The sequence below is a fragment of the Cryptomeria japonica genome, chromosome 5 (genome assembly GCF_030272615.1).
Source record: "Cryptomeria japonica chromosome 5, Sugi_1.0, whole genome shotgun sequence".
NCBI classification, from domain to species: domain Eukaryota; kingdom Viridiplantae; phylum Streptophyta; class Pinopsida; order Cupressales; family Cupressaceae; genus Cryptomeria; species Cryptomeria japonica.
Window position 1 is genome coordinate 450,885,430 of NC_081409.1, and position 72,089 is coordinate 450,957,518.

Genomic DNA, 72,089 nt, shown 5'->3' on the forward strand with positions numbered 1-72,089 from the left:
CCAAGGGTATTCTAGGGATGGCTTGGAGAAGAGCAGCCCAATTCCACAAATCTTTTCTGCAACATTTAGCCAAAAATTCTATTCCAAAACTAGTTTTTTTTCAAAAATTGCCAGATCTCCAAAGATGGAGAGTGAGTGATTTTCTCACTAAGTCTCAATATTTTGCCTAAGAAGGCTTCTCCCACTCTTTCCAACCTCTTGGATAGAATGAGAGGCTCCCATTGGTTGGTCCTCCCTAGGTCTTACACACTCCCTAACCAAGGCACATCAAGAAGAGGAATGAAATGGGGAAGATGAATGACACATACCAAGAAGGTTATCTAACCAAGGATGGCACTCCTAAAGATGAAATTCGGCCATCTAGGAAAAACCACATTTTTGGGAGGTAAAACAAGTCCTAGGGGAAGGACACATGGCCAAATTTGGCCTTCACCCATAGGTACCCCATAGGGCCCTCTAAATATGCTCCAAAACTGACTCTAGGAGTTGGTTTAACCCTTAGAAAGTCCACCTAAAGTTAACCTACGGGTCAACTCTGAGTTGACCCTCCTTAGGGCTCACTATCCTAGATTTTTTGGAACTTTCAAGGATAATTTGGAAATATATCAATTTAACAAAAAGTAAATCTCTCAAAACGGTGACATGGCAATTACCAACACAACATACAACATATGTGTCAAGTGACACTACAAAAATAATTTCACATCACAAATACACACATGGCAATTGTACTTTGAATGATTTAAACAATTTAATAAATACAATTTACACACATGAAAACATTTACATTTATGAATAAAATACGATACATACGGGGTGTTGTCTCTCCAAATAGACAACACCCAATTTTACGAACGTACATAGGCTTAGGCTTGATTCTCCATAATGTTTCCATGGTCACATGGATAATTTTCTTGCGCATCTCAATTACACATTAGTACTTTCCAATAGTCTCATATAATAATAAACACATAATAAGAATACAAATCAATCACTCTGTATACAATTGACATCATACAGATCAATTTACCATATATCAAAGCAAATCCACATAAGCAATTATCATAGTCCTCATAAAATTAATCCATTCATAAGATATGTATCATATTTCTAGCATCATAATAAAGTCCTATAAGTCAAATAATGACCTACACCATCTCAATGTTATCCTATTCTAGAATCATATAAAATTCTATATCCATAATGCATAGAAATGAAGCATCAATATATCAATGTTATCCAATTCTTGGGATCATATAAAGTTCTATATCCATAATGCATAAAAATAAAGCATCCATAATAGTTCCAACATGAAAATCACTGAAATGCTAGGATGGGTCAGGGTAGGGCTTCACACCCTCCCCCTCTAGGCATGAACTTCCTCCTGGAGTTCATAAAAAGGATGAGGGTATTGTGATCTCATACGTGTTGCATCCTCTCATAAAGTTGTAACCTCATCATAGCAATCCCACTGGATCCTAACCTGGTCCAATTATTGTCCTCGAAGGGCCAAAGTAAGGCAAGCCAAAATGCGAATGGGCTCCAAAGCCACCTGCTCGTCCGACTCCACCTGCAAGGCATCCCAATCTAAAATATTAGACTCATCATAGATATACTTCCTCGAAATTGAAACATGAAACACATGGTGGATGCGTGACAGGCTAGGTGGAAATGCTAGGTGATAAGCAACTAGTCCTATCCTCTCAAGGATCTCAAATGGCCCAACAAAGCGAGGTGCAATCTTAGAACCCTTTCCATAATGGATTGGACTCTTATGCAGCCGCACTCTCAGGAAAACTCTGTCCCCAACCATGTAACTCTTGTCTATCCTCTTTTCATCTACATACTTCTTCTGCCTATCCTGTGCCTCTCTAAAGCATTGTCTAATTAAAATTATTTGCTGCTCCATATCACAAACCATCTCAGGGCCTATGGCCACTCTATCCTCAATACGGTCCCAACTCAAAGGTGTCCTGCAAGGTTTGCCATACAAAGCCTGAAAAGGTGGCATCCCCAAAGAAGTGTGATGTCCATTATTATAGGAAAACTCTACTAAATGAAGGTACTCCTCCCATCAGGTCTGATGATCCATGACGTACATGTGGAGCATATCCTCTAACACCTGGTTAACCCGCTCTGTCTATCCATCCATTTCCGGATGATAGGCTGTGTTGAAATTGAGCTTGGTGCCCATTGCTGCCTATAATGCCTTCCAAAAAGAAGAAGTGAAGAGGGAATCCCTGTCAAAAATAATCTTGAGTGGAACACCATGAAGCCTGACAATATCTCGCAAGAACACCTATGCCACTGCTAGTGCTGTGAAGGTAGTTCAGACTGGTGAGAAGTGGGCCACTTTGGTCAACTTGTCAGCTGTCACCAAGATAGCATCATGGCGACGAGATGACATGGGAAGACCAATGATGAAATCCATGGATATAGTATCCCACTTCCACTCTAGTATAGCATGAGACTGGAGCAACCCACCTGGATGGCGGTGCTCTGCCTTGACTCTCTGACACTCAAGGCATCGGGCTACTAACTCAATAATAAGCTGCCACATACCTGGCCAATGATATAATTGCCTCAAGTCTGCATGCATTTTCTTAACCCCGGGATGTGCTGCATAAGGAGCTCTATGAGCCTCCATGACAATGAACTCTCGCAATCCCCCGGGAGAAGGTACATAGATGCATCCTCTATGGCATAATAGCCCATCAAACTCTGAGGAATAATCCACATACTTCCCCTCTAGGGTCTCTTGTGATCGAATCATCTGACAAACCTCTAGATACCATCCATCCTTCAGTAACTGCCACAATATATGATCTCTCAAATCCGTGCTCATAGATGTGGAGTATACCTCATGACGTCTCCTACTCAAGGCATCTGCAACCATGTTCTCTTTCCCCTTGATGTAGTGGACATCAAAATCATACTCGCATAGAAACTCCATCCATATCCTCTAACGGGCATTAAGATTAGGCTAGGTGAAGATGTACTGTAAACTCTAATGGTCTGAATGAAGTTCAAAATGATGACCCAAAAGGAAGTGTCTCCACCTCACAAGTGCATGTACTACTGTTTCAAGCTCTAGGTTGTGTGTAGGGTAGTTAAGCTCGTGAGTCTTAAGATTCCTAGACTCAAGCTATAACTCAACCCTCCTACATAAGGAGTGCTCCTAAACCATCCAAGGAAGCATTTGTGCATACCATGAAATCAGCCGTGGGGTCTGGCACAATGAGGATAGGTGCACTAGTGAGTGCCCTTTTCAGATCTTGAAAATCCCTCTCACACCTCTCTGTCCACTTAAATTTCTTTCCCTTTTACTGGAGGGATGTAATGGGATGTGCAACTATGGAAAATCCCTCAACAAAGCATCTGTAGTACCCTACTAGACCCATGAAGCTCCTGACCTCTGTCACACTAGTTGGTGCTGGCCAATCGTCAAACTGCTGAACAACTGGTTATCCCTAGAACATTGCAAAACCTGCCTCAAATGCTCCTCATGGTCCTTCTCATTTCGAGAATATATAAATATGTCATCGAGGAATACAATCAAAATTTTTTTTAGGAAAGTATGGAATACCCCATTCATGAGACTCATGAATATAGCTGGAGCATTCGTAAGACCGAATGGGACCACAGTGAACTAATAGTGGCCATATCTGGTGTGAAATGTGGTCTTGTGGATATCACTCTCCACAATCCTCAATTGATGATACCCTGACTTTAGATCTATTTTGGAAAACACTTTAGCACATTGAAGTTGATCAAACAAATCATCGATCCTGGGCAAGGGATAAGGGTTCTTGATGGTTACTTTGTTCGGTTGCCTATAATCCATGCATAACCAAAGGGACCCATCCTTCTTCTTCATGAAGATGCCTGGTGTGCCCCAAGGGGAGATGCTAGGATGAATGTGACCCTTCTCTAAGAGTTCCTCAAGTTGCATCTTGAGCTCATTAAACTCATGTGTGGTCATCCTATAAGGTGCTCTCGAAACTAGCTCGACTCCTAGTACAAGATCTATGTGGAAGTCAATCTCTCTGCTAGGTGGCATACTAGGTAGCTCAGCTTGAAACACATTTGCAAACTCCTCAAGGATGGGATGATCATTTAGGGAAGGCTCCTTCTCATTTTCTTCCTCTCTATCACTGATGGTGATAGCAAACAACTGGCATCCCTTTCGCATGCTCCACTTAAGCTGCATAGCAAAAATTATAGGAAGAGACACGGGCCTCTGAATCCTAGTGATTACTATGGGAGCACCATGATCATCCTCACATTCGATCTTTTTCAGGCGACAATCCATCTTGGCTCTATGGGTGTAAAGCCAATCCATGCCAAGTACGATGCCATAAGATCCAAGTGGTGTAACCCTAAGGTCTACTAAGGTGGTGGTATTACCAATCTGGAGTGGACATCCCCTAACCTCTGAATCCATTGACACTCTAGCCCTTGATACTAACTCCACTTCCCAACTGACACCTTGCCTAACTGCCACTAGCCCGCAACGCTCCACAACTAATGGAGATATAAAGGAGTCAGTAGCTCCTGAGTCAAACAATATAGAAATACCGATACCTCTGATCATACCTACAGCCTCAATAACTGTGGCCTGGTGCTCTTCTTGGCTGCTGTCAACCACTGGGAAGACCCTATGGGACTTGCCCATATCTCCAACTGTAGGCTCTGATGTTGCCATCCTTTGACTACCTGCCATCTGACCCTGTGGACACTCTCTCACCATGTGCCCCATGGCTCCACATGTGAAACAAGCATCACATGCCTAAAACTATGCACACTGAGGCCTGGAGAAAGGCTACCCACTTGTCCTACTCAAACCACTGTACCCACCCCTGGAGGACTGCTAAGTCTGTGCCGAAGGTGTGTATGTACCCTATTCTCTCTGGTCATGCTTAGGACCCTATGAATGCTATTGCTTGGGCTTGGAGCTTTCCTGTCCTTGAGGGGGCCTCTACCTCTGATTCTGCTATGACTGCTATGGAGGAGGGAGTTTATAGGACCCTGATGCATTTTTGTGGTTGCCTTTCCAATGGGGCTTCTGAAACCTGAAATACTGGGGTGTCGGGTTTTGATTCTAAAACTGATCCCTCGTGTCCTGTGGCCTAACCTGAATCTCCTCTACTATCAAGGCCTTCTCCATGGCAACCCGAAGGCTTCCTGGAGCGGCCATCCTCACTGGTCCTGCTATCTCGACATTCAGTCCCCTAATAAAATGATTGACAAGAAACTTCTCATCCTTCAGGTAATCCACATACAGTAGGAGCTTGATGAATTTACTCTCATACTGGGTCACTGAAAGACCCTTTTGTTGGAGGTCGTGGAACTCATCTATCCTGCACTGCCTAAGTGCTCTGATAGGTATCTCTCCCTAAAACTCTTTGTGAAGATTTCCCATGTGAGGGTGTCTGTAGCTAGGCCACACTTGTATTCCTCCTATCTCCACCATGTGGAGGTCGTCCCTCTCAAAAGGTGGACTACTACTCATGCCTTTAGATTGATTTCGTAAGAATGTAATGCAAAGCATCAATCTAGGCTCAAAAGCTAAGCCTCAGCTTCTACCCCATTGGTAGACCCCCCAAAAAATGGTGGCTGGAGGTGCAAAACCTCTCTAATCAGATCCCTTGGATCTCGACGTGCCCTCTCAATATAAATAGGTGTGGCTATTGGAGGTGGTCTAGGTAGATGAACAAACTAAGGCTCATGCTTAGCCTGGCCCTCTAAGGAACTAGGAGGTGGACTCCTACTCCGTTCTCTAAATTCTGATCTATGGCTCCTTGAGTTCTGGTTTTTTGCATGATGGTCGACTGCTGGAAGCCTATCCTGAACTATCCCAATCAAGTTCTAAAGCACTAATAAGATGTCTCAGTTTGGGTCAACCGGTGGTTCAGGAGGGGCCTCTAGGTTCCCTTCCAGAACCAGTTCCTCCCTATCAATATCCTCGTGTGCCATACGTGTACCCTAGGACCCCTTCCGCACTTGCGAGCTTGTCTTGTAGTCGGAGGCATCCTTATGAGAAAATAAAATAAATAAATAATTTTTTGGGAAAAATTTAATTAATTAAAGAATGAAGCAAAATGTAATGGAGAAAGGTTCCTTTTGTTGGAAACCTTGCTTTGATACCAAAATGTCATGCCCAAACTTTTGGACAAAAAACGAAACAACAATTTTCTTTTGTGGACATCATAAACTCATTAAATAATCTACATTTAAAAGAAGTCAATTAAGTTTTGTCGTAGCTAAGATGTAGATAGTATTGTTTACTAGGATTGGAATAATTAATTCAATCAATAGGGCGACAATAGTTAGTGAAGACTAATTTATTTCCTAAGAGGATCATTGCAATTTAATTAATTAAATCAACCTAATTAATTTTCAGCCAGTCCTAGTTGAGAGATATTTAAATATCTCGATTGCATTTAAAACATTCCAGGCCAAAATAATGATAATGTTATCTTAAGTTTAAGATTAATTAATTGGGTGCATTCAAATTCATTATTTAAATTTAACCAATAAGGTTACAAATTCAATAATGTTATTTGCCAAATAAATTTAATTTATACTATAGCCAATTTTAATTTCCCCTAAACCTTCAAATTTTGACTATTAAATAATTTGGCCAAAATTGGCCTCATAGGCTAGAAATTCGTATAAAATAATTAATAATTTTCATTTACAATTTTCCCCCAAATTAAATTTAACTTGACGTCCACATTTAATTAAATACAAAAATTATGTATGAAATATCCTTATTAATAATCCTTGATAAAATTACGTCAATAATTGCGATATTAGAACTATATAAAATTAATCCCCCAATTTAATTTCAGCTAAAAGTGAAAGAGGTCTAATTATTACTTAAGCGTTCATTAATATTTATTAATAAAATAACATCAAATAGGTTTCAACTTGACCTCTTAAATACATATATATTTATATATATACTTATATGTATAAATATAGCATATATAAAATATATATATAAACAATTGGAAAAACAATCTAAATTTATACCTATATATACATATGTTTTATTTTTAATAAAATAAACCAACTATACCCACTAAATATTATATTACAACTTACAAATAAACCCTAAATATAAAAGTTATAAATAAAAACTATAATTCTAATCTCTCTTTATTCTTATATGCTAACCCTAACCCGAATATGGGCTAGGGTTGCATTTCTAATATACTTTTATTATTTAAATGCTAACTCTAACCCGAAATTGGGTTAGGGTTGCATTTTTATCAATTAAAATTCTTTTATTTTCCTTTTGTTTAGTCTCTAGGGTTGTTTTTTTTTGTGTGTGTTGCAAGGTACGGTGGAGGTGGTGGCCATGGAGGCGGGGCGACGGTTTGAAGGGGCGGAGGAGGCTCCCCGGGTGCACCCATAGCGGTCGGTTGTGAGCCATCCACTATGGTTACCCACAGTGGTGGCTCCGTGTCGTCCACTATGTTTAACCACAGTGGTGGCTCCTGTGTCGTCCACTGTGTTTAAACACAGTGACAACCCCCATACCGTCCACTGTGCTTAAACACAGTGGCGGCTTGGCCATGCCATCCACTATGTTTAAACACAGTGGCTTGGCCGCTCGTCGTCCACTGTGTTTAACCTTAGTGGCCCGACCCCCGTCGTCCACTGTGTTTAAACACAGTGGCTCGGCCGCGCCGCAATACAGTAACCCCCCCCCCCCCTTTTTTTTATTTTATTTAAACGATTAAAATATATATATATATATATATATAAGTATATTTATATATATATTAATATTTATTTAAAGCTAAGGATATTAGGTGAGTTTTCTCTTTTTTTTTTTGAAATAAAAACATTAACATGTAGGAATATCATAAATATATAGACATCATTTAATGGATGCAATATTAAAATAGATATAGATTTTTATTTTTTTTAATGATTTATTATGCAACTCTAACAATATTATGTCTATCAGTTTCATCAGTTTGATAAAATAGTCATAAATCTATATGCAGAGTTCTGGTTTTCTAAGTCTGTGTATGCATCCATTTTCCTTTTTTTTTTTAAAACAAACACATAACAAAAGACTTCTTAAACTAACAGGTTTATCTACAACATTTATTTTCTTTTTAACTTCTAATAGATATCTATAAGGAAAAGTAAATTTACATTGGTCTACTTTAGCCTTCTGCATTTTTTTTTTAAGTAGAAAAATGACAGTAATAAATACAATAACAACAACATTTAAATATTATAGAAAAAAACACTTAAAACATTCTCATTTCTCTTTCTGCATCTCTTTTTTTTTTCTTTATATAAATTACAGAGGTAATATATGACAAAATTTAGTTAAAGACAAATTTAAATAAAATACAGTTTTCTAGATAAATGACAGCAGAATAGTACAAACTAGGAAATACTTAGAAATATTAAAAGGGAAGAATGCAGAACTAACTTTCCTTTAATGTCCATTTAATCACTTTATTATTTTATTTTTTTGCAATATCAACTTTAAAAGGATGCAATTTTCACAAGAATAATCTGAATACAATAGTCAACTTTTACAATGGGTGACATACCCCAACTGGTCTCTCATTCCTACTAATGAGGACTTAAATAAAATATTACATTTCTTTATACAAAAATAAATACAACATAAAGCTCCTCATTTATATTTCTGCAACTAAAATATAATATTACATTTCCTATTCTTTTTCTACAACTAAACTGAAATCAACAACTCCTAGTTTTTTGTTTTTTTTTTCTTTTCCAAGCAACTTGCATACGAATCTAAAGGTTGTGACCATGGGGTGCTCACCTCCCAGCCTAGGCTTACTAGAAGCCACCCCCGAGCTTGGAGAACCAAGACCTAGATGGGGTTACAATCAAACAAACTCAAACAAGCAAGGGAAATACTCAAACAGACACATTCCCATCCAAGGCTAAACTTCATCACATAATGTGATGTTTACAAGGGTGGAAGTGGACCAAATACCTTTGAGGAGAACTGCAAGATAGTAGATCACAGCCAACTCATGGCAACCAAGAACACAAAAAAAATCATCTTAACCCCACATCCTTATGACCCCCAAGGCATACATGCCATATTTTCTCCTAGGGATGGCTTGGAGAAGAATAGCCCAATTCCACAAATCTTTTCTACAACACTTAGCCAAAAATTCTATTCCAAAACTAGTTTTTTTTTAAAAATTGCCAGATCTCCAAAGATGGAGAGTGAGTGATTTTCTCACTAAGTCTCAATCTTTTGCCTAAGAAGGCTTCTCCCACTCTTTCCAACCTCTTGGATAGAGTGAAAGGCTCCCATTGGTTGGTCTTCCCTAGGTCTTACACACTCCCTAACCAAGGCACCTCAAGAAGAGGAATGAAATGGGGAAGATGAATGACACATACCAAGAAGGTTATCTAACCAAGGATGGCACTCCTAAAGATGAAATTCGGTCATCTAGGAAAAACCACTTTTTTGGGAGGTAAAACAAGTCCTAGGGGAAGGACACATGGCCAAATTTGGCCTTCACCCATAGGTATCCCATAGGGCCCTCTAAATATGCTCCAAAATCGACTCTAGGAGTTGGTTTAACCCTTAGAAAGTCCACCTAAAGTTAACCTATGGGTCAACTCTGAGTTGACCCTCCGTAGGGCTCACTATCCTAGATTTTTTGGAACCTTCAAGGATAATTTGGAAATATATTAATTAAACAAAAATTAAATCTCTCAAAACGGTGACATGACAATTGCCAACACAACATACAACATATGTGTCAAGTGACACTACAAAAATAATTTCACATCACAAATACACACATGGCAATTGTCCCTTGAATGATTTAAACAATTTAATAAATACAATTTACACACATGCAAACATTTACGTTTATGAATAAAATACGATAAATACGGGGTGTTGTCTCTCCAAATAGACAACCCCTGGTTTTACGAACGTGCATAGGCGTAGGCTTGATTCTCCATAATTTTTCCATGGTCACATGGATAATTTTTCTATGCATCTCAATTACACATTAGTACTTTCCAATAGCCTCATATAATAATAAACACATAATAAGAATACAAATCAATCACTCTGCATACAATTGACATCATACAAATCAATTTACCATATATCAAAGCAAATCCACATAAGCAATTATCATAGTCCTCATAAACTTAATCTATTCATAAGATATGCATCATATTTGTAGCATCATAATAAAGTCCTACAAATCAAATAATGACCTACACCATCTCAATGTTATCTTATTCTAGAATCATATAAAATTCTATATCCACAATGCATAGAAATGAAGCATCAATATATCAATGTTATCCATTTCCTGGGATCATATAAAGTTCTATATCCATAATCCATAAAAATAAAGCATCCATAATAGTTCCAACATGAAAATCACTGAAATGCTAGGATGGGTCAGGTAGGGCCTCACACTCACGGTCAAAGGATAAAAGAAGATTCTTGCCAAACCTTCAGAGCAATATTCATTGTAAAGACAGAGGTATTAACTGAAGGAAAAAAGTACCAGCAATTGACCATTGTCAAAATAGTCGCAGGCTCTATAATCATAGTGATTTTAGTCAGAATATAAATTGCAGAGTCAATGAGGAACATTTCACAGTCATTGGTACTTTGAGGGCAGAGCGGGTCTGAATTTTTTATAGGCAAAAAAAAAATATAAGTCAGTAAGCCAAAGGTCTTTATGAACCAAAGGGTAATGGGAAAAGAAAAAGGGTTTGTATTAGTAGTCATGTGTCTGGTATTGAGTAAAGCTATGAATCACAATAATAATAGTCACAAAAGTCTTCAAGAGCAGCTTCACAGACAATGAGAAGCAAACGATGCCATATGCAACATCACAATCACAAGCATACTTGATTGAATCTACTATAGTGGTGATGTGATAATCACTCACAAATTCATAGGAAATAGTTTACAAGATGTAAGTCACAATATCTTAAAGTACAACAATGAAAGAGAATGATAATGAATATAAAGATCACTAGTTTCTTTGATCGATAGAAATATATCCCTTAGAAGCATTAGAGCAGCCATGGCCATTCATGTCAAGGTATAAGATGAAAAGAGAAGTCTCATTATCCATATAGCATCGCATAGGACAATCATCTGGATAGTCATAACAAGAGAGTCAATTGTTGGAAATTGACACTCATTTAATTGGTTTCATATGTTGTCATTTATGGCAACATGTTTCGATTTTCATTCTTTGGTTTGGTTGTTCACCGATAGACACTTCACTGGCACCAGCACCGACACCTACATGTATCTTCACTAGTAGGAAGGATTATTTGGGTACTAACATTGGAGGCCGACATGACTTACCACAGGATACCGGTATTGGAGGCCGACATATTTGGGAGATCCGACAATCGACAATTGATTTTGATATTTATGTATATACGTAAAGAGCCGACATGTATATTCATTTTGTAATTATCTATTTAGGCTGACATGAGTCATGAAGGATTGTAAGGGTATATAGGTTAGTTTATTAGATCATTTTGTGATATTTAAGGATATGATAGGACATGATTGTAATGATTGTAATGAGAGGAAAGTTGTAATGCGAAGATTATGTAAGAGGTTATTCTGATAAGGTTTAGGGTTTAAGAACCGGAACAGTCAGAGCTTGAACCGAAACTCAATCAGGCATAGCAGATGCATTAAATGAGTTCAATTTTATGTTCTCTTATTCAAAGTGACTGTAGTCAGTGAGACTCCTTTGTGATGAGTAGTGTGCTCTAGGCTGTAAGCCTACCTGCAAGTGCAGGCCACCATGTTATATAATATCTTTTCATATGGCCAGTGGATTGATATTATGGGTCACAAATCCCACCGTGGTTTTTCCTCTTTAAGGTTTTCCATGTATAATTATCTATGTTATGGTATTCATTTGTGTGATTGGCTTGTTGATTTCTTTACGTCTTTCAATTATATTTGTATCGGTTTACTGGTTAGTGAATTGTTATAAATAGGTTAAAATTGAACATTCCGATAGAACACTAATTCACCCCCCGCCTCTCAATGTTATTGGATTCCAACAATTGGTATTAGAGCCTTGTGCCTTAGAGGAATTCTATCAACTTGAGGGAGATCCTAAATCCGGAATCCATGGATATAAGTTTGGAGAAGCAACTTGAGGTAGCACTTGAAGATTATTATGCTGAAAGGATGAAGAACTTGAAGTTACAAGATGAATTGAATTCTACCAAGAAATTCATTCTTATCCTACATCAGAGAGTGTCATCTGTTCAAGCTAGGAGGAAGAAACTTTTGCAAAATCAAGATAATGAAGAGAAGATTCCCTTAATGAAATATGTCATAAGATGAGTCAGGAGAACATGGTCATGAGGAATGAAATACAAGCCCTAACTATGAGGATGTCAATGGAGATTAGAGACCGGAAGATGAATGAAAAAAACCTTGGGAGATCTCTAAAAGACAGATTTGAAGAATGCTTCTGGTTGTCTCATGAAAATGATATGTTGAAAACTGATTTAGTGCAATCCCAAAATAATGAACAAGAACTTGAAAGACAAATGATAATTTTGAGAGATGATCTGACTATTGCAAGTGAGTACAAGGACAAATTCAAGGTTAGTTCAACACAACTTGATGAATTATTGAAAAGCCAAAGACATAATGGAGATCCCAGTGGACTTGGATTTGAATAAGGTCAAAGCTCTAGTACTACAAATGAAGATCAAAACTAGAAGACACCGGTAAGGCAAGTTAATGCTTACAAATTTAATGGTAGATGCTATGTTTGTAATAAATTTGGTCACATGGCTAGGCAATGTAGAAATAGAGCAAATCAGAACTATAATTCTACTCCTGGTCAATGTTTTAAATGCAATCAATATGGTCATAAGATAAAATATTGTCGAATGAATGTTAAATTAATGCATGTGGAAAATATGGACATATGGCTAATCAGTGCAGGTCAAACAATTATACTGGTTATAGCAAAGCAATTTAAAAGAACAATGTTACATGTTATGCATGAAACAAGATTGGACACTGGTTAACATTGATGGATCAAATGATAAAGGGAAAGAGAAGTTCAATAAAATTTGGCAAGATCATATCAAGAAATGGGTCAGGAAGTCAGATGATCAATCAATAGATGGGAATACTTCGGTTAATCAACTAGTAGAGTAGGTTGCTCCTACACTGATAGGAAGCTCATCCGGTAACTAAGGCAGATGCCTTAGGGGTAGGAAAATCTCATGAAAATACTACTTATGCCCCAGGAATGAGTTCTGGAAGATGTTCCAAAAATTGGAAATGTTTATCTGACATGGATATGTTCGATTGAGATATGATAAATCATTCATATTAATGAAGGATTAGGGTTTCTTGAAGGTTAAAAGGTTGAATCCACTTCATTTTTTATCACCTTGCATTTAGAGAAATTCAAAGTGAGTCTAAGGCAATTTAGTGCGATCAGATATCTTCTTCAATGATTCCATTAGTGATCGGAAGAGTTCTTTAGGGTTTCACCGACAACCATTTCTTAGGTACTTACCAAAATCATCTTTCAGCATGGAAGCAAGATCATCCTCTACACCTACTTTTATTGCAAATCTGATTCTTGTCGAGGTTAAGGATTGTCCTAGGCCAATTTTAAAGCAATTTCCGCATATTGCCACCATGGATGATTTGGTTGGTGCATTTTCTCGTGTTTCAGAAGGAGTTGTATATGTGGAAGATGTCAGAGCATACATTCACTGCCACATTGAGGATCTGGGTACCAATGATATCAACAACATGTATATGAGCGAGTTGATGGGAGACTCCGAAAAGATCAAGCCCAAGTATAATCACATTGAGGATCTAGGGTTTACTGGCATTTTGGATATCCCTGAATTTGAAGATGTGATCATCAGATATGTATTGAGTAGAGCGCATGGAGAATTCATTTGGTTGGACAGACCCTATAAGATCATGAAGGAGGCCATTAGGGCCATCAATGGTTTTCCCTAGATAGGTTTGCATCCGGAGAAAAATATTTCTAATGATCAGGTTAACAAACTCACCAGCACAACTTCATACCGGCGATCGATGAGGGTCAACACCATTACTGATAGAGACATCATATTTGGCAACATGATCATTGGGTACAAGGTAACTCAATCTAATCATCTCAATTTTGTTTCTAGCTCTTACATTTATGCCGCACATAAGATCATGAGGGAAAATGAGAATATAGATCTTTGTGGATGGATGTTAGATGAATTGTTAATTAATCTTGGGAAGATCAAAGGAGAGAAGAAGGGGACATTCCATTATGGGAATCTTATTGTCTGTTCGATGCTATTTTTCATTAATGAAACTCCTAGTTTTGGGAAGAGATAATGGGCATTTGATATCCCGATAGGAAGACAACTGAAACAATCTATTTCTACTCTGGGTAGTCAGCAAGATGATAAGGTTTGGGGTTACTTCAAGGCATTCCAGAAGGCAATGAAATCTAGAGAAAGGGTTCCAAAACAAATTATTGAGAAATACTCAACCGAGATCTGCTTTATGGTTAAAAAGGATGAAACCTTGATGGAAGTAGTCAAACCCTGGAAGATATGGATAGAAGAAATGGGATATGAAATTGATGCTGAGATTCTAGATGCTTATGCAAAGATGTTAATTGATGCACCTATTGATGAGGTTGAGAAATACTTTGGTACTACAAAAGAGAAGAAGTAAGAGGTTCAAACTAAATTTAACTGGAAGAAGAGGGAGAAACAACAAGGCAAGGCTGATAAATTTGTTGAACAAGTATCCCAGGACATCAAGGCCTTTATGGATGTTGTTCCAAAAAAAGGAAGGAAGAGGAAAGAGCCTGAAGTTTTTATTGAGCCTATTCCATCAGACTCTGGAACTGAAGATGACACACCTTTAGCATTCAAGAGGGTATTAATGAAGAAAGGTGAGGAGTCTAAGGAGGAAGCAAGGAAGCAATCGGTAAGGAAGGTCACAATCAAGGTACCGACAAAGAAAAGAGCTCAAAAGGAAACACCGTCTACTCCATCCAGTACTGGAAGAAGAAAGAACATGGATGACACAGACCTTGCAATTGTATCTGGTAATGTAACTATTATTCCACCCAAGACTTGTGTAGAATTGGTAGATGAAATCACTAAGGATGGTATGTTGAAAAATGTACAATTCTATTATGAGCATTTAGATAATGATGAGCCGAGAGAAGTTGAGGAAGCAGTTTTATTATATTTTGATATATATAAGAAATATTTGTTAGAAATTGAGAAGCAAATACCAAGACCACTATATGACAACCTAGATGTTAGGAGATTATTAGCTATGGAGGAGGATAAACGCATAAAGATTCAAGAGTTATTAACTACTTGTAGATCCATTACTCCAAATGAGTTGGATATAATACTTGAAGTTGCAGACAATTTTTTTTTCACAACAAGCACATGATAGTTAGTCTTATGTTAGGAAGGGTTAATGAGATAATCACTAAAACACACAAGGCATGGGTTTAATTATTTTCTAAAAACCCTAGTTTCTACACTTCATCGAAAGCTAAAACAGACACTACAGACATCTCGGTTGAAGGGAAAGGCAAAGGTATAGTGGGTACCTCATCCATAATTTTAAATGATAATAAGGCATTGGATGTAGAGCCCTTGGTAGAATCTAATATACAGGACATAGAGGTGATACCGATAAATGTGGAGATACCGGCAGATTCACAGAGTGTACAAGTTACAAATGTTGAGGATAACAGTCCTTTGAATCAGAATGTATAGGTTGAGGACACAGTTCAAAAGGAGGATCCAACAGTAACTAATACTACACTAAGTGGTGAAGCCACTGGTGCAAAAGAGGAAGTTATTAAAGTTAATAAACCATCAGAGGAGAAGGAAGAGGAATTTGGCAGGGAACCAGTAGCGAGCACATCATTATTGTCAATTGACACCTCATAGGTAGAGCAAAAAAGAATAATTGAGATGATTTCTACTGAGCTCATGATGATGGCTACTTAGAAGATGATGGAGGAAGGATCAATGGAAAAAGGTATTATTGATCAATCAATCCCAATTTTGCATAGACTTGTCCCAGAGTTCCATTTTGACAAAGGAGAAATCCCATCCAACAAGCTCAAAATAATCACTGAGCACATTTCTAAGGACTTTCAATCTTTACAACAAATATCTAACTGACAGGCATTAAAGAGATTCACACAAGCTAAGAGAGCTACTTTTGATCAGATGATTGAATCAGAGAAGAAAGAGATCACTAATAAATTGTAGTTAGTTGATAATGCTTTAAGGAAATGTACTAATATATATAGAGTATGTTGCAACATAGGTTTACTTACTACAGATATAGATAAAGGAATTAAGGATTCACAAGAGAAAATTGTAGGTATAGTCAATTCTTTTGATGGCTCAAATTCTTTGACTACATTTATTGATGGTTAGATTTTGGTATTGGAAGCTCAAGTTTCGACTCTTGAAAGGGAAAAAGAAAAAATCATGAGAGCTAAAGGGCTTAGAGTATTGGTGAGTCCCCAGTTGGACTCTTTGAGTATACGTAAGAAGGAATGCATTGATTTGGTTGGTAAGCCCACACTGATAGAGCTTAAGGATAAAGAGCCATATTCTCACATGCTTAATGGACTTTTATATGTTTCTGACACGTTCAAATCCGATTGGGACACTTATCTAGAGCTTTTGGAGAAAGCCTATCTATAAATTTTCAAGTATATTCAGCTCCAGTAAGGTATTTTGGGACACATTCTTTGTACATAATTTCATTCTTCGTCTCGGTTTTTGGTATTTTTTTTGGAATTAATGTCAAAGGGGGAGGTATAGGTGAAAAATATATTCTTGACATTAGGAGATATGGAGATATGGAGTATTTTGTATAGATCATGATCACAAATGGATATTCAGCTTAGGGGGAGCAGTCTTAGGGTGAAACCGGCAAATGGAAACCATTATCATTTTTCACATGACTGTTGCCATCAATAGCCAAAGGGGGAGATTTTTGGAAATTGACACTCATTTGATTGGTTTCATATGTTGTCAATGACAATATATGAAACCAAGTATCTTCACCAGTAGGAAGGATTCTTTGGGTACCGACATTGGAGGTTGACATGACTTACAATAAGATACCAGTATTGGAGGCTGACATCATTTGGGAGATCTGGCAATCGACAATTGATTTTGATATTTATGTATATATGTAATGGTCCAACATGTATATTCATTTTGTAATTATCTATGTAAGTTGACATGAGTCATGAAAGATTGTAAGGGTATATAGGTCAGTTGATTAGATAATTTTTTGATATGTAAGGATATGATAGGACATGATTGTAATGAGAGGAATGTTGTAATGCAAAGATTATGTAAGAGGTTATTCTAGTAAGGGTTTAGGGTTTCAGAACCAGAATAATTAAAGCTTGAACAAGAACTCAATCAAGCATAGTAGAAGCATTAAATGAGTTCAGTTTTATGTTTTCTTATTCAAAGTGACTAGAGTCAGTGAGACTCCTTTGTGATGAGCAGTGTGCTCTTGGCTGTAAGCCTTCCTAGAAGTGCAGGCCCCCATATTATGTAATATATTTTCATATGGTCAGTGGATTGATATTGTGGGTCACAAATCCCACCGTGGTTTTTCCTCTTTGAGGTTTTCCATGTATAATTCTTTGTGTTATGGTATTCATCTATTATTTATTTCTTTACTTCGTTCAATTATATATGTATCAGTTTATTGGTTGGTGAATACATATTATAATAAGCTTAAAATTGAACATTCTAGTAGAACATTGATTCACCCCCCCTCTCAGTGTTCTTGGATTCCAACAACAACAACATGAAGACATCCATAAAGACAAAACACAATGAACATATGGTATGATAGCAACATCTTCTAGAGCATGATAGAATATATCGAAATGTAGTCATAAAGAAAATCTCGCTTAAAATAGTCAAAGAATCATTCACAGTAACATATATAGAAATGATCCTGACAGTGCACGTGTAAACTCTCATTGCTTTTGCTTCAAAATAGAAATAGTGCAATCAGTGGATCAAGTTGAAGATCACAATCCTTCAATGGTGAATGATCATAAGTCACTACTAAAGATTACTACAAGGTGAAAAATTAAACTTATAAGCTCTAATTGACAAGAGGATGCCACATCAGGAATCCAAAGAAAGTTATAGTCACAACTAAGGTACAATGAGAAGACAGAGCAATCATTAAAGGCTAGTGGCAGGGCATATAGAAGAGATCAATCTCCGTTATCAAGGTAGTAATAGTCATTGAGAGTAGCTACATGATATAATATTAAGATGCTAATGTATAAGATTCATATCAGTCTCATAAAGTGAGTATTAGAATCATCAAAATGCATGCACAGTCTGAACAACATATAGGATAGAGATACAGTGACCTAGATTCTGAATGACAAATAGGGATAGAACTCAGTGAGCAATAGTTGATGAAGTAATCATCATAAATAGTGATAGTCATTCACATGGTTATTATAGCCGATTGGCAATGAGATAATGGAAATCATTTGAGATTCCATGACAAATAGATACAACATTATACCTAGATCTTTCTATGGTGTCATAATATTAGTCTTGTTAAAGAACGGTGATTGACCGAGCTTGCAAAATTATATGAATGCAACCCTCATTTAAGTTCACTAACATGAAAGGAAATAACATACAGTCAAAGTAGCCTTTATATCATGAAAAAATCATTGACTAAGAGCTTAAAAGAATACAGTAGTAATAAGCCCCTAAAAATAGTAGATAGACCCTTCAAATGAGTAGCTAAAGTTAAAAAGCATGGTTCCATGTCATCTAAGTTGCTTCAAAGATCATTTGCATCATAAGTATTCAAGGGATGGCATTTATCAATAAAGGAAAGTATACAAACAATGGTAAAGGATTATTACAATCCTAAAGTATGCCTTCTATCGCATAAAAGGTACATGGGACAAAGCAGATCTAAGAAAGAGAAATGATATTTCTCAGGGATAGGACAATCATTTCATGACAATAGACAGAGGTCACAATAGTCAAGTGAATATGAAGATAGATACAAAGAGCTTGGAAAGAGTTAAACTACCATGAATGAGGGCACATAGTCAAGACACATCTCAGATAGGAGGAGTCATGATATAAAGCATGTAATGTTTGAACTCAAAATCAACTTAAGATAGATGATTTCAAAGTCCAAAGACCAAATATTCATCATGCACAACATAAGTGTAGTGAAAGTCACTTTTTGTAGCTTATGAATCTTTTGTAGTTAATAATAGGGACAGTGAGTAGGTCCTTCGAGAATGGTCTACATGAAAATCACAGAGCATTATCCCAATTTGAGAACTTGTAGTTTGAAGATAGGTTCATTATCATAAAACCCTAGGCACAAAACCCTTACAAAATATTTCTACAAATACCATATAGTGTCAGCAAAATGAAACAACCAAGTTTTCTATGAAGAACCTATCAAAACCATCTAATGCACAGAGGAGTCATTCAAAGTAGTATGCTATAGCTACAAATATTTTCAAAGTCAAATGTTTCATAATGCCATCATTTTCAAATGAAAAACAACCCTCATGCAGATGCAAAGAGCTAGCTATAGAAAAAATTAAAGAATGAGAGATAAATACTCACGACATCCATAGAAAATCACAACCAACATTCGTAATGATTGTGGAAAGATCAAATAAAAGACCAGATCTGCACAAGAAGCAAGCTTACCTTGCATATTTCCCAGTGAGAATCTCTAGAAAATCATGAATATTTGCAGCATGAATTCCTCCTTTTCTTCAACAAACCCTCATGGTGGTCACTTTGTCAAATAAGGGATGCAAATGAAAAGATAAACTATCTTTGCATCTTTTTACCCTTCTTTGATTTTAGGGTTAGGGAACCCTAATGAAACCCATGAGAAAGAAAGGGTTTTTGCCTTTATTTGTATTTCTCATATAAAGAAAAGCTTCTTTCATATATGTCGTGACCTTTCTTTTAGATATTTTTGCAATTCTTTTAAGTAACACTTGCATGAATTTAATCAAATAGGTTATTAAGGTTTTGTAAAACTCTACTTTGCATTCATTGTAAAATTTATAAGTCCTTCACCCGTTAATGGGCTGAATCAGGTTAATCTGGTAGACGTTGGGGAGAGAGTGGTTGAGTGGACACTCCTTGAAGATGGATGGACAAAGATAAATTTTGATGGTGTGTCCAAGGGTAACTCAAGACTATCAAGTGCTGGATGTGTTGCGAAGAACTCTCTAGGGGTCATTATTGTCGAAGGATGGGTAAGGTTGCCAAATGGTCCCATTAACAAAGTTGAGGCCAAAGCAGTTGTTCTTGTTGTACTTATAGCTCATAGAATAGGGGTGACTAAAATTCATATAGAGAGGGATTCCCTTGTGATTGTCAATGCAATTATCTATGGTAGCTCGCTTAGCTGGAAAATAAGTCATGATATTGACATGATCACGTCTAGCTTGAAATATTTTGATGACTTCAAGATATTCCACACTCTTTGAGGTGGTAATCAAGAGGCAGATAGATGTGAAAATGAGGCTTTGAATTTGGAGGTTGGGGTGATGAGGATATTAGTGCCCAAGTAGATGTGATATCTTGAGGCTACATTTTGATAGATACTACCCATTAAAATTAAGGTGAAGAGCATTTAATGTTCAAGTTTGAATGCATCTTGGTGGTGGTACGAGTTGACAGTCTGTGGTGATCAAGTTTCCTACGCATTGTGGATTGTATTATCGGGCAAGGTGGCAATTCTTGAGAGATGGCCAAATGTGATGTACACGTGAAAAGGGTACTTGCCTTAATGGTTTATAGTTGGGGAATGTTTGAAGGATATCAAAGGATGATATGCATTTATGAAGGGAGTTATTGTATTAAGGAAGCTAATATTGATCTTGGTTATTGAGAGTAGAGAAGTGAGTCTTTGGCCTGATAGTGTAGGAGTGTTGGTAGTGCAGGATTAGTGTTTTGGTTTAGTGATGGAGCCAAAATTTTCTCTTAAGGCAACACGCCCTATGGTGGCCTTTTGGGGTACCATCTCTGATGAGGATTTTTCAAGCATCTTAAGGTTTGAAGACGAGGATTTTCTCAACAGAGTGAAGATTGTTCTTGGTGATGAATACATGTGGGGGGATTCAAATATTGCACTAACATGGACATAGCATCGATGTTTATTGTGTGGGCCTTTGAGTTGCTATGGGTGGATCGTGTTTGATGAGTTGAGATATTAGCTCTTTTTATTCCTAGAAATAATAAGTTTTTGTCATGTTTTAACTTGTATAATGGGATGGTAATGATGTATTAAAGTTTGACTATATGCATTTCAGATATTAGTTGAACCCATTAAATCATGTTTTGTCTTTGGCAGTTATTCCCGCAGCCATGTGATTTGTTGCTATTGCCATATAGATTGTCATAGGTGATATCATGTGTGAAATGAATAAGTGTTATGATTAATTAAACTAGATATGTATATGCTTGTATGTTCTCTCTTTTCAATTGCAAGAATAAATGAGATACTGTGGAGAAGGTCATCCTGTCACGTCAAGAAGGAAGTTTGAGTTATTCAAGGGGCGACTGAAAGTTAAAATCAACAAAGAGGATAATGGGCATGAGGAACGACAAAGGAGTAGTAGGGCGCGCAAGAATCATTTATGTCTGAATTTAGTGAGCATCAATCTTGTAATACTACCATGCTATATTCTTGGTTGTGGTTTGGTGTAGATCTACATTTTTAGTGGCTTAACTATGATTGTTCTCCTTCATAATGTTATCCGCCTCTTCTCATCAGTGTGATCTTAATTGTAGGAAGTTTTTGTAATTTTCTTATTAATAAACTGTCTGCGTCTCTTCTTTGAGGTTAGAAAGAAAGAGAGGGAAAAAGAGAAGAAGATTTAGAAATAAAGTTGTAGTGTGTTTTAGTTTTCTTTCATTCAGAATGATGTATCAACTTTTGAAAAACAATGAATAAAGTTATTTTATTCTAAGAACTTAGAGTTATTTTGGAAGCTTGGATACACTCATCCAAGGGGGCCCACTTGGTGAGTGATCTTGTACCTTTGTTAAATTTAGTTTTCCTTTTCTACTGTAGTAGATGTCCTGACATTGACTGTTCCTACATCCAATAGAAATAGATACATTGACTATTCCTGCAACCAAAGCAAACAGAGTAATTCCTATTTGATAGCTTTAGGCTTAGTTAACATTTCTTTAAGTGAGTTTTATGTTAATGCAGAGTTTTCCTACAACCATTGAGTTGTTTTAATTCTTGTTTACTTTTCCCAAATAGATTTTAGTTGTTGTAGTAATACAGGATAGCTATCCCAGGAACTTAATGCATATATAATGTAGATCCATTTCAAGTAATATGTCTCTGGGTTGAGAATCAAATGAACTTCAGTTATAGAGATAGTAACTTCATAGAGTGAATATCCAAACTTTGGGTTGAGATTAACTATAGTTATTATTCCTATTGGTGGAGCAAACATTTTTGGCATCGTTGTTGGGGATGGTGTTAGACTAAGAACCTGTTATGGTTATTATCTTTTTAGTTTACAGTTTAGTTGTTTTTGATAACCCAGTTTGTCTAAAGTAATTCTTATGAATCTGCATGCATAGAAGAAGAAGAGATGCTCAAGGTAGATTCCTTCCCAATCACCATAATCATGCAAGACTCAATGCACATAATCCCCTAGATGTAAATCCTTTTGCTGCACTATATCAAATCCCATAAACTTTGAACCCTCTTGAATTTGAACTTCCTGAGAACAACCTCCATTTTCTCTTTGGACCTCTTGAAGGGGAACTTCATTTATCAAATTATCCCCAAAGCCCAATGCAAGGAAATCCACCCCTTGGTGGGAATAACCCACCTCCACCTGTGGCACCAACATTTGAGCTCCCTATTTCTAATCAGCATGATAATGCTAATCTCAAGAATATTCCAACTTATTCCCTCCCTAAATTCTATGGAATAGTGATAGAAGACCCAAACACATTCTTATTTGAGTTTGATGTCCTCTGTAGGAGTTTTGATTATACTAAAGATGCCCATAGACTCAAAATATTCCCTGCCACTTTGAAAGAATCAACTTTGAGATGGTTAATGAGTCTAGAGAGTAGCACAATCACTACATGGGATGGGATGAAGCGATTGTTTCTCATGAAATACAAGGATTATTGTAGAGGCACTAACCGTCATGGGGATGATATTTTTAGAATGACATAGAAAGAAGATGAGAGTCTTGAAGATTATCTAGAGAGATTTCTATTTAGTGTTAAAAAGTCCAAGCATAGCACTCTAAATGAAGAGTCTCTCAAGCTAATATTTTTGATAGGAATTAGTGATGAATGCACAGATGCTTTGGATCTTATGGGAGGAGGTGACATAACACAATCAACATGGAATGACATTGGACAAATTTGTTAGAAGTATTCTAGATTTGCTCCCAAGAAGAGTAGGCAATTCAAGCTAGGAGTTTCTTCATCAACATCTAGTAATGGAGTTTCTAGAATGGGACTTAGCCATTTGTTGAAGGATTTTAAGGAGGATATTATAAACAACATGGCTACTCAACTGGACACACTTTCAGCTAAGAAGAAGCATGAGGAAGCTGATGCAGTTCTTGCAAAATTTTGTCCCCATTGTAGATAGAGGAAAAGAGACTGCAAATGTAAAATGGTTGTAAATCTTGAAGTTCCCGATTTCAAGACAATACAAGGTGACGATGAACAATTTTTCTATGTTGATCAAAGAAGGCCAAATTTTCCAAGACAAGGTAGGCCTCCCGATCCACTTTATTTTTTTGGTTATAGTGGAAATTCCTATGCACCAAATAATCAATGGCAATCTCCATATGCTCAAAATTTTGGTAGTTATCCAAATTGGTATGGTCCTCAAGGCCAAGGGAAACATTTTGCCAATCAAAATCCATAGTGGCAACAACCACAAGGAAATTGGTCTCCACCTCAGGGACCATGACAACAATTTCAAGGAAATTGACAACTTGCTCCTCAATGGAGGGGGGTCAGCCATGGACAAATCAGTTGTCTGGATATCAACAACCTATGCAACAACCACAACCACCTGCAATAATGCCTCCTCTTGCACCCACTACTATCCCACCTAAACCCACATAGTTGCTCACTCAACCAATGCCGAATCCTAATTGCAATTCTTAGCAACAACAACAAGTATAATCAATTGATCCTAATCAATACCCAACCTATTCTCTATCTATAAGTGATATTCACCTTAGATTTGGGACAACTTTGCCTAACCCATCCCCACCAATTATAATTGAGATACCACAAGAACAAGAAATCTCTAGTCCAACAAACCCAATACCTCAAAATCAACAAATACTTCCATTTTCTCGGAGGTTTCAAGCAAAAGAGATTCTTCCAGAACAGGAACAAAGTTTTGATATTATAGATCAACTAAAACATGTATGTGTTAAAATTCCATTGTTACAATCTATTAAGGACGTCCCTCTATAGAGTAAGGCACTTAAGGAAGCATGTCTAAAGAAGTCTAGTAGAAAGAAAAAAGATCCACAAACAATGCATGCAATTGGCTGATATCATGTTAGGAAAAGTTTCAATTCCTAAGTATGCTGATCCTGGTAGCCCTGTTGTGAATATAGTCATCAATGGCACTCAGATAAAGAATGCTTTGATAGATTTGGGAGCAACCATTAATGTCATGAAAAGGGATGTTATGCAATAGCTTGAAATAAATAGTCTCAAACCTACACCTATAGTCCTACAACTTGTTGATAGTTCCACAGTTCGACCTAATGGTATGATTGAAGATATAGTCGTTGCTTTAGATTCTTGGGAATACCCTGCAGACTTTATGATCCTGTTTGCTAAGGCCACATTGGGAGGATATCTAGTGATTTTGGGAAGACCTTGGCTTGCTATAGATGATGCATATATTGGATGTCGGTCAAGGTATATGACTATCTCAGATGGAAATTATACCAAAACTCTAGCTCTGTATTATCCTGCTCAACCCCAATTTGGTCAACAACAAGCTGTGTGGCCTATCTTGGGAGAAGAATTTGAAGGAGTTGACTCTGTCAATAACCTTATGATGATTAATAGAGGATCATTCATCCAACTTCATGATGATGACTCAATTCTCTATAAAAATCTAACAAATGAGTTAAGACAAGAGCAACAGTCACAAGAGTTAGTATCAAATATTTCAGAATTAGACTTTCCTATAGCCACTGATATACTACATACTTTGTTGCCACAAGAGGTTTGCACTTCTCATTTTTATGAAGTATCACAGATTGATCTTACTATCAAACTGGAAGTTGATTCAAACAAATATTTGAATATCAACAGTAAACTCACAGAAACCCAAAGAGTAGCACTTGCTGACTTTCTCAAATGTCATAAACATGCTTTTGCATGGGATTACAAGGATATGCATGGAATTGATCCTACAGTTTGTACCCACCATATTTACATAAAATAAGGTTGTAGACCACTTAGACAACCACATAGAAGACTCAATCCCTCATTAAGAGAAATAGTTAAAGAAGAATTGCAGAAACTATTAAATGTTGGATTTATCTATCCTATTTCAGATAGTGAAGGGATGTCACCTTTAGTGATAGTTCCCAGAAGGGAGGAAAATGGTGAGTATGTGTGGATTATAGAGCTTTGAACTTGGCAACTAGAAAGGATCATTTTGCATTACCATTTGTGGATAAGGTATTAGACCCTTAGCAGGGAAGCAGTACTTCTCATTTCTTGATGGATTCAGTGGCTACAACTAGATTCAAATTGCCCCAGAGGATCAGGAAAAGACTACATTACTTGTCCTTGGGGAACATATACATATTTTGTTCTTCCTTTTGGATTATGTAATGCTCCAGCTACATTTCATTGAGCAGTGGTAAGCATATTTTTTGATATTTCCCATGACAACATGGAAATCTATATGGATGAGTTTACAACCTATGGTTCAAAATTTGAAGAGGCATTGAAGAAATTGAAGAAAATTTTGCAGCGTTATGAAGACTACAATTTATCATTGAATAGTGAAAAGTGCTTCATGATGATGCATGAAGGTATAGTTCTCAGTCATCATATCTCTATAAATGGAATACAAGTTGACCCAACAAAAATAGAAGTCATTCAAACTAACCCTGCACAGGTAAAGCAAAAAGATGTTAGGAGTTTTCTTGGTCATGCTGGATATTATAGAAGGTTTATCAAAGATTTTCAAAAAAATTGTAGGTCCTTTATATTCTCTTTTGACCAAGGCTATGGAATTTAATTGAAATTCCTCATGCAATGAAGCTTTCTTGAAGCTCAAACAAACATTAACCCAAGCACCAGTGCTTAAGGGTCCAAGCAACAGTTTTGAGATAAAAGATTGACAATTTGGAAAGTGTAATTTATTATATTAGCAAGAACATGCATGGGCCTGAGCTTAATTACACTGTCACTGAAAAATAAATGTTAGCCGTTATATATGCACTCAACAAATTCAGGCATTATATAATAGGATATCCAATATTTGTGCATATTGATCATACCGAAATCAGATATCTCATGAAAAAACCTTCAATTATAGGAAGATTGGCTTGCTAGTTACTATTGATGTAGGAATTTGATATTACGGTTGTTGATAAACTAGGAAAGTCCAATGTGGTTGCAGATTATCTTTCTAGGCTTCAATTGCAGGATGTTCCTACAGCCATAGATGATGTTTTTCCAGATGAACATTTGTTCCTTATAAAAGAACACACTTCTTGGCATGTTGATATTGCTAATTATTTAGCTGCTAATAAAATGCCAATTCATTTCTCTCCTAAAGAAAGAAGATTTTTAGTTGAGAAAAGCTTTAACTTCTCATGGATTGTTGATTGTTTATTTTATACTAGACCTGACCAAGTCATGAGAAGATGTGTTAGAGAGGATGAAAAATATGATATCCTTCATGCATGCCATGATGAGCCATGTGGACGACATTTTGCTGCTAAAAGAACAACACTTAAAATATTGGGCACAAGATATTATTAGCCAACATTATATAAGGATGCAATATAATACACCAGGAAATGTGACAAATGCCAACGCATGGGTAGGCCTACTAGATATGATGAAATGCCATTATATCCACAGATATTAGTTGCACCATTTGATAAATGGGGATTAGATTTTGTTGGACCAATTGATCCTCCTTCCAATGGAAAATCTTATATTTTGGTATGTGTTCACCTTTATTTTCCTCGGTTTGAGCGGGCCCGGTTGTGATTGTCTTTTTGCCAGTAGGGTAGAGCGCGCGGGACACTTGGTGGCCCGGCGTCGCTCCCTCATTCCATTTTTGACACCTAGTTTTTGAAGCAGCGTAGGGGTGACAAATGGCAGTGATTGCTGATTGTCCTTCTTGGTGGGCCCACTCGTTGGCACAGTTTGCGAATGGTTTCTGGTGGTTATGCCATTTTTCACAGTCTGTTCTCTTTTGGTAGAATTTTTTCAGTTCTCGGTAACTGCCAGTCCGTTGCAGGTAGAGGGTCGCGTTGCAGGGTTTGTTTTGTTGGGTGCGGACTCCATAGCGACACGCCATGTTTTCTGTTCGAGGGGGGTTGTGCTATTTTGGCATTTTTGTGAAGTAGTTTGTAGGGGCAGTGGCTTACTTAAAGGCGGTGTTCTTTTCTGCCCAAAAAAAAAAGAGGAGGAAGAATTTTGAAGAGAAGAACAGTCTAATTTGCTAAGTAGGAGTTTTCTTTTGTTTCCAGCCTTAAAAACTATTTTGGTCTTGCAATAAGAAGATTATTCAGATTGTGCTGTCGGCCTTTATGATGTCTCTCTTGGCCTATTGTTAATAGTGTTTTCTATGCTATTGTTGTTGAAAATTTTGATAAACTTTGGGAGTATTTTATCTAAGACTTCACTGATTAAACTATGTTTTCTATACTTGTTATCTAGTGAATGCGTGATGAATGTTTCCCCTATGTTTTCAAGAAAAATTTGTTGTAGTTTCGATTATGTCCTTGACTCAGATTTATGGATATTTGAATGGGCTTACAAAAGTTACACATATTTCTTGATTTCTATGAGTTCATTATCTCTTAATGATATGGCGTATCGCCTAAGTGTTTTAGTATCTCATTTTTAAAAGTATTGGTTTCCTTTCCCTTTCCTCAAAACCCAAGGAAGAGTCGACTTCTCAATCCCAGAGGTCATTCAGTGTTCCTTTGCGTAGTTTGGTCCCCCAACACTGAATTTCCCATAAGGATGTTTGTCCCCAAAGCAAAATTTAGAGTCAACAGTTTTTTTTCTGGCACGCCGGTGGGACCAATATTTGAAGAGAAAAGAAGACAAAAAGGGAAAAACTCACCTACCAGTTAGTTTATGAGTCATAGGCCCATAACCAGGAGTCAAACGGCCCTGCATTCCCATCTTCTTTTTCCTCCATTGGTGACTATCCATTCCGCCTCAGTTGTATCTCCACAGAGTCTCCCCCTATCATAAATGCTGCAATGGCTCAAGTTCCCCCCAAAAATTTTGTGACATGGGACAATGGTAGCCCACTCATTTCTCTAGTTCCACCCATAGTTTGGGGAGCCATTCCGGTAGCCACGCTAAAGGCCATTCCCAAATTCATGGGAGAGTATCATAAAACCCCTGGGGAGCATCTGTAGGATGTGGCTACGGTTTGTACTATACATGGCATCACCGAATAGAATGTAGCTTTGTGGTTGCTCGTAGCGTCTTTCAAAGGAAAAGCTCTCGATTGGTTTAGATCTCTAGGCCCTAGTACCATAGGGGACTGGGATCAGTTGGGAGACTACTTCTTTCAAAGATTCTCAGACAAAGCTGATAGATCATCCCTAATGCACCAACTCATTATGATCAAAAGAGCTCCTACGAAGGCATTAACTAATTTCAACCTGGGATTCCAGCGAACCTTGCAAAGGATACCATTGTTCGCCCGCCCTCCGACAGATATGGCCTTCGTATTTTATCTAAAAGCTTTCAATTCCGACATATCAGTAATGATTCAAGCTCTAGGGGGTAATACTCTTCTGCAAGCTTTTGACTTAGCAGTTCAAGCTGAAAATAACCTTATCGATGCTAGAAAGCTTGCACCTCACCCTACAATGCCAGTGTTCCTCGAAATATCTACCCAGGTAATAGAAGAAGCTGCCCCAAGCACCTCTACTCCATAGTCTATATATTCATTCCCCACTCCTCAAGCTACTCCCCAAACTGCCTCTCTGGCTGCTGAAGTCAATGATATGAAGAACCTCTTAAGATCCTTCTCTAATGAAATTGTCAACCTAAAAAGGGCCCAAGTCTCTCCCACCAAGCCTCCTTTTCAGCAAAATTTTCAACGAAACTGACCTCCCTATCAACATCCAGATTATCGGGCTGAGAAAAATCCCCTGCCAAATGGCCAAATAGTCCTCGTCCCTAATCCATTGTAGGACATCCACCCAAGTGGTGGTAGAGAATTGACTATAGGTCAGAATAATTTGGCGGATGATACCAATTCTTAGTGTTTTCCATGCAACAATGCTCATGCTCTGAGGAATTGTCCAAGGGGGAATTTGTAGCAAAAGGTCATGAAACAAAGGAACTCAGGTATAATAGTAGATGAATCTGCGTACACATCCCCAGGCATGGATAATACGGCTTTTGTTGCCCAGATGCAAGGAATGTTGTTACAACAAGAAGCAGAAATCACCCTTGATCATGCGCTTTTTTCCTAGATGGAAGATGATGATACAGTGCTAACTATCGATGGAGGAACTCCAAAAGATGGAGCCCCTATGGTGCATTTAGAATACAACCTTCACTCTAAAAGTTGTTTGACTGGGGAAGATGCCAGCAATATAAGGTCGGTACCCGTGAATAGGCCCCCAGAACCACCAGTCATCATTTCCGCCTATCCCAGGAAGGAGTTCATCCCTTACAAATCAAAAGAGCCAAAGGTTTTCACACCCCCAGCGCTAGACATAGTAGAGCAATTGAAGAAAGCTCCAACTCATGTCTCTCTATGGGATCTCCTAAGTATCCCAGAATAGAAGAGCCGGTTAAGGGAGGAATTGTCTCATGATCAAAAGGACACAAGCACGGTAGCTCCACCGTACTCTCAGACGAATGGAATAGACCACCACCCAGCAGTTAGCAAGGCACATTCCCCTATTGCTTTGACGAATGAAGGCTCACCCTCCACTACACAAGGAGAAGGTAAAACTAAGACGAATCCTTTCTACCTTACCCTTATAGTTGGAAATGAGCTTTTACATAACTCCATGATAGATTATGGTGCTAGTACTATGGTCATGCCCAAGAAAATTGCTGAAATATTAAACATTAGGTATGACCCCTTAAGCAAGGGTGTAATGCAGCTTGATGGAAATAAAGTCTAGATGATAGGTCTCATCAAAAGCCTCCCTTTGACCTTATTTGCATGTCCGAGTATAATGGTATCCCAAGAAGTAGTGGTCATCGACATCCCTCCTGTCTTTGGGCTCTGTCTGTCTCGAGACTTCACCGCTAAAATAGGAGGATATATGTCCCTGGATTGGTCCCACTTGATTCTCCATACTGAACATGACGCTAAGATGAAGATCCTTTTAGAACCCCTTCACGCTGAACATATAGCTGACCAAGCTTTGATCAATTTTGAGCCTACCCACACCTCTATAACCCATGATGAGTAGAAGGTGGTAGAAATCTTAGAATATGAAGAAGTAACTGAGGAAATCCCACCCGAACAAGAAGCTTTCCTAAATGAGTTCATAGACTAATCCCTTCTCTAATTACCATGCCACCAGCCTAGGAACTTATTGCATTTTTTAAGAGGATCAGCTAATCCTAGAACTCACTAAAGATCCGCTCTCCAAAGATCAGCTGTCTTCGACACTATGGACCCTGCATTTCGACGGTGCCAAATGCAAAATGGGTTCCAGAGCTGGAGTGTATCTCACCCCTCTTGAAGGTGATCAAATATGAAGGTCTTTTCGACTGTAGTTCGCATGTTCGAATAATGAAGCAAAGTATGAAGGACTAATTCAAGGTCTAAACATGGCAGAAAAAATGGGCATCAAGAAGCTCAAAGTATTCGGTGATTCCAAATTGGTAGTACACCAGGTTTGAGAGATATCCAGTGCCAAACATGTCCGTATGAGGTCCTACCGCTCCAGAGTATGGGATTAATAGAAAGTTTTGATGCTTTCAATATCACAAGTATTCCCTAGACACTAAATACTGAAGCAAATCACATGGCGACCATAGGAGCTCATTTTGATCCAACTGTAAACCTTTTAGCCGGCCATCCAACAGTCAGCATGGTAGTCTGCCCGACTGTTCCTAATAATGATACATATTGGTAGGTTTTTGAAAGTGATGAGCAGATTGCTCTTTTTATTCAAAGCTCGGGTGAGTTTGCTGATCACTTACAACTTAGGGTTAAAGAGGCTTACGAAGACCAAATTATTCAGTTAAGATCCAACAAGCTCCCTAATGGGTTGATCACCTTAGAGAATCTGTTTGATCATGAGGACGTCAAGAAGGATAAGTGGAAGCTCACAACGGATAAAGGAGATTATGCTGAAATGTCAATCGGAAGCGGAAGGATCCTCAAAGTAGGCAAAGGTGTTTCCTCCGAGGATAGGGAGAAATTGGCCCAATACTGTGATGAGTATGAAGGCGTCATGTCTTGGTCTTATGATGATTTAAAAGGATACAATCCTAGCATCATTCAACACACCATCGAGCTCACAAATGAAGCTAAGCAAGTCCGACAAAAATAGAGACCGGTTAATCCCAAGATCGAATCTCTCATGGCTCAGGAGTTGAAGAAACTGATCGAGTCAAGGATTATTTACCCTATAAAGCATAGTACATGGGTGTCAAATTTGGTCCCTGTAAGGAAAAAGAATGGAGATATTTGACTTTGTGTCGACTTCCAGGACCTAAACCAAGCATCACTCAAAGACCTTTATCCTTTGCCATCAATGGAGTAGTTATTAAGCACTGTAGCTGAATCAGAGATGTTCTCTATGCTCGATGGTTTCTCAGGATATAATCAGGTAAGTGTCAAGTTGGAGGATCAACACAAGACCACTTTTACTACAAAGTGAGGAACATTTGCATATCAAAAGATGCCTTTCGGCTTGTCAAACACTGGGGCCACTTTCCAAAGGGCCATGGATTTGGCTTTCAAAGAGATAATAAATAAGATTATCCTGATATATCTAGATGACCTAACCATGTTCTCCAAACACCGAGAGGATCATTTTGATCATCTTGAGTTAGTATTGCAAAAATGTCTTGAATTTGGGATCTCTTTGAACCCAAAGAAATGTATTTTTGGGGTTCCCCAGGGGAAGCTACTAGGGCATATAGTTTCTAAAGAAGGCGTCTCTATTGATCTAGATTGGGTCAAGGCTATTAAAGAGCTTCCCCTTTCGGTCAACAAAAAGGGAGTGCAATCCTTCTTAGGAAAGGTAAATTTTGTTAGTCATTTCATCTCCGACTTCACTGGGATAGTAAGACCTATCACTCTCATGCTTAATAAAGACATACATTTTAAATGGACTGCTGAAGCCAAAAATTCCTTCGACCAAATAAAGCATGTCATCTGTTCAGCACTAGTGTTATCTAACCCAGACATGTCAAAGGATTTCATCATGTATGTCTATTTCGGTCAGCATGGCATCGCCATGGTGCTAACTCAAAAAGACATCCAAAAGGGAGGAGAACATCCTATAGCTTTCCATTCAAAAACTCTCAAGGATTATGAGCTCTGCTATAACTTTGTAGAAAAACAAGCCTTAGCTGCCATAAAAGGACTGAAGAAATTTAGACATTTCATTGCCTGTAACAAGACCACGGCGTATGTAGCTCATCCTGCAGTAAGAGAGTACATCATGGAGGGTGACATCACAGAAAAAAGAGCAAACTGGATCACCAAGATCCTGGAATATGATGTTGACATCAAGCCCACAAAGCTGGTCCACAGGAGAGGTTTATGCGAATATATAGTGCAAGACAGTGAACCCCGTGGTCTTGAAGCCACCTCAGAGGAAAAGGTTATGTTTATGTCCGACACCCCCAGTGAAAGTTGGATTGACAAAAGAAAAAACTTCAAGAGGACAGGGATTTTTCCTGAAAATCTTCCCCCGGCCAAGAGGAGATTCTATTGACTCCAAAATAGCGGTTTTCGCCTCATAAATGAAATTCTTTTTAAAAGAAATTTTGATGGAGTTCTACTTCGATGTGTGGATCGAGACCAGGATGATAAGATTCTCCAAGAATTTCACTATGGCCCCTTAGGAGGCCATTTCTGCGCACCTACAACAGCGATCAAAATTACTCAAGCTGGATACTATTGGCCATTTATGTTCAAAAATGTACATGCTCTGGTAAGAGGATGTAAAGAATGCCAATATTATATGAGGAGGGGTATTAAAGCGGCCATGCCACTCAAGCTTGTGTCAGTGGAAGATCCCTTTGCTCAATGGGGCCTTGATTTTGTCTGAATGATCAATCCTCCAAGTTCAACCGGACATAAATGGATCCTGACCGCCACCGACTATTTCACTAGATGGTTTGAAGTCGTTCCCCTCTAGAATTCGTCTGAAAATGAAGTGCTAGCTTTCCTAGAAGAACTAACTTGTTGGTACGGCCCCCCAAAAACTGTTATATTAGATAATGCATGTGCCTTCACAGGCTCATGAATCACATAGTTCGCTCTTAGCAGAGGTATTTATCTCAAAACCTCCTCTAACTACTACCCCCAAGGGAACGGTCTTGCAGAATCTACTAACAAGAACCTGATCCAACTTATCAAGAGGATAGGCACGAAATATAAGAGAGAATGGCACCATCACCTAAGGAGTGCATTATGGGATGACCGCATAACACCCAAGCAGATCCTCAAAACCTCTCTGTACAAGCTGATATATGGGAAAGATGCATTTTTTCCTCTGTCACTAGAAATTCTGACATTACATTTGCTAAAATCTATGGATATTGCCGAAAATGGCCTAATGGCCATAAGGCTAGCGGAGATTATGGAGTTAGAGGAAGCAAGGGAAGTCACCTTCATAGCCATTCAAGACAAGCAAGAAGTTGTAAAAAGGTGGTTCGATAGTAAAAAGAGTTTCGATGTGATTTTCTCCCCCTAAGACCTTGTTCTGAAGTACAATGAGAGAATGGTGAAACCAAGTCAGCACGCCAAGTTTGACTGCCTATGGGAGGGTCCTTTCCGCATCAGAGGATGTAAGGGTTTCAACGCTTTCGAGTTAGAGGACATGAATGGAGACCCCTTCTCCATCCCGGTCAACGGTTTTCATCTTAAGCCTTACTATTAAGGTGCCCTTCCCCTTTCCATGTAAATAATGTATACTATGTGCATATGTGTGGTGTATATTTATTTTAATTATTTCCAGCTCAGCAAACATAAGGAAAGAGAGACTAGATAAAGAGAAAAGTAAAATTAGTATATTAAGTCTTTCTCATATATTTTTACACCTCAGCCTCTTTCTTGTTTACATCTTGTAGTTTCAAGCCCAAGTCATGCTTTGCCAGCTCTTTTTAGAGGCTAGCTTTAGTATCTTCCTCCTCAGTGTCCTCCTCAGTGTTGGAGTCCCCTTCTTCTCCTGGCCATTCTGAATCAGAGGAACTCCCAGGCTCCCCGTGCATGAATATAACCACCAGGTTAGGAGGCTGATCTGGTACCAGGACTCTTGGGAAGATATAGTCCCTGAACCCAGTATACCAGTCCATGCCCTCCAAAATGGGGACCATCATATGTATTCACAGGAGAAACTCAATAGCTATCTCAACACAGTATCTATGGGAAGACAATGACATAGTTTTTAGGCCATCGACGAGTGGATGCCACTTCACTTCTTCATTCTATAAAATGAAATGCTCTAGGTCAGATGCCATAGGGAGTCCTAGGAAAGGTACATAATATGCGACTACATCTTCAAGGCCTCCCAGGTAGTCTAAAGGAAAGAGTGCTTGAGTCAGCTATGTTGTCAGTAGCCTAGACTGACCACAATCCAGCAGAGAAGCCACGAAGTGCGAGCAAATATCCGTATTCACCCGGTAACGGTCTAGATTGTCAATGAAATCTTCCCCGAGTATCCATTTGATGGCAGCAATTATTATTGGATTCTTTCTTTGCGTCATCCTTTGTAGCCTCCGGTCTGAAATGTTCCTTAGGAAAGTGACTTGCGCTCTTCTACTAACGAGCCGAACTAGAGTATCCATTTCTTCAGAAGCTCCAGCGTTATAGCTCATGTTGTGATGAAGGAATGTTTGAAAAGACATATTTATAGCAAAAATCTTGGCAGGTAAGCAATCGGCAACTTGAGCTTACCCTTTTCCCACTTCAATGCTCCTGTCACACCTCTATTAATTCATGTCACGCGAATGGGATTATTTCCAAGATATCGGCGTCTCGTCAATCACCTCGAAAAGAGGAATGGATGGAAACAAAGAGCCACATGTACTTCCTGGTACGACGTTCCTAAATGCGAAAGCTCCACCAGCCTGTTTCAGCTCATGCGGCCATTATTCCTAATATATCCTCTCGATTAAAGAAAGATTTTGCCTAAAGAACTATTCCCGAGGATTGTCAGATCAACCAAGTAGTTTCTTTGGAAAGTGGGAATGACGGCTCCCTTCATTCGTGGAGGTTGATCACTGCAGCATTTTGAGTTGGCACGCGTGTAAGCCGAGCCTTAACTTTCACGAAAAACAAGGTATGTCAGACATTTAAAAGTTTCAAATTTCTCTTGACTATCAATCAGTTCATTTTGTTGCAACATTGTGAGGCTAGAGGAAGAAGTGCAGGTTTTCATCTCTTGTCTCTAGCAAAGCAGAAGAAGATGATTGTCTGCCTTAATGGATTCTGAGGCTTCGTCCACGAAAGCTACCCCCAGAGGTTTCTGGGTTAATCTTTTTGAGGAACTGTCTTATTCCTCTCATGCCATTCCACAAAAGAAGGAATATCCAAAGACAAAGGCCAAAAAGAAAACAACGACCCGAAACTCGTCAATTGTTCTAGATTCTCTAGAGAATGTCTACGATCTTGAGGTCTAAAAGCAGCCCAAAAGCCTTAGAGAGGCCACTTGTTCGAGAATGTTGCACCACCAAAATGATCCTCATTCTATCGCGATGTGTTTCTGGAAGAGTGGTACTCCACAATCTTTGGTCCCTGCGGTTTCTTATTGTCCAGAGCTTTTGGCCGCCTGTGCAGAGATTTTTGACCCCACCTCATTTTCTATCAATGGCTCGCACCTGAAATTAATCATATCTCTAGAGGCCATTAGAGAAATGCTATGCTCCCCAATCTTTGAAAATACTAAGGCTTTCTCAGAGAAATCCATGGAGGAATTCTGGAATACCAGGAGAGATGCATTATCTTTCTATCAAAACGCTCTTAATCAGAGTTTGTCAGCAGGGCTTCCAAAGTTCCCTTTATCTTACAGTGACCTGAAGCAAGATGACCTCAGAGATATCTCATCTACCCTAGCATGGCTGTGTGGTCGTGATAATGACAGGGATATTACTACTGCCATGATGGGCTTTCTTTTTAAATGCAGGAAGCAAAGGGAAACTTTCCACTTCAACTTCTCCATGACTATCGCTAAGGCCATGGTCAAGCAGTTATCTGAGTTTCAATAGTTGCGGCATTTTAGGTTCTCTTCAGTATTGGTGCATCTGCTCCTGCATCAAAATGAAGCTTTCTTCGCACAATTTATGTGCTTGGCCACTTTTGATGAGGCGGGAAATGTGATGCCAGTGTCTTGTTGGATGCCTCTATTGTTAGCCTCTTATGATTCTTACCAGTTTTTAGATTTGTTCTTAGCTTCCGTGCTCAAATATTTCAAAGTGATTCACAGCGAGTCTCTAGCCCATTTCTCCTAGGTTCAAATGAACTGGATGCAGAATGAACGCCCTCCTTGTGACTGGTTCGTGGGCCCTAATTTCTCTTTCATCCACGTGCATGGTTTCTTTGAGGAGTCATTTCGGCTTCCTACTTACGTGACTGACAGAATCTGGAAATGGCAAGGCAGCTGGCGATAGTCAAGCAGGCGATTGGTGCTGGGAAGCACGATCCCTCCATTAAAGAAGATAACAAGGCCATTGGCCTAATTACCCTAATAAAAAGAAAAGCGGCTGAGGAAACCCTAACCTCAAAGATGGTGTTGTTAGGTCTCATGGTAATTGATGACTCATGGAGTTATGACCCTGATGGCTGCTTAAGCAAAAGGAAAAATGCTATGAGGCATGAGCCTCGAGATTCATGGGCGGAACGTACAAACCCCTGAATTGATGACCCAAGCAAATATGTGGGTCCTGATGATTTTTCGGTTTTGGAGCGCCCCTCGTGATTAAAGTTTTATACCCCTGTACAAAGGTTCAATCCCACAAAGCCTATTCCTCGGGCGTTGTTGGAAGGCATGAAAACCTTATCCTGGCCCAGAAAGAAAAGGGAAATTTTTTGGGTTTATCGTCAGGAAGTAAATCAACTTAGAGCTAGCCTTGGGAATGCATCCCTGGATGAGCATTTTGAGCAGGAATGGAGTAAGGAAAATAAATCTGACAATGAGACAAGTGACAATTCCTCGCACGGAGACTCATCTCTTGAGATAGTTGCTCAGCAAGAAGTTGGGATCATAAATACCGAGGAGCATGCATCGGAGCCAGAAATCCCTCTTTCTTTAGATAGTGCAACTCGCAAACCTTGTTCACAACCTAGTAAGAGGCAGTCTGAGAAACAGTTTTCTGAGGCCCCCCCGAAGAAGAAGCCATACCTTAGTGGGTCAGAAGGGGTTACACCTAATATATCAGCGACATCATCTTCAGATTTTCAGTCACTACATCTTTTGGCTGATTAGGTACATCATTTTTTCCCCTTTTCCATTTCTCTTGATGTTCTTACAATAACCCTCGCACCCATCATGCAAGCCTTAGTCCCTACCGCTCTCACTTTGGCCCCAGCAGGTATCATAGTTAATCCTCAAGATGTCCTCACACAGGCTTCCATTCCTTTCCCGGGCGTGATTCCCATATCTACAACTTTCCAGTCACTCGCATTAGAAATAGTCCCTGTGTCGCATAGGTTAGGTTTTGATGAGTCTTCCCCCCAAGGTATGGCTACGGCATCCGCTAGTTCTTTCCCACTAGTGGGTTCCCCTTCTGTCCCACTATTTTCCCCGCTGGCAGTGACTCATTCCGTCCAATCTTCTTGCACTGCCCCTTTTTCGCATTTCCCTTTCGCTATCCCTCCTGGTGCAGTGTTTGCAGGTCAAGCCATCGATCGTCCGGATAGTTTCCAGCAGTAGGTTATTTATGATAGAACTGTCAGTTTGAATAAAGCCAATAAGAGGAAGGAGAAGGAAAGTGCTCGTCGCACTCGCCCTCGCCTGCAGACCCATTTCAGTGAGCAAAGAGATTGCCTTTACTTTGCAAATCTAATTCTCAAGGTGGACAAGCCAAAATCTCAGATGAGGCCCGATGACTATGAATTACAAGCAATGGGCGTTAGTCTCCAAAGCGCCATGGTATCCGACAAGGTCGGAATGATGGAAGAAACTTCTAAGGCAGTGTCCATGGACTTTATTAGAAAGAGTCGTCGTTTAGAAAAGCTCCAAGTAGAAAATGCTAGCATCCGTGATTCCCTTTCCTAGTAGAGGAAGGATGATAAGGCTTGGGTATCAGAGATCAATCATCTATAGAGCTTGCTAACTCAAGCTAACTCTGAGAAAGGAAAGTTGCAGTCGGCCCTTAACAGTGTCGGTTCCCAACTAAAAGGTCAAGAAGTGACAAGAAATGTAGCTATGAAAGAATTACAAGATAAAGACTCTGAGATACAATGATTGAAAGTTGCTTCCAAGGAGGTTGCCCAGGTTTAGATACAATTTCACGAAGAAATCCTTCTCAAAGAAGGTTATGCCCATCAACTGAGTGAAGCCCAGGTGTCACGTTCGGATGAGAAAGTGAATTTCGAAGTCAAACTGAAAGAAAAAGAAGTTAGTCTCGAGAAATCTGGCAAATGTGTTTCAGAATTAGAGACTCTTCTGCAGTAGGAACATAATCATACATTGCAGTTGCAATAGGCCGTCAAGACTAGAGAAGAAAAAATCTTAGCCTTGGAAAATCAAGTGGCTATCAAGCAGAACAAGATCCAACAGCTCCAGCACGAAGCGGTTGGGAAAGATAATGAGATATCTCGATTGATGAGTCTCCCACCCCTGCAGTCAATTGCTCCAGACTTCTCTGCCATGCTAACAGAGCTGTATGTTTCCCATTGAGAAAAAGTAAAGGAGTATTGCCCATCCTTGCAGCCGGTGTTAAGGTTTCTCAATGATGCACAATCCCTCTATTCTGAGGCCGAGCACCTTATTAATAACTCCATGCTTATCATTAGTCCAAAGTTTCCTATAGCCTAGAATCTTATTTAATTGCTTTATGTTGTTCAAGAGGAGGAGGTTAGGGAGAAAGGGATTGCGGATCGCTGACAATTAATCAAAAGGACTAATGTCTTCATAAATCGCCACAGGATAATTATGCAGGTATCAGTTGCTCTGACGCCTTTGAAATTTTCAGTACTAGACATTAAATAGCATGTCGAGAAATTTGTTTCTCTAGGCTTACCTTCTCCCTTCTCTGTGGATGGTTATGTGCTACGGATTGAACAAGTATTGTAGTAGATCGAGAATATGTAGCAGGATAGAGTTTTCTTGCAACAACTGGGAAGCCCTATTTCAGTGAATGAGGTGGAATGTCTTTTGCATCCTCTAGCCCAACTCTCCGCCCTCCTGAACCAGGTATAAGATGAATCTATACCTCTGCCCCTGAATGAAGTAATTTACCTAGAGCAATATTTCCAAGATTTGGAAGCGCAAGTCGCGCTCTCTGAGGATGAGTGGCTATCTTTGTAGTAGGTTTTTGATCTTTTCCATCCCGTTGTGGCTTGAAGTCTGGTCTGGGAACCACTAATTTTGGGTTCTTCTATTCCATAGGCAGAATTTCCCCTGTTAGTCACCAAGAAATGTTCACCTTTATTTTCCCCGATTTGAGTTTTTGCAGCGGGCCCGATTGTGATTGCCTTTTTGCCAGCAGGGCAGAGCGTGCAGGACACTTGGTGGCCCGGCATCACTCCCTCGTTCCATTTTCAGCACCTAGTTTTTGAAGTAGTGCGGGGGTGACAAATGGCAGTGATTGCTAATTGTCCTTCTTGGCGAGCCCACTCGTTGGCGTAGTTTGTGAACAATTTCTGGTGGTTATGCCTTTTTCCACAGTCTGTTCTCTTCTGGCAAAATTTTTTCAGTTCTCGGTAACCACCAGTCCGTTGCAGGTAGAGGGTCGCATTGCAGGGTTTGTTTTGCTGGGTGCGGATTCCATAGCGACACGCCATGTTTTTTCTTTAAGGGGGGTTGTGCTATTTTGGTATTTTTGGGAAGCAGTTTGTAGGGGCAGTGGCTTACTTAAAGGTGGTGTTCTTTTCCACCCAAAAAAAAAAAAAAGGAGGAAGAATTTTGAAGAGAAGAATAGTCTAATTTGCTAAGTAGGAGTTTTCTTTTGTTTCCATCCTTAAAAACTATTTTGGTCTTGCTATAAGAAGATTATTTAGATTGTGCCTGCGACATTTATGATGTCTCTCTTGGCCTACTATTAATAGTGTTTTCTGTGCTATTGTTGTTGAAAATTCCAAAAACTTTGAGAGTATTTTATTTAAGACTTCACTGATTAAACTATGTTTTCTATACTTGTTATCTAGTGAATGCGTGATGAATGTTTCCCCTATGTTTTCAAGCAAATTTTGTTGTAGTTTTGATTATGTCCTTGACTCGGATTTATGGATAGTTGAATGGGCTTACAGAAGTTACGCATATTTGTTGATTTCTATTAGTTCATTGTCTCTTAATGATATGGCGTATCACCTATGTGTTTTAGTATCTCATTTTTAAAAGTATTGGTTTCCTTTCCCTTTCCTCAAAACCCAAAGAAGAGCCAGCTTCTCAATCTTGGAGGTTATTCAGTGTTCCTTTGCGCAATTTGGTCCCCCAACACTGAATTTCGCATAAGGCTGTTTGTCCCCAAAGCAAAATTTAGAGTCAACAGTATGTACTGATTATGTTACCAAATGGGTGGAAGCACAAGCTATGGCACATACAAGAGATAATAAAGTGGCTGAATTTCTCTATGAAGAAATATTTACCAGGTATGGATTTCCAAGGGAGATTGTTTCAAACCAAGGACCATAGTTTACTTCCACATTGATTGCAGCATTGGTTAATGAATACAATATCAGGGATAGAAAGTCTACCCCCTACCATCCATAAGAAAATGGTCAAGTAGAAGTCACAAATAGGGATCTAGAAGCCATTCTTACTAAAACAGTAGCTGTTCATAAAAAAGATTAGTCTCAAAGACTTCCTAAATCCATTTGGGAATAAAAAACAACATTGAAGACACCAATTGGTTTTACACCTTTTGAAATGGTGTATGGAAAAACAACAATGATGCCTATTGATTTTGAACACAAAACTCTGAGAACAACTCTACAATTGAATATGACACTTTCTGAAGTACAAAGAGACCACATTCACCAATTGAATGCTTTGGATGAGCTAAGAAAGATGGATGTCCAACAAACAGAACATATTCAAAATTAGAGAGCTAAGTGACATGATAAGAATATAAAGGAGAAGAAATTTCAAGCAGGTGACTGGGTGTTATTGTATGGTTCTAGATATAAGGGTACTATGGGAAAGCTACAGACAAGATGGTTAGCCCCACATGAGATAGAATAAGTTTTCAAAAATGGAGCAGTTCGCTTGACCACTATTGATCTAGTCTGATTCAAGATTTTATTAAATGGTCATTGACTATGCCTGTATCATAAGCCTGCAACGAAAGAACAGTTCCTGCAACAATTCAACAGTAAAGATCAAATATCAGTTCCTGTAGAAACTGATGAAGTTCTTGCAACAAATGGAGAAGTTCCTTTAGCAATCGAAGAAGTTCCTACAACAACTGAGGGAAACATTCAGGGCGTGTTTCCTCCAGCTTCTGTAGTGAATGTTCCTAACACTCAATAAATTCTTCAAGCATCATTTCATAAGGATATTTCCATGTCTTATGGAAATATTATTCTCCATTAATAATTTTTCAATCCATGTCATCCCACTTCATTTCTTTGTCTATCATTTTGTTCACGTCACATCATTTCATTTCATCCTTCTTTTTAGCTAACCATTTCATGCAGCATTTATTGGCACGATTGCAGGTAGCATTTGTTGGCACGATTGCAAGTATGTACATAGCTTATTTTTTATTAATTATGCATTTATTATTTTACTATGATTATTGCCTATTTTAAATCTGTGTACACTTCCCTCTGTCCTTTCTGCATGTGTGGACATGTGTCATAATAAGTTAGGGGGGTGTTTTATGGTCCGATTTCCAAGTTAAGTAATTATCCATCCTTGTTAGTAACTTGATTTGATTTGCCTAGCATCATTTTCTTGAATGAGATATTCATTGGTACGAGTGAGCAATGCATTCTACCACTGAAACTAGAAGTTGTTGGCTTGATGATGATTGTAATGTATTCATCACTTGTTGTCATTGATGAAACACTCTCACATACACATATGATTATATTGACTACCGATGTAACTTTAATTGTTTACACTGTCAACCGATATGTTAGAGGTTTATCTCTAACCAGTACTTTGTTTCAACCGATATGTGCATAAGAGACAACCTCTGGTTATACTAAGTCGACATCAAGATGAAGATCAAGATGGAGATCAAGCAGAGACTCAAGGACAATGGTTCATATGTTTTATTCAAATCGGTATTAATTGTTCCAACCGGTATTTGTTGATTTTTGTGATGAGTTACCAGCACTGACTACTTGGCAGTCATTCTTGTGATGAGTTATGATCACTTGTTCAGATACACTGCACCTAGGAAATTATGTTTTTATTTCCTTGGACTGACATAAGATTTAAATATCTATTTAAAGACATCTTAGTAAATCATTTTGAGGAGAATTCAAGAGATGTTATGATATGTTGGTATGCATAAAGAGTAAAAGATTTTTTTGAAGAGCGATAAGTGTTAAGATGAAGAGTGTGTTGAAGAGTAGTGTTTAATGTACTTAGAAGGATATGATCAAGTGAGTACTGTGCTACTCAGAACAGATTGAACCATTCTTGTTGTTTTCTAACCATTACAACAGAATCAAATCCCTTAACCGAGTAAGCTCTAACAAGCTTCAATGTATAAATCCTCTAACAAGGTGATCCATTAGTTTGGATTTTTAAATCCTCCGCTAAGGTTACTCCTAACAGGGTACTACTCTTAATAGGGTATAAGCTTCTAATCAAGCTTTGGGATCTCTAACAAGATTCGCTCCTAGCAGAGCACTTTGTAGACCTTAACCGATCAGTTATCTATTACTAAATATAGTTAACTTGTGAGTTCCATCTCATTGTGGTTTTTACCTATTTGGGTTTTCTATGTATAAACACTTATGTTATGGTGGATGCTTTACTTTTTGTGGATGTTGTTTTTGGATTGCATGCATTGTACTTAAAAGCTTTGTTAAGTTCATCTATTGGTTAGTGTTTGAAGTAGTGTTTAATTTGGTATCACTGATTCACCCCCCCTCTCAATGCTTTTTAAGTCCATCAATTGGTATCAGAGCCTAACTTCTTTGAAGCCTAACCACTTAGAAGGGAACCTTGAAACCACCATGGGGGGTAGGAGCTACTTTGAGATGGCTAGAGAGCTAGAAGCTAGCAGAAATGAACTTGAATCCCTTAGGGTCAAACTGAAAGCTTCTCAAGTCAAAAGGAGAGAGCTAACTGAACAAATATTAGAGATATCTGACAATAGTTATTCAGATGAAGCCAATATTGATGCTTTAGCAAAGGAAGTTGAAAAGCTGAATGGTGAGAAACTGAATCTAAGGATACAGATAGAAGGTCTCACTATCCACATGAGTCAGGAACTGGAAGCCAGAAGAGCTACTAAAGATCTTATCAAGGAAAGAGATCAAGAGATTAAAAAGATCAAATGGGAAAAAAGACACTATCCATGAGAATTTGATTGTTGAAAGAGAAGAAAAGGAGAACCTACAACTAGATCTTGAACTTGCATCATCTCTAAAAGAGAACCTGTCTAAGCATAATGAAGATCTCATCCAATAGCTTACTAAATCCAATGAGAAATTGAAGAAGTTCATCAAAAGTTCTACCATGTTGGAAGAAAAAAGTCAATCACAAAGAATGAAGGGTGATATCTCTAGATTTGGTTTTCACACAACTGAAAAAAGGTGAATCCTCTGGTACAAAGAGCAACAATCCTAAGAACAAATCTGCTCCTAAGATCAATAAACCTACCAGTAAGAAGGTCTTTAAACTTGGTCAAACTACAAAAGTTTGTAGAGACAAACCTAACAGAAATGTAAGTTACAATACTAATGCTAGGTATGTGTCCAAGAAATTTGAAGGTCATTGCTTCACATGTGGAATGTATGGACATAGATCTTTTGAGTGCAGATATGGAGAAAAAAATCTTGTACCACACATGCATCCAAGACCAAATGGTGACCAAATAAGGAACTTTGATAACTGGGTAAACCTGAACTGGCAAAGATCCTATGGAAATTGGTTTAGTCCATTCAAGATGGAAAAGGTAACAAATATTATTTGCACCTTCTATAATAACTTTGGTCATGTGGCTATGAACTATAGAAGAAGAATAGGAAGAGGAAATGTAGGACCTTGGAGATCATCTGGTATGGCCTGTTATCATCATAACAAATCAGGGCACTTAGCAAAATTTTGTAGATCCAGAATTAGCAAACCGGTCAACTCTTCCAAGGATCAGAAAGGAAAGCCAAAAGTTGATATTGAAGAAACTAGAGAGGATATCCATCGGATTTGGAAGAAGAAAAGTGATGACTCACTTGGAGAAGAAACTGTTCCTTCACCTAGTGAAGAGAACCCTGCACCGGTGACTTAAGACTTTTTAATATGGCTAAGGGGAGCTTAACGGTAAAATATCTCCAGACCCCTTGTGAAAAATGAGCGGGAAAGAATTTTGAAACATGAAATTTTGGTAACTTCTTGTTAACATGTTATCAACCAGTTTTCCACTTGAGTAGTGAAATTAGGGTTTGTAACCCTAATGGGCCAACATTTATTGCAGTAGGTAAAAAGGATAAAAGCGAGTTTTACTTTGTCATTTTTAGCCTAACTCATTCGAGAAAGAAATTTGAAGCGATTGCAGAGCTGAGTAAGATTGTCTTGTTGTTAATTGTCGAATTGTTTCATGATTTGAGAAATTAAGTTGAATTGAAGGTTGCAAAAAGTCGAATTGGTGTGCACTTGGGCATTTCAACCGGTAAATAGGGCAACATGCGTGAAACAAGGTATTTCTTTGAACATACCACTTCGAATCCTGTTTATCTAGAAAGGCATCTACTTTAAAGTCTGTAGAGAGGTTGATGATTACTTCTGAACCTATGAAAGTTGCAAAGGAAGAACAAATTGTGTCATATAATGCATTGTCACAAGTTTCGAGTGGAGTTTTGGTCAAAGGTGATTTGTCTAGTTATATAGACTACAAGTTAGAATATTTAGGATCTCTATACATTTACACATAGTTGAAATCACTTTGTGATGAGAATGGTAAAATTAAGACACAATATGCTAGGGTTTTCAAAAAGGGTTTTCATAATGCCTCCTATTTTCTTGAAGATTTCAAAGAATCACATATCAGAATAATTTTGATTAGAGTTCATGGAGTAAACATGTAATTAGAAAGGATTCACACAATTACAAAGGAAGCAATTCAGGCTGTGACTGGCTATTTCTCAACCGGTGAAGTACCTGAGTTAAGGAGAATTTCTAAGGATACGATCTTCAACTTAACCGGTTCTACTTCTGATAAGCGTGCCTTTTCTATCAACAATATTAGAGACCCTGTAGTAAAAATAGCAGCAATGGTGATAGGCTACCGAGTATTTTATTTCAGTAGACTTAACAGTGTTCCATCTACAACAATTCATACTGCTCACAGAATGATTGTTGATAATGCAGACTATGATCTCTGTGAAGCCATCAGGAGGCAATTATTTCAAAATTTGTAATTAGTTAAAAAGGATAATAGTAAAAAATTCAAGTATGGTCAGCTATTGGTCGGATTATTCTTTTATTTTCAGAATTTTCTACCAAGAATTGGAGACATTGAGTGGTGAAAGGACTCACCGGTCTCTACACAAATTAAGAATAACATCAAGGCTATAACAAATACTTTCCATGCTGCCCTGAATAGGTATTTCAATGAGTTCCAAAAGAAGATGAGTATGAGAATGAGGCTACCGGAAGAAGTGGTAAAACACTTTGAGAAGGACATAATCTTCACTGTTACCATTGACTTTTGCTTAATGCAAGCAATTGAGCCAAGAGAAGAAGAAATGGAAGACATGAGTTATGAGGTTATCCATGATATACTAGTTGGTTATGCTAATACTCTATTAGCATCGCCTATAGAAAAAAACCAGGCAAAATTGGACATTGTGACAATCCAAGAAGCATCTAAATAAACCAATACTGTACCTGTTAAAAGTACAAAACGAAAGAATAAAAAGTCTGATAAAGCATCTCTAGAAAAGAGTACTAGGGTTACTAGGAGTGTCTTAACTAAAAAGGAACCGGAACCCAAAGTATATATTAAGAAAGAGACAAAGAAGAGAGGCAAAAAATTAATTTTACAACCAGAATCTGAGGGAACGGATTCTGATGAAGAACCAAAGAAAGAAAAAGCAACCGACAGAATATCCAAGAAGGTTAAGGAAGTGCCAAAGGCAACTGTGCCTATTGATATAGCATCCTTCAAACCTGAAACCCATTTTGAAAGGACAATGAAGACATTAAGGAGGAATAGGTTTGACAATGTAAAGGAGCATTTTGATTCCTTCACTAAAAATGAGAAAGAGCAAGTGATTCAACAGATAATCACTCATCTGTGTCATTACAGTAGATATCCACATGAATTAGAAAAGGATATCTCAAATTATTTGAACAATATTCTTTTGAATAAATGGGAGGAAGCTATTGTAACACCCTAAAAATGGTCATCTAAACCATGGGCCCCTAATCTTGAAAACATCACCAAGGTCCTAACCAAAAGGCAATTAAATCAATCTTGAGCACATAATTAATTCTTTAATTATCAAATATCACATGGCAAAATCAATTACCCAATATTAATTAAATATTTATTTAATTAATTGAATCATTCCAAGAATATTCATTTTGATCAATTATCCTATTTTAATTTATTAAATATCTTTGCATATTTAATTAATTAATAAATTTGCCATTCAATCATGCAAAAAAGAATTAATTTGCTACAAAAAGAAGAATTTATTACAAAACAAAGAGTTGAATTGAAAATTAAAACAAAAATAATTGAATTAAGAGAGAAATCAAACTTGAGATATTATTTCTTTTTCTAAATTGAGAACTTGAAATCAGAAAAGCAATTAATTGAATTATTAATTATTCTCTTAAATTGGAACTCAAAGCTTTTAGAAAAGAAGCTCAGTTGCATTAAGAAGACTCTTTTCTTGATTAAATTGAAGAATTATCTATTTTTATCACAAATGCATGGAATTGATTTATTATTGTTTTCCAATGCAACTTGGACTTCTAATTCGAATGCATTTCAATTGAACTATAATTGGAATCTATCTCAAAGTTAACTTAACCTGATTTCTCAATTATTTCAATTAATCCTAAATTGAGCTTTTTCATCATCTCTTTATAATTCTCTATAAATTCAGTCATCAACTCTCATTCCAATTCACCCCAGAGATTTTTGGAGAATACGTCATTATTATACTGATTTTGCTTTGGAGTCATTGATTGATTATTATTGTTTTTTTTAGATTACTTGCATCCATCTTACATCCATTATTGCTTGCATCCATTGTTGCTTGAATTGGTTATTATTGCTTGAATTATTTATTTATCTTGCATCCATATAGCTTAATATCATATAGATTAAATCCTTCATCTTGGTGTAGTCTAGTCACTAGTATTGCTTATAACAAACTGAGAGCAATCTTATACTCGCATCATTTAGAAGGCAATGGGTCGCTTTGCTATGGTTTATTTTTATTGATTATTAATTACTAACTATGCATATAATGACTTAATTGAAGTGTTGTTCTTGCAGCTACAGGTTCACTTTTTCACACACACATTTCTGGCGCCCACTGTGGGGCCGAAGACTACTTCTTTTTCAGCCTCCAAGATTGATTTTTTTTATATTTTTTATTTTTTCAGGTTTTTTGATTTTTCAGTTTTTCGTCTGTACATCTCGTACAACAATTCCCACAAGCTTGAACGATAAACTGCAGGTGTCACACGAATTTCCATATCCTATCATACTAGCATATCTTCTGTCGTACAAGCATAAATCCTCTGTTGTACGAGCAGACATCATCAGCAATCTTCTTTCATGCGATACTGAATCCTGTCTCGTATGAGTCAAGACTTTGTCGTACAATTCTGTATTCTCTGGTAAAAAGGCAAATTTCATGATTTTATCATTTTTTTTATTATTCTGACGACTGACCTTGACTGTTTATCTGTTTGTCTCAGAATTTTTCACAGCCTAACTAGTTTTTGCAGAACGCTTGTCGAAGAATATGCTTGTCACACAAAGACAATATGACTACTGATTCGTTGTCTTTGCAGGTTGCCTAAGGAGAATCGACTAAACATCATGTATTCTTTAAATTCATTTTTAGGCACCTAACTTGCTATCTAGTTAATGAACAAAATTTTTCTTTCATGTTTTAGAAAAATCTGAGAGGTAGGAGAGTATGCTCTTGTCTTCTTTTAGACAATCAAAAATCCAGACCCTTGAAGTGCTTTCTTAAGATTAATTGCAACATCTTTAGCAGGCCTACCCTCCCGAGGAGCTAATAACTCTATAGCCTTTAGGGCTGGTGAGAGGGGAATGACCTAAGTGGGAATGGCTAGACACCAAGTACTCCAACCCACTATAAAATAAACGTGATTTGATGAAAATCAAGTCAATGACAGTGCTTAGGAATAGCTCTCCTATGTACCTTCGGGTATATTAAACTTTGGTTTTCAAGGCTGGGAGACCTCTTAATTGAGTTTATACCTCGACGCGCTTAACGGACCCCTTACTAAATCCAATTAAAATTAGAAGCTACCTGATTCACCTCCGAAAGGGAGATAATCTTTGTGCAAGAGAGATAGTAACTCTCCCAAGATACTTGTCATTTCGTGCCCCCATTAGCGTTTGGAGTCGGATAATATGGCGTTGAGAATCCATTGCGTGAGACTCAGCGGTTGTATTCTAATTAGCTATTGGGTGTGTACCTGAGTCTACAAGAAAAGGTTTTCTTGCCTCACCAAGTTCCTTAGGGTTTGCATGCTATGATTGGAGTTACTATACATACTACCTATTTTCTGTGTTTTCATCCCTGAAACAAAAATTGGAATACCAAAATTGGAGAAGACAAGAAACAAACTTAGTGAGTCAAAACTCTGTCCATGTCAGAAACTAGTCCATCCTAAGTCAAAACTATGTCCATGTCAAAAAATAGTCCATCCTAAGTTGAAACTCTGTCCGTGTCAGAAACTAGTATATCCTGGTCAAAAATCAGTCCATCTCAGAATTTGTCATGCTCAGTTGTCAATACTCAGCAGTCAAAAAACTTAGAATTTTTAGTCTCTGCCCTATGAACAGTTGTACGAGTCTACTAATTTATCGTGCTACACCAGTCCTGTGTCATACGAATCTACTCAATTGTCGTCCTATAGCAGATTCTCTGTCGTATGAGTCTAAATCATTCATCATCCTGCACGGTATTCTATCTCATACGAGGCAGAACCAACCTCAGTATTTTGTCGTCCTGCACATTCCCATCAGTCATACAGTACAAGGTAGAAACTCATACACAACAGAACTTCTATCATCCTATAACTGCTAAATTGTCGTCCGGTTCAAAAACCCAATCGTATGAGTCTCTGGTTTTGTCAGACAGATCAGTCAAACTTGCCAAAAACACAGTCTACCGTGAACATAATACTGGTTATCAAATTTTCCTAAGCATAAAACAGATCAAGATAGTGTACCTCTGCCATTTTTGTTGCATGATTTGGTCAATCACCCTTCAGCTAGTTCAATCAAACTACCTATCAAACTCAAGTCACTTAGATAAAATCTTACATAGGATATATCGTTCCTGAATAGACTGAATCTTAGTTACTATTTTAGAATCAACCCAGGTAAACATCTTATATAGGATAGATCTTTCCTAAAATCAGACTAAATCTTAGTTGTTTCTCTCAAACAATACTTAAACTGAACAAACTAGCACTGAAATTGATCTTGACCTCTGCATCAAAAACAACTCTAGGTCACACTAATCCATAAAAATGCCTATTCAAACCAGGAGTTCTCGTAAGAAACAAGCCAAAGGCAAAGGACAAACCTTCACTTATCAAGATAATCTATTCTATGTGAAGGATCCCCTCACTGACATACCATCATCATCAGGCGGACCAATTTTTGATGAACCAAAATCTCCCACTATACATGAGACCGAATACAATGATGGAAACAAAAATGACTGTAATATTCCTGAAAACCATAATGACTCATCATCATCAAGTGAGATTGAAGAAGTTGCTGAACCTCCAGAAAAAGATATCCTTGACTGTCAGAAAGACAAAGACTTTAGAAAAATGATGAAAACTATCATGACCCGAGAAAAGGAAGACTATTTCTTAGAACTAGCAAATCAAGGTGCCAAACTTCCTATTGGATATGATGTTCAAACACTTGTTACTAAAAGGGAAGACTCACCTATAATCATGGTACACAAACAGTTACTAGCTTTGCGGACAGAGCTCACAGAGCTGAAGAATAAGGACAAGTTCCCGAAACAATATTCTTTGGAAACAATATGTCCCTTTCCATTTGACAAGAATTTACACATGCCTCCATTCCCTTCACGAGTGGAAATCCCAAAATTTGACAAATATGACAGTACCTCAGATCCTCAAGATCATGTTAGGGAATTTAGTGCTGCTTGTATGGAATTCATGCATGATCAAACGTACCTCATGCGTCTCTTCCCAAGGAGTTTAGGGGGTCAAGCAATGGAATGGTTCTCAAGTCTACCCAAAGGAATAAAAACATTCGAAGAACTAATCCAACTATTTTTACAACAATACTCATACAACATTTGACATCCTATGACTATGATCAGTCTTTGTAATACTCAACAGAAAACAAGGGAACCTCTTCTTACTTTTCTCCAACGCTGGAGAAGGATGTTCTCTAGGTACCCATGACCTATTCCAAACTCTGAGAAAATGGATATATTTGTCAATAACTTGGTCCCTGAACTGAAATATAGCGTACAAATGCAAGTACACCCATCATTTAACAAAATGGTAGATAATGCCATTCGAATGGAAGATGTGCTCATAAAGAAGTGGGATATCACACCTTGGAAAGAAACACAAACAGGATCTAGCTCTAAAGAGAAGAACAAGTATTGGAAATTTGCCAAAGACAACAACAAGAATGTTGTTAATGATGGAGTAGTAGACACTATCAAAACCAATTCAAAATCCACAATATTCAACCTGGCTAGTGGTACACAAGAACTTAAAGCCACTGAGATTGCAGCAGAGAATCCGCCAAAAAAAACAAAGGAATGGTTCAAAGACAAGCCTTGGCTTTCCAAACCTAAGTGTGATTTTACTCCTCTTGAAGAATCATATGAGTCTGCTTTCAAAAATTTGTTGGCAAACAAATTGATAAAACTACTAGATAACTCCAGACCATATGATCCGGATGTCAAACCAAGATGGTGGAGAGAAAATGAATACTATGACTTCTATCGGAATAAGGGTCATAACATAAACAATTGCATGAAGCTAAAACATGAGATTCAGGATCTCATAGACGCTGGTAAAGTTGTTGTTGGGAATCATCCAACCAATGCTGATCATAAAGCATTTAAAGACCCTTTGCCTGCTTATGAACAAGGTGATTCCTCAAAGACCAAAGGAGGTGCCAAGGTAAATTATGCTTATACCAGCCAAGACAACGTTATCAACATGATTGAACCTTCACACTTAGATTACTGCAATGTGATTATAGTTCAAGATAAATCAAATGAATCATGATATGCAAAAGCTTTGACCAGATCTCAAAAGAAAGTTACCCTCCAAGGAGCTAGTTCTTCCAAACTGGCTCAGGAAACATCAAATCCAACAGCCTTGCCAAACAAACAAAAGGAATCAACCTTGGACAAATTTAAAAGATTAACCTCATCAGCATCCTCTGGATACAGCGTGGTTGAATAGTTGAAAAGGACAAATGCTCAAATTTCAATTTTTGAATTGCTACTACAGCTCTCATCTACTCACAAGGAAATCCTAGACAAAGCATTGCTCACTACCAACATTCCAAAAGATTTAGACATTGATCGGTTTCAATCTATGGTGGGTCATCTGACTTCACCTCACTATTTGACCTTCTTTGAGGAAGATGACAATTCATTAAATCATCCACATAACCAACCATTACATATTGAAGCCATGATCCACAAACATAGAGTTAAACGTGTTTTGATAGATGGAGGCGCAGGGTTGAATATTTGTACTTATCATCTGCTTACACAACTAGGATTCTCTGAAAATGTCATTGATCGAGGCAAGAAAATAACAATTAAAGCCTATGATGAAGAAGAGAGGACCTCCAAAGGTTTGGTATCATTACCAATTAGAGTGGGACCAGTAGAGAGAGATGTCCTTTTCCAGGTTCTTGATATTCCATTGTCATACAATATATTACTGGGCAGGCCATGGATTCATGAAATGAAGGCAGTACCATCAACATATCACCAATGCTTAAAGTTTCCTTATAATGGAGCTGAAGTCAATATTCCTGCTGATACAAATGTCATCTGTAATGCATTGACAAAAGGTGCAGATACTTTTGTGCCTCATAATAGGGCAGTCTCTCCAAATGAAGATCTAGAAACATTGATGAAAGACTTAGAAAAGAGATTGAAGCTTACAGATACCGACATGGATGGCTACAAGATAGAACCAGTACTATCATTAGTTTCTCTCCCTCCATCGCCAAAATAGTTGGGCAAGCCGTCAGAGGCTATGAGAACACAAAATTTAGTTTTGAATACTATATATGATGGTCTCTTCATACAGTCTTCTACCTCTTTGGCGGACGAAATAGAAGAGGAGGTTGTGCTTAACTGGTTCTTTAAGGAAGATAGTCCAAATGAGGAGGTACGACATTGTGAGATTTCCTCAAACCAATATGGTCATGGTTACAAAATGATTCAATGCATGGGGTACTCAGGTACTGGTCCTTTGGGCAAACAAAAAGAAGGTATTACTAAACCAATTCAGCTACAAATCAAATCTACACATGATAAGGCTGGACTGGGATACAATCCTAAAAAGACATTAGAGCAAAAACATGTCTCTAAGTCTAAAGGCTTGAAAAAGATATCGCCTTTAACACTACATGAAGCAGACACTAAACAAACAAAAGAAGAGTGTAGAAAAGAGAAAGAGGAATCAACAGTCAAGAAAGAAGAAATAGTCAATGCTCAAGCTTCGACGGTATCAGCTACAATAATACAAGAAGTTGAGGTTCCTGAGGATATGAGAGATGAATTTGTGAGAATCAGAGAATTGTTTGCACCATTAAAAGTTCCAGTCACATATACTGGTAGGCAACAAGTAGATGATTCGGAGACTGATTCAAATGAGTATGAATGGGGTCCTGACTATCTTTCAGACACATCCACTACAGAAACTCCAGAAGAATCTAGTGGTGTCATAGATGATACTCAAGAGCTGATGCACATAAAACTAGAGAGGGAAATACAAGAAATTAGACAAAAAAGGCAAGCAAATTATGAACAAGCATTGAAAGAAGGAACAATACCAGAAAGCTTCTCATCTATGTATCCTTATCCTCAAATAGAACAAATTAGTTATCGCACTACACAGGAAGAGTTAGAAGCTACAAAACAAGAACCAGTTATCAGTCCAGAAGAAGTTGAATGGAGTAGACGAAAAAAAATCATAGAAACAATGAGATCATGTCAACAGGTGTGTCAAATACAAATGACAAATGAACTACAATATGAAGGAATTTGTAGCATTAAAGATGTTAGTATTGATACCATACATATGCTTACTAAATCACCTGATAGAGACTTGGAAACTTCATCTGATAACTCTGATGATTCTGAGGACTCTGATGATAGTCTTGTTCATGAGGATACCCACTCATCCTTAAATTCTAAATCATCTGATACAAACAATGAAAAGTTGTCTACTAGTCTTATTGCTGCTCAACCACGACATGACGTCCAGTCTGGCATAGTAAATGATGTTACAAGTATGTCTATTGGATTAGATCGATTAAATATTAATGTGAACTTTAATAATCATGATTTGACTCTTCCTGGTCTCGAGACACTTACGCAATGTATCATTCGGGAACTTGAATTTTCAATCCGTAGTTGTGATAACAATACCATGAATGCTCTTGAACCTATCCAAAATTTGTCCTTAATACATCCCGAATTGATTGACTATACTTTACAGAATCAACCCATGGATATACCTACTTTTGCTAATGACTATACATTATCCTATTATCTCAATGCAGTCGAACCTATGAACTCTTCCACCAGTGAACGGAGTGGAAATATGACTAAAGAGGATATCAAGTATCTTAGTCGCAAAAATAAGAAAAATAAAAATAAAAGATCTGATGGCGAAAACCATATAGTGGCGGTGTCAGAATCTAAAAAAGAGAAAATAAAGGACATACCTAAAGGTGAAAACCTCTCTGAGGCGCCTGAAGGTGAGATACTTGGTATACTGCCCAGTCATTTTTCAGGAGCGGTCTTCCATATTGATCGAGCCAACTCAGCCAGTAAATATCAAGAATCAAGAGACACCATAAATTATTCATGTAGCTCAATCACTATCGGCAGAGGAATTGAAGGATTTCACTCGGCTATTCTTAGAGAAGAAAATAAAATTTGCATGGACGTACTCTAATATGCCAGGCTTGGATCCTGATCTCATTATGCACCATCTCTCAATCACACCAGGAGTAAAACTAGTTAAACAAAAACTCTGTAAGATGCACCCGCATGTCACACTATTGGTCAAAGCTGAACTAGAGAATCTACTTAAAGCTGGATTTATCAGAGCAATAGATTATGCTGAATGGATTTCCAACATAGTACCTATGTTGAAGGCAGATAAATCTATTAGAGTTTGTACAAATTTTAGAGATCTCAACAAAGCATGTCCAAAAGATGACTTTCCATTGCCAAATATTGATATGATAGTCGACATGATCGTTGGGTATGAGATGTACTCACTAATGGACGGATTTTCCGGCTACAATCAAATTAAAATCGCTCCTGGAGATCAAGAAAAGACAGCTTTCACCTATGCATGGGGAACCTTTTTCCGGAATGTCATGCCATTTGGGTTAAAGAATGCAGGAGCGACCTATCAGAGAGCAGTTACATCTATCTTTCATGATATGATGCACAAGAATATGGAAGACTATGTTGATGATACTTTAGTGAAAACTATGAAAAGATCAACACATATTCAAGAGTTAGGTCCCATCCTCGACAGAATGGAAAAGTTCAAACTCTGGTTAAACCCAAAGAAGTGTGCATTTGGAGTGACATCTGGTAAGCTACTTGGATACATTATTTCAAAAAATGGAATCGAAGTTGATCTTGAGAAAGTCCAAGCCATAATGGAAATGCCGCCTCCAAAGAATATCAGTCAAATGAGAAGTCTACAAGGACATCTCCAGTCTATTAGAAGGTTCATTTCTCAGCTAGCAGACAAGGCTCAACCTTTCATGAAGGTACTAAGGAAAGGCGTATTATACAATTGGGATCAAGAATGTGAACAACATCTTTAGCAAATCAAAGAGTATCTGTCAAATCCACCGATCTTAATGCCACCTATTCAAGGTAAACCATTAATCTTATATATATCAGCAATAGATTCATCATTGGGGGCACTTTTGGTGCAACAGGATGACAACAAAAAGGAAAGAGCTATCTATTACATCAACAGGACATTGGTGTCTTATGAAATGAATTATACTATAATAGAAAAAGCATGCTTGGCATTAGTCTTTGCATCACAAAAACTAAGGCACTATATGCTAGCACATTCAGTCAAGTTGGTGGCCAAAATTGATCCACTCAAGTATCTTCTTAATAAAGCAACACTCACCGGAAGATTGGCAAAGTGGGTAATGATCCTTACAGCGTTTGACATTGAATATGTGGAACGCAAAGCCATAAAAGGACAGGTAATTACTGATCAACTTGCTGAAGCTCCACTTGAGGATACTCAACCACTACACAACAAGTTCCCAGATGAATCAATAATGCATCTTAATCAACAACCCTAGAAGATGTTCTTTGATGGGTCCTTTACTCAAAATGGTTCAGGTGCTAGCATATTATTCATTACTCCTCAAAAGTACTCCATCCCAAAATCTTACAAGATTTTATTCCTCTGCACAAACAATATTCCAGAGTATGAAGCCTTGGTAAATGGGATAAAGCTAGTTGTTGAATGGAAGGTTGTTGAATTACATATTTATGGATATTCTCAGCTGGTCGTCAATCAAATCAATGACACATATCAAACTCGGGATGAGAAATTGATGCCTTACAAGAGAATGGTGGACGATCTCAAGAAGTACTTTGCTTTTGTGTCATTCCAGCAGATCCCAAGGTTTGCTAACAGAGTAGCAGATGCTATGGCCACTCTGGCATCCATACCTGAATTACAAGAGTTCAATGCTCGCTTTGAATTCCTGGTGGAAGAGTTACATTACCCAGCTTATGATTCCCCTGAGACCCAAATAGTCTGTTCTATTATTGGACACAACTCATCCAGATATAGCCACATCTATTCCTATCTATGTGATCAAATTATTCCTGAAAATCTTACCCGAAATGAGAAAAGAAACCTAACTTGAAACACTTCGCGGTATGTTATCATAGCTAATGATTTATTTAAACAAGGTTTGGATGGTACATTGCTTAGATGTCTAGAAACTGAAGAGTCTAAACATGCATTATCGGAAGTCTATGAAGGTATTTGTGGATCTCATTCAAACGGTTTTACTTTAGCTCAGAAACTATTACGGGCTGGCTACTATTGGCCAGATATGGAAAAAGATGCCATAAAATTTGCTAAGACTTGTGAGAAATGTCAGCTTCATGGAAATCTCATACACACCTTGGCGAGGGATCTCATACCATTCATTACACACTGGCCTTTTCAGCAATGGGCCTTTGATCTCATTGGTCAGATATATCCTGCATCATCCAACGGACATAAATTCATCATAATGGCCACTGAGTATTTCACCAAGTGGGTAGAGGCAGTTCTACTCATAAAAGCAACTGGTAAACAAGTTGCCTTATTCATCCTAAACTATATAATTTGCAGGTATGGGATACGTTCGTCCATCGTGACTGATAATGGAGGACAGTTCAAAAATAAAGACTTGGATGAACTTTGTGAGAAATTCAAAATAAAGCAACACTAGTCATCAATATATTACCCTTAAGGTAATGGACAAGCCGAGGCGTCTAACAAAAACCTACTGACTATCTTGCATAGAACAGTGAACAAATCAGGGAAGGATTGGCATCTGCAGCTCAATCCTGCACTATGGGCTTACAGAACCAGTATCAGAACACCTACTGGGGATACACCTTTTTCTTTGGTGTACAGGTCCAAAGTAGTATTACCCATTGAAGTAGAAATACCATCTCTAAGAGTTTCGTTGCGAGGTCTTGTTACTGATGAAGATCACAGAATATCTAAATTGCAAGAACTCGAATTACTGGATGAACGTTGGCAAGTGGCGTTTGATCATCTCAGAGTGTACCAAAAGAGAATGTCCAGAGGATATAACAAGAAGGTTAGACAAAGAGAATTTCAGGTTGGAGACCTAGTACTAAGAGAAAATCCAAAAAATCAATAGTTTCGAGACAACAAAGGGAAGTTTGAACCCAACTGGCTGGGTCCCTATAACATTACTGCAATCTTCGGCTCCGGTGCCTATTAGCTCTCAACATCAAAAGGAGAACAATTCCAAGAACCGATTAACACCATCCACTTGAAAAGATTCTTTACTTAGCATTCTCTGCTCCAGCAAACTATACAGCTGAAAAAGTACTGAAAAAATCCTAAAAATTGGAAAAGTCTTGAAAAAAGTTTTAAAAAAATGGAAAAATCATAAAATACAAAAAAAAAAAAAAAAAAATGGTAAAAGAGAAATTGCCCTGGTGAAAACCTGGTAAACAGGCACCTTGGTAAAAAAAAAAAAATTTTGATTCTCTGCCAAGCCAGTGAAAACCTGGTAAACAGGCGCCTCTTGTACTCAAGCGCTCCATCTATCAATGTAACATTGGCATTTCCCACTTTCATGCATCTTTGCTTTCGCTTGTACATATTTGCAGTCACTTTCGTGACACCCTAGTTCATTGGAACCCACATGACTTGAAACTAATCAATGCCCTAGTCTTAGGAAAATCAACAAAGCACATCCCATGTCCTAAGTAGTATCAAACAAGTCATTTTCCTGTCAATGAAAACCGGTCGTCCACTCTGAGTGAGTCATCTGTCTCCTGACTACTACAGAGTTTTTATCACTGAGTTAACAAACAAAACAACATAACGGAAAACAATCACTAAACAGTTTGAGCTATGCATGAAAATTTTCTTTGTATGTTGTCTTTTATATTGGTTTTTGATTATTATCCCCCTGAGTAACTCGAGGAAGTCTGTATTGACTAAGAGGAGCAAGGATTGGGGGCATAATATTTTATTTGTTTTCTACTTGTAGGAATGATCCTGATGATCTAGAAACATATAAATTAGCTAGGTGTCTGTGATAAGAGCCTTCACATTAAGGTGAAATCGCCTCACATACCTTGACTCCACTTATTTGTATGGTACAGGGAGGTCCATATCATTTTTTTGTCTGTTTTGAGGAAATTTCTTTATGATGCAATTCGGGTCCCTGCGAAATCTGTCCAAGGATATGAACGAAAAAAGGGTCATTGCGGACAAGATAATTAATATTGTACATTGAAAAAGAAAGGAACTCTAACTTGCCTATTGTGTTCGTTATGCTCAATGATGAATCTTACACATTTTAAATCTAGTGACTAGGTTTAGGTTGCATTTTGCATATCATTTTGCATTTTGTGACTTTAGAGTTATTTTGGTGTAATAATAATGATCTCTTTATTTGTTGAATAAGAGCTGGAAGCTTCATCATTTCTTCACTAAGTGGTCTCTTCTTCATCATTTCTTCGATTGAGTACTTGTGTTTTGAGATGTTAGCTGCATACATAAACATCTTATATAGATTCATTCATTTCATTATTACTCATTTGCATTCATTTATTTGCATATGAAAAGAAACAAAAACATAGACATCCATAATCATTTGCAACACATACATTCATGCTGAAAAAGAAATGCATACATATAGAATAAAGCATATAAAAACATCTCATAACCAATTGACACAAGTACAATGAAGTCAAATTGGATCTCGTATATATATATCATCTCAAGTCTAAGAGTACAAAATGATGTCCAATGACATGTACAAACTCCCATTAGAGCAAGAATCGTATAGGCTACAAAAATATGGGTGTGTCTACAAAAAAATATCCCAGCTACAAAAAGAATCATCTAGCTCGCACCCTCTCCCTCATCACCTGGTGGAGGAGGAGGAGCTTGATGCCTAAGATCCTATCGAGGTGATCGTGCTCCCTCTGATTGGGCCATATACTGCAAATAAGGCTGCACCTGCTATGCAACAGGAACTACAACACTATACACTGCTACATAATAAGATGCCCTACTGCTCTAGAGAAGGACCTCCTGTCATAGAGACTCAATCTTAGCTCTTGCCTCTGCTCTCAAAGCCGTAATCTGAGGATCTCATTTGGCCCTCACCTCAGCCAACTGGTGATCCCGCTCAGTCCTCATCTCGGCCAGCTGTCGGTCTCGCTCCACCAGCTGAGTCTGCGCCACTATCAACTGTGACTGCAGCTCTGTAAGGCGTGCCCTCATCGACCATCAGGTGTCTATCCCCTACTCTCTCATAGGACCCCCATCTCCACCTCCACCCTGCTCATCCCAACGCTGTCCTACCTATCTATGAGCTGCTCTCTCCTCCTCTGCCTCACCCACTCCCCCTAGGGATCCACCCTCACTCCTCTGCTGCCTACCCTAAGCTGGTACCCAGTTGCTGCTCGCACCTAGATCACCACTACCCCGTCGTGGAACCTCAGCCATCTATGCCTGACCCTGCCTCTGGCCCTATCTCTGGCCCTATCCCTGTGCCGGTGCGGGGGCATCCTCCTCAACATCCTCAATCTGAGGAGCCTGCTCACTTGGATCTGTCAAATGTGGGAAAGGATGCTGCTGAAAGTAATCTCTGTACTGGGGCAATACCCTCGCATCTGCTATATCATCCAGGTAATCCCACCTCAAGTGATGTAAACCTATCAACTCCTACATAGCCAAGGCATAAGATAGCCTAGGTGCCCAACCCTGCCTCTCCTCGTCAGCATACCTAGCATATGCTGTAAACTTCTGTTAGATCCCCTGAGGCCGGCCATACTGCCTCATCACTCGTGAAATGATGAATCGCTCCATAATAGTCTGCGATCTCCCAATCAGTGGGCGTGTGACAAATAGATCTCTCTGCACTACCCCCCAGTCATCCCACAGCTCTAACCCTCTATATGGTCGCCATACGATAGCTATCAAGTCATCGAGCTACCATCTCCAGAAGTCTATCTTGCCCAAATGGGGCTGCGTGATATATCCAGCATATCTAAAAAATGATCGGTTGTCATGGCTCCCTGATGTCTGTCATTATCGGCCGACACACGGGAAGGTGCTCCCAAGCCCACACCTGCAAAATATATACCCCAGTAGCCATGCTCCGCCCCTCTTTGTAAACAATCTCATGCATCTCTCGATACATGTGGGCTAATAAACAAGAGCCCTAGCCTAGTCTCTGAGGGGACTCTATCAATCCTTGAGCATTCGGCCCCATCTGCTCTGAAAACCCTACTACCCTCGGTCTGGCATCAAAAAGCAACCGATGAACCCTGCTAGAACACATGCCAGCGGATACTCCTCACTGTACCTGCCCATCAATATATCCCAACTCATAGAACAAGTCAAGATATCTGGTTCCCTAAAAATGTTCCTCAGTGCCTACAGTCTAGGTAACAATGCAGTATCATAGTCCACCTTATCCCCAACAAAAGGGATACGAAGGATCCTGTACACATCCTCAGGAGTGATGGTCAACTCCCCAACTGGCAAATGAAAGGTATTATTCTCTGAATGAAATCATTCTACTAACGCTGTGAGCATCCCGTGGTTCACACGGATATCAGGTAACTGCATCAAGTGAGTAAAGCCACACATATCAATATGGGCCTACTCAACCTCAGACAAATCCTGAACTAAAGCCATCATGGGTGGATATACACATCTGAAGAGCACATGAGTTAAGCAAACCTGCAACAATCTAACAATGAAACATCAGAAAACATTCCAAATAATCCTACAAGAGAAGTTAAACATCATGCAAATTCAACTAAGTCAAAGGCAAAAGCAAAATTTCATGTTTACACTTTCAAAAATGGTCACTATATTTCGAACGACAAAACATGATTAAACAGAATCTTGTATGAGTCAGGAATGGCTCTCGTACGAGAAAACAACCTCAAACGACAAAGTTTTATATAACGCACGACAAAATGGTCTTTTAACTGACCTCTCATATGACACAAGGGTTACTCTCGTACAAAAAATCTAATGGTTTTAAATGATGAAAGAAAAGTTGTCAGTTTCTCGTACGAGACAGGATCCTGTCTCGCACGATAAACCAAGACACCCGACCCAAAACCCGTCAAAAACGTGAAAAATAAACAAAAAAATTCAAAATTGGAAACATAAAGAGGCTTAAGATCGATCACCTACTGCTGGCTCGTAGTTTCAGGGTCGATTATGTCTTCTCTACCGCTTGAATCGATGCAGATGAGTAGGGACCACCATTTTTCTTCGCAGAAGGCTTTTTGAATTTTCAAACTTGGAGGGTTAAAATGAATTGAAAATAACACTTTCGTCCTATATAGAGCAAAAAACCTAATTTTTCAACTTGCTCCGATGGACATGAAAATTGTACCCTTGGCTAATGTGTTTGCTCTGATTCCATTTTTGGGATCGAAATCAAAAATTGAGATCATCTTGCTAGTCAATTTCACAATTTGGACCACTTAGTGCTCTTTTCATCAAATGCTTATCCTGTCTTCAAGTTGCGCTCAATTTCTCAACAATCAACACTGAATATCATTTTCAATTCTACCAGTCAACTTTGTGATCAATTCAATCATTGCCAAATCTTCAATATTCTTCAAAATCAATTTGTGCTCAAATAAGTTATTCTTTGTCACACAATTGCCTTAATCATGTACCCTTGCTATCTTTCGATTTCACTCCTGAGGGAGCATACTCATGACCTTATGACTTCACATCTCACAAGTCGAGAAATTTTTTTCAAAAGTTGAGCAAAAACTTTTCAATTAAAGAAAATCAATCCTTATCGCTAAGAGGCATCTCAGCTTCATCGCTTCACATCAAGTTGAGATCCCTCTATCATCTGAATCAATCAATTGCTAGGGGCATATCAGTTTCATCACTTCAAATCAAGCTGATATTTGTCTTTCATCTAAATTAATCTCTTAACATTAATCAGTTTTATCGCTTCAAATCAAACTGATTATTCGTTTAAACTCAATCAAAAAGTTTAAAGAGTATCTTTGATCACACTCAATCTAAGCAGGTGTTCAGTATTCATTTCTTGATCAAGCTAGATAAGTTTTATCTTCATTCATCGTGTCTTGATCAATCAAGTTCAAGATTGATTTTTATCATCATTCACTGTATCTAAGGTCAATCAAGTTCTAGATCAGTAAGATCCGCTTCTTGATCAATCAAGTTCAAGTTCGGTATCTTTGTTTTCTATCGTTCCTCAGTTCAATCAAGTTCGGGATCGGTATTGCTTTAACCAAACTTCATTTAGCTTTGTCGCTTTGAATCAAGCTAACACCTTGCTTTCATCTAGTTTGTGATCAGTCAAGTTCAGAACTGACATCTCCTAGACATCACACATTCTTTGAACCAACGCGCTGCTTGCACATTAATTCAAAGAGGGGCAAATGTAATACCCTAAAAATGGTCATCTAAACCATGGACCCCTAATCTTGACAACATCACCAAGGTCCTAACCAAAAGGCAATTAAATCAATCTTGAGCACATAATTAATTCTTTAATTATCAAATATCACATGGCAAAATCAATTACCCAATATTAATTAAATATTTATTTAATTAATTGAATCATTCCAAGAATATTCATTTTGATCAATTATCCTATTTTAATTTATTAAATATCTTTGCATATTTAATTAATTAATAAATTTGCCATTCAATCATGCAAAAAAGAATTAATTTGCTACAAAAAGAAGAATTTATTACAAAACAAAGAGTTGAATTGAAAATTAAAACAAAAATAATTGAATTAAGAGAGAAATCAAACTTGAGATATTATTTCTTTTTCTAAATTGAGAACTTGAAATCAGAAAAGCAATTAATTGAATTATTAATTATTCTCTTAAATTGGAACTCAAAGCTTTTAGAAAAGAAGTTCAATTGCATTAAGAAGACTCTTTTCTTGATTAAATTGAAGAATTATCTATTTTTATCACAAATGCATGGAATTGATTTATTATTGTTTTCCAATGCAACTTGGACTTCTAATTCGAATGCATTTCAATTGAACTATAATTGGAATCTATCTCAAAGTTAACTTAACCTGATTTCTCAATTATTTCAATTAATTCTAAATTGAGCTTTTTCATCATCTCTCTGTAATTCTCTATAAATTCAGTCATTAGCTTTCATTCCAATTCACCCCGGAGATTTTTGGAGAATACATCATTATTATACTGATTTTGCTTTGGAGTCATTGATTGATTATTATTGCTTTTTTTAGATTACTTGCATCCATCTTACATCCATTATTGCTTGCATCCATTGTTGCTTGAATTGGTTATTATTGCTTGAATTATTCATTTATCTTGCATCCATATAGCTTAATATCATATAGATTAAATCCTTTGTCTTGGTGTAGTCTAGTCACTGGTATTGCTTATAACAAACTGAGAGCAATCTTATACTCGCATCATTTAGAAGGCAATGGGTCGCTTTGCTATGGTTTATTTTTATTGATTATTGATTACTAACCATGCATATAATGACTTAATTGAAGTGTTGTGCTTGTAGCTACATGTTCACTTTTTTACACACACAGCTATTAAATTAGAAAAATAAATCATTGATGAGGTATTTGTACAATATTTTCCTAAGGATGATATTAGTGCTTTAGTTGCTCGATACAAATCCCAGTTTACATTCAAAGCAAGAAGACTGAAGTTACTTAGTGGAAAGAGAGAAATCAATAAGACTGAGACTCATCATATAACCTGTGAAATCAAATTTATGGAAGAGCTCATCCAATCCTCTATGAATAAGGATAATGCTATTGATGATGTTACTCTACCAGAAATGGATGAAGAGGAGATTACTCAACCTGATGAGGTCTATCCACTCAAGAAGAAGGATGATTCCATTATTCTTGTTGATGAAAATGTTCAAAACATAGTGGACCTATCTGGAGACAACACTGTACCAAATATGGAGCCCCCAATATCACTAATGTATAGGCTACACTAGTTGAGCAACCGGCTACTCAACTAAAAGTGGACAATCTACCGGCAACAGAACAACTAGAGAAACCCCAATCTCCACTGGTCATTCAAGAAATTTAGAAGGAGACTACTGAAAATGTTGCCACACAATCACCTGAAAAGACAACAGAGCAGAATACAAAGAAATCTATCATTAAGGTTGTATCCCCTAAAACGGAAAAGCATAAACAACTTGACGATGATGATGATGATTCTTTAAGTATTTCAGGACCTATAGATATGAACACTTTGAGCGCATCACAAATGATGAAGATTGCTAATGTTTGTTAGGATTAATGACAGTCCCAAAGATATTGAGAGGGGGGGTGAATCAATATCTAACCGGTTGACAAAATATTTAACCTTATTAAGTATTTTGCATTCCAAAACAGTGTACCGGTAAACAAGAATTAATGCAGTAAATAGGAACAATAAAGACAACATAGAAAACATACCATAACACAAGATGTTTAACAAGGAAACTCGGTGTGGGAAAAACCTCGGTGGGATTTGTGACCCACAATATTCACTCACTAGCCAATGAATGGATATTACTTGTAAGAGGGGCCTGCACATGCAAGAAGGCCAACTGCCTAGAGCTCACTGCTCAATCTACAAAATGGAAGTCTCACTGACTTACAAAATGGATTATGAAAATCCAATATAATGTACTACTACAATTCAGCATCTGCTATGCCAGGTTTAGTACCAGTTTAAGCTCATACTATAACCATAAACCTTATACAAAATTTTCCTTAATATTCGCTCATCACTTCTACCATATCCGTCATATATCCATCCATCATATCAAAATGATTTACAAGATCTCATAGATATATGAGTCTATTACAATATGCCATGTCGACTTTATAAAAAGATATTTACAATTAAATACAATAAACAAAAGTTTATTCCTATCGGTTGGAGTGTCGGTATACATTTTTGTCACTGTCGATGAAGTGTCTGCCGGTGTCGGTGCCTGCCGGTGGTTTACAAGATGAATGCCACTAGGTTTCTGGTAGGTTTCCATCAATGAAAACACCATCATTTCTCAGTAGAGTGTAGAATGCCAACAATATCCCCCTTTGGCATTGATGGCAACACTCATGAGAAAAATCCAAAAATCTATTTTCAAAAATGAAGTCTAAAAAGTTACCAAAAATGTGTGCTCCCCCTGAGTAGATGATCTCCTTAGAATAGCCATTTTTCTCTATCTACTACTCCCCCTTTGACATCAATGACAAAGGTTGTCCAAAATTATCAAATGAGTGTAGAATATCACCTTGAAGTTTGTAACCGGTTGGTTACAATCTGAAATAGGTCAGCCAAAACCAAGTTTAAACTCTGTATGAATTTGTTGTTGTCCTTCATGGTTGCCTCAGTTCTTTGGATTGTACCAGTGAGATGATGCATATGCTCCTCCAGTGAATTTTTCCCTTGAATTAATGCCTCTGAGATCTCTTTCCTTAGAGAGATAAGTTTGTCTAATTTAGGACTGAGTTTGTGCTTAAGCTATCTAGCATTTTCCTTGATCCTTTCTTTCTCTTTCTCTAGTTTTTCCATCTTTTCCTCAAATCCTACTATCTCCTACTCAATAACTGATATAGGTTTAGATGAACCAATGATATTATCAGCTATATCATCTATCTCCTTTTGTACTATGCTTATTTTCTTTTCAATATCTCGTGTTAACATATGTGGCTTGCATGTGTCCCTGTACTGTTCCTTGTATTCCAGAGTTATTTTATTCAGTGTCGGTAAGTGTGTGTTAATGTGTTTCGTGCACTTCTTTATTATTTCCTCAAAGAATTTTTCTTTTTCCTTGTCCATTTTCTCTTTGAATGTTTCCTCATTTATTTGCTCAACTATTAAAATATTTCCAGTAATGAATTTAGACAATGTGTCTAACTGTCCTAAAGAATCCTTTACTTGATCTAAATTGCATTTTGGTGCAATCATCTTAAGAATAGGAATAGTGTCATCAATTGCCTTATAGGCCAATGCATTACAATCCGTTATCTTCTTTATTGAGTCCAGAAGTATCTCTGTTACGTTTGTAGTTCTGAATTCACTCAGTAAAGTACTAGATGTCTGACCAACTACCTTTACTATCTCAGTGCTTGTAGTACTAGCAGCCAATTTTCTTGAATCAAGCTCTAGTGGATCTTTCTGAGTTTGCATTTCAACTAGCAATGGTTTAGGCTTCTCAGTGATTATCGTTTGTATTGTCTCAATGTGTACCTATGTATCTACTGATTTCTCTGATGGTTTCTCTGTATTATCTATTGTCAGTATCTTGGTGTTATCCACTATCGGTATCTCTATCTTTGTCGGTTTTACTGTGTCACCATCTACACTACCAGTATTTGTTCCAATGTCAAAAGGTTTCTCTATATGTACTATTTGCTCTGCTTGTATTCCAACCTCAATATTTTCTGTCGGTTTCTCATTGTTTTCAGTGTTAGCAATATTATTTTTCACCTCAGTGCTATCCTTGTCCGCTAATATGTTTACTTCCTGAGTATCAATGTTCATGGTGAACAAAATTTCTAACTTAGGGTTAGTGTCCTCATGTGTTGTGTCAACATTTTCAGTAGTCGGTGTATCCTTAGTATTTACCAATGTAGTAACGAAAGGTGGTGCTAGGTTGTCAGTTACTTTTATGTTTGGTAATCCACCAACTTTACCTTTTCCTTTGTCTCTATCCTTTTGATAAACCTTGAAAGTTTTCTTAGGTTTGTTCAACTCTTCCTATTTTTCTTTCTCTACAAAGAAGATGTCCCACTTATCTATTGTTTCCTCTGTAATTTCACTGAATCTACCAGCCATTAGGATCACATGCCGGTGTCCACTTGCAGAAATTGATCTGTTATCTTCACTAATAAGTTCATCAATTTCCTCTATAGAGTTAATCAGATGTACCGCTAGAAGTTTTTCAATCTTGAGTTTCTTATCTAGCTCCATAATTGCAATCCTCTTAGCATCTAACCTTCTATACAATTCATTAGGAAAATCATCTACAACTTCTATTAACACTTTCTTGTAAATGTCAAGATGTAGAATAATGCTATTCTCAATACTTTCCTTTTTTTGCACTAGTGAATGTATTATACAGTTTGCTAACATTTGCCAAGTTGCCTTCATCAGTGATTTCACTCAATAAGTTATCCAAAGGTGGTATAACATGTTTTTGTTTCTTCTTAGGTATCAACTTCCTTGTTGATGGTCTCACTGCCTGTTTCTTTTGCCTTGGTGTTCTTTTTTTGCTAGGTGGAGGAGAGGGTACCAGTGAAGGTTTTCTCTTCCTATCAACTCGCTTAAACTCAAAAGGTATCTCACTGTCAGATGATGTACCTATCGGTGAGATATGTGCCTCTGGTTGTAATCCTTCTAGATCACTTTCCTTTATTCCAGTTATGTTCATGATGTTTTCTTTTATTTCCTTTACTTGCTTTGATGCACTTCTTATGTACTTTTGTCTTCTCTTTCTTTGTTTCAATGTCTGTACACTACTTTCAATTATTTTTGCACTGCCAAAAACCTTTTCTTCTAGTTCTCCAGGTGCCTCTAATAAGGCTTTAGCATAAGTTTCAATGATATTTACTTCTACCTCATACCCCATTTCAGTTACCCATATAGTTCTAGGAAGAATTGCCTCCATCCAGATTTCATCCTTTTTTATTACAAAACATATTTCCTTGTTGTACTTATCCACTACACTCTGTGGTAGTCTCTCCCTTGTTTTCATTTTTGCTTTGAAGGTTTTGAAGTACTCTATTACATTATTTTCCTTGTCAGTGCCCATACCGGTGAAGATTTCTAGCAATTGTTTTCCTACCGGTATATCATATCCAAAATCTTTCTTTCCAATACTGGGAACTTCTTTTGTGAAATATAACATAAGACATACCAAAAGATTGCTAAAATGAAATGTTCCTTTCTTATATCCTTTTATCTTTTTCGGGTTGTCTATTAATTCATCCTTTAGCCACTCACATACATCTATTTTTACATCATTATTGACCATATCATAAGCACTTTTAATACAAAGACTAGAAACTAAGTTAAGTCGGTTTGCATGTGTGGTTTTGTAACCTAAGATCATGCTTATGAATCTGACATTTTCATCTTTGACATCATTTACTCTCAGGGTTCTACTATCATATGTTTCTCTTGTTAATGTCATGACAGTGTTATTAGGAACCTTCTTAGTCTTATCTGGCCTGCTACCGGTGGAGGGTAAACCTGTCACTGCCCTAATTGCTTCTTTGGTGATTTTGCAAACTAAATCTAGCTAAAGAAATTCTCCATGAACTCTGCTAAGGACAATTCTCACTACCTCCTTAGGAAATTAAGGGATGTCCAAGATTTCTACAAAACCTAAAGTTTCAATTACCTTGTGCTCGGGTTTTACATTTTCATTTTCATCACAGATAACAGTTTTAAACATTTTCAATATTTCCTCAGAACCTAATTCCTCAATATTGCAATGAATATAGATTCTAGGGTCTTCAGCATAATCAACACCTTTTAGAATTTTAGAAAAAGTGCCTATAGAATCATCTTGTTTCACTATCTTGGGAATGATCTTAAGAACAAGCCTAGGGCATTTCACAACTTCCATGATAGTAGGGTTTGCAATAAATTCTGGAGCAGAGGAGGAAGCCATTAAAAAATACCTTAAGATGCCTGATAATGGTTGAGTGCTTGAGAGAAATTGCTTCAGTTATTTGCCTTGGATGCCTTCGCTTAGATTTCGTTCTCTCTGAAAGTTTGAATGCTCCATGAATTAAAAAAGAGGCATAACTAATGCTTTATAATGTCTTTTCTTCCAACAACCGCATTAAATGCTCACTGGGTAAGTGACAATTAACACATCTACCGGTAAAGAAGAAATCTATCTTCTCACCATCTACCAAGGGTAATTTGCATGATGTTCAACTTGCTGCAATACCCCCAAAGTGTTAGTTCTTAGTTGGATGAAGAATCTCCTACCGGTGGAGTAATACTCTATTCTACCGGCAAAGGAATAGTCTCATCAACATTCTGATCTGTCTTTCTAATCCATTGTCTTGAAAATTCTTGCTTTACCTCATCAACCTTTTCTTTTCCTTTCAAACTGGGTCCTTTATTGTTTGTCGATGAAGTCTTGCTTCTACCAAATTTTGCAATATGTCCAATCTTGTTACAAGCATAACAAGTCACATTATTCTTCTAAATAGCCTTTCCATATCCTATGCCAGTTTGTGTTCTTCATTGATTAGATAAGTGCCCAAATCTTCCACAAACATAACATCTTACATTCATTTTGCAGTTTTCTGAATTGTGACCAATTTTGTTGCATTTGGAACATTGATCGGTGGGTGCATTATTGTTCTGATTGTTTCTAGATCTACACTGATTTGCTCTATGACCATACTTGTTACAATTAAAGCATTTCCCATTAAATTTGTAAGCATTAGGTTGTCTTACTAGTTTACTGTGATCATGATTGTTTGCAGTACCAGAACTTTCTCCAGCTTCAAATCTAAGTCCATTAGTATCTCCATTAGGTTTCTGACTTTTCAGCATATCATCAAGTTCTTCTGAACTTTTCTTGAATTTCTCTTTATGTTGATTTGCAGTAGCCAACTCATTTTCCAGAATTCCCTTTTGTCTCATAAGTTCAATTTTATCATGTTCCATGTGAATCAAATCTATCTTCAACATATCATTTTCATGACTGAGTCTTAGATTTTCATTTCTAGCATCATTGAGTCTCCTAGTCAAGTCATCTTCATTCTTCTTTCTGTCTTCAATGTCTTTACAAAATCTCATAGTCATGTCTTGCATTTCATTCCTCATAGTCATGTTTTCTTGCCTCATCTTGTTTATAAGCTCATTAAGAGTTTCCTTTTCATCATCATCACTCTGCATCTTCTCATGAAGTTCTTTTCTCTTATTTCTAGCAATAGTAAGATTCTCTTGAAGTCCTTGAATGAATTCCTGTGCAGTCCTCAGATCATCTTCAAGTTTGATATTCTTCAACTTCTCTAAATCATAGTCCATAAGAGCTCCTTCTAATTGCTTTCTTAAGTTCTCTATCTGTACCAGTGTTAGAATCTTCCTCAAGCTGTTAGACTTTTGAAAATAGAGGACCAGGCTCTGATACCAATTGTTAGGATTAATGATAGTCCCAAAGATACTGAGAGAGGGGGGTGAATCAATATCTAACCGGTTGACATAATATTTAACCTTATTAAGTATTTTGTATTCCAAAATAGTGTACCGGTAAACAAGAATTAATGCAGTAAATAGGAACAATAAAGACAACATAGAAAACACACCATAACACAAGATGTTTAACAACGAAACCCAATGTGGAAAAAACCTCGGTGGGATTTGTGACCCACAATATTCACTCACTGGCCAATGAATGGATATTACTTACAAGAGGGGCCTGCACATGCAGGAAGGCCAACTACCTAGAGCTCATTGCTCAATCTACAAAATGGAAGTCTCACTTACTTACAAAATGGATTATGAAAATCCAATATAATTTACTACTACAATTCAGCATCTACTATGCCAGGTTTAGTACTGGTTTAAGCTCATACTATAACCATAAACCTTATACAAAATCTACCTTAATATTCACTCATCACTTCTACCATATCCATCATATATCCATCCATCATATCAAAATGATTTACAAGATCTCATATATATATGAGTCTATTACAATATGCCATGTCGGCTTTAAAAGAAGATATTTACAATTAAATACAATAAACAAAAGTTTATTCCTATCGGTTGGAGTGTCGGTATACATTGTTGCCACTGCCGGTGAAGTGTCTGCGGGTTTCGGTGCCTACCAGTGGTTTACCAAATGAATGCCACAAGGTTGCCGGTAGGTTTCCATCAATGACAACACCATCATTTCTCACTAGAG